We start from the raw sequence: 64,706 nt of genomic DNA, 5'->3' as shown, positions 1-64,706 counted from the left end.
TCCTCTAAAATCGAAGCAAGGTAGTAGTGGCCACTCTCAGCACACATTTTCAACATAGCACTAGAAGTCCTGGCGAGAACAAGAAGGCAAGAAAAAGAAAAGGTTTCTGAAATGGAAAGGAAGAAGCAAAATGGCCTCTATTTTTAGATGACATGATTTTACATATAGAAAATCCTGAAAACAATCCAAAAGCTGTTAGATCTGATCAATGAATTCAATAAACTTGCAGGACAAAATTAACTTCCAAAAATCAATAGCATTTTATATACTAATGACAAATTTTATGAAAAAGAAATAAAAGAAATTGATCTCATTTACAATAGCATCAAAAACTAAAAATAATTAGGAAAAATTTGACTAAGAAGATGAAATATCTCCATTCTAAAAGCTATTGATATAAGACATTGATGAAATAAACTGAACAAGACACAGATAAATGGGAAATGTGTTCATGGATTGGAAGAATTAATTTTATTAAAATGTCATTGCTACCAAAAGTCATCTATAGATTCAGTGCAATCTCTATCAAGATTCCTATAGCATTTTTCTTATAGTAGTAGAAAAAACCTCTTAAAATTTATAAGGAACCACAAAGACTCTGAGTAACCAAAGACATCCTGAGAAAGATCATAAAGCTATACTCTATAGTTATCAAAACAGTGGACACACTGGGGAAAGAGAGGGTGGGAAGAATTGAGAGAGTAGTATAGATATATTTACACTACCATGTGTAAAATAGCTAGCTAGTGGGAAGCTATCTTTTCTCCACTGAGTATTCTTTGCTTCCTTGTCAAATATTAGTTGACTGTATATACTTGGGTTTATTCCTAGGCTCTCAATTCTTTTCCACTGATCTATTTGTCTACTTTTCTGCCAATGTCATGCTGGTTTTTTTCTTCATTTTTTAAATAGAAGTATAATTTCTTTACAATGTTGTGTTAGTTTCTGCTGTCCAAGAATGTGAATCAGCTGTATATATACATACATGCATAATACATGTATGACCTAAATCAAATCCCTGATGGTTATACAGTGGAAGTGACAGATTCAAGTGATTAGATCTGATAGACAGAGTGCCTGAAGAACTATGGATGGAGGTTCATGGCATTGTACAGGAGACCATCCCCAAGAAAAAGAAATGCAAAAAGGCAAAGTGATTGTCTGAGGAGGCCTTACAAATAGCTGAGAAAAGAAGAGAAGCTAAAGGAAAAGGAGAAAAGGAAAGATATACCCATTTTCATGCAGAATTCCAAAGAACAGCAAGGAGAGATAAGAAAGCCTTCCTTGGTGATCAGTGCAAAGAAATAGAGGAAAACAGTGAATGGGAAAGACAAGAAATCTCTTCAAGAAAATTAGATACCAAGGGAAACATTTCATGCAAAGATGGGCACAATAAAGGACAGAAATGGCATGAACTTAACAGAGGCAGATGATATTAAGAAGAGATGGCAAGAAGACACAGAAGAACTATACAAAAAAGATCTTCATGACCCAGATAACCACGATGGTGTGATCACCCACCTAGAGCCAGACATCCTGGAATGTGAAGTCAAGTGGGCCTTAGGAAGCATCACTACGAACAAAGCTAGTGGAGGTGATGGAATATCAATTGAGATATTTCAAATCTGAAAAGATGATGCTGTGAAAATGTTTTACTCAATATGCCAGCAAATTTGGAATACTCAGCAATGGCCACAGGACTGGAAAATATCAGTTTTCACTCTAATCCCAAAGAAAGGCAATGCCAAAGAACATTCAAACTACCACACAATTGCACTCATCTCAAAAGTTAGCAAAGTAATGCTCAAAATTCTCCAAGCTAGGCTTCAACAGTATGTGAACCATGAACTTCTGGATGTTCAAGCTGGGTTTAGAAAAGGCAGAGGAAACAGATCAAATTGCCAACATCCGTTGGATCATTGAAAAAGCAAGAGACTTACAGAAAAACATACCCTTCTGCTTTATTGACTGGGCCAAAGCCTTTGACTGTGTGGATCACAACAAACTGTGGAAAATTCTTAAAGAGATGGGAATACCAGACCACCTGACCTGCTTCCTGAGAAATCTGTATGCAGGTCAGGAAGCAACAGTTAGAACTGGACATGGAACAACAGACTGATATACATATATACCCCCACGCTCACTTCAGCATTATTTACAATAGCCAACACAAAGAAATAACTTAAGTGCCTGTTGATGAATGAATGGATAAAGTTGTGAGATACATACACACTGGAACATTATTCAGCCATAAAAATGACGAAATCCTACCATTTGTGGTAACATGGATGGGCTTTGAAGGCATTATGCTAAGTGAAATAACTCAGAGAAAGACAAAGACTATATGATCTCACTTATATGTGGAATCTAAAGGAAAAAGCAACCAAAAGAAGAAAGAAAATATCCCCCAAACTCATAGGAAAAAAGATCATACTTTTGGTTACCCGAGGTGGAGGGGAGGAGAAATGGGAGGAAGGTGGTCAAAAGGTACACATTTTTAGATATAAGTTAGTCCTGGGGATGTAATGTAAAACATGATGACCACAGCTAATACAGCTGTGTGATATATAGGAAAGTTGAGAGTAAATTCTACAAGTTTGAATCACAAGGGGAATTTTTTCTCCTTTTTTTCCTTTTTATTGTATCTGTATGAGAAGATGTATTTTACTCAAACCTATTTAATAATCATTTCACAGTGTATGTAAATCAAATCGTCAGACTGTTTGCTGTGTGCTTTAGCGTCATGTATGTCAATTATTTCTCCATAAAACTGGAAAAAATTTGCTAAGTATTGTTTTACGGTTCATATCAATGGCTATCTTGGTAATTTTTCATGGATGCTTGATTAAAAAAAGGTTTGGTCTCTTGTTGGGTGGTCTTCTGCATGTGTCAGTCAGATCTCATTTGATTGTGTTGGTCAGTTCTCCTACATCCTTGTTCATAATCTGTCTAGTAGTTTTATCGGTTGTAGAGATAGAAGAACTTCAACCCTGAGGGGGCTGTTAGAGTCCTAAACTATAATTGTGGTTTGTCTATTTTTCTTTCCAGTTCTTTCCGCTTATGCTTAATGTGTTTTGAGGCTCTGTTGGTTGGTGTGTACATACTTAGGATCATTATATTTTCCTGGCTAACTGATACTTTTATTATTATGTAATATGTCACTTTGTTACTAGCAATGTTTTTGCTTTGTGCATGCATATGTGCTCAGTTGCTCTGTTGTATCTGACTCTTTGTGATCCCATGGACTGCAGTCTGCCAGGCTCCTCTGTCCATGGAACTTTCCAGGCAATAATTCTGGAGTGTGTTGCTATTTCCTGCTCCAGGGGATCTTTCTGACCTAGGGATTGAACCGTCATCTCCTGCATCTCCTGCATTGGCAGGCAGAGTCTTTACCACTGAGCCACCTGGGAAACCTGTTGTAGTCTACTTTATCTGCTATTAATATAAGCCACTCCTGCTTTTTCTTTTTAAATGAATGTTTGCATAAAATATATATTTTTTCCTTTTATTTTCAACCTATCTATGTCATTGAACATGAAGTGAATTTCTTGTAAACAGAATATAATTGGGTTTTTCTTGTTGTTGTTGTTAGTCCACTTTGCCAATCTCTAAGCTTGTATGTTTAGACCATTTACAGTTCAGGTAGTTATTAATGAGTTGGAACTTAAGTCTGATATTTTATTATTTGTTTTCTGTTTGTTTCTCTGTCTCAGTCCTCTGTTTCTGTTTTCTTGTCTTTCTGTGGATTGCTTGAACATTTTTAGGATATTTTCATGATTTACTTTTTGAGTACATGACTTTGTATAGTTTTTTTTGTGGTTGCTCTATTAAAAATTATTGTGGAAAATTATTCATAGTCCACTGGCAACAACATTTTGCCACTTTTAATGGTAAAACCTTCATTCCATTTAGGTCCCTTTACTCTTCCTATTTTAAAATATTATTGTCTTGAGTGTCAGATGGTGTAATCACTTTTGTTTTAATCATTGCATGTGAGATTAAAAACTCATGGGAAGAAGCATTTACACACATTCCTGTTTTTTCATTATTCTTTATTCCTTCTTGATGCTCCAAAAAATCTTTCTTCTGACATATGTAGACACCCATGTAACCAACACTTCCCTCAATATATAGAATGTTTTCACCAAAGGAAGTGCCTTCCTCCTATCCTAGAGGCAATCACTATTCTGATTTTTATCACCATGGGCTGGTTTTTATCTATGTGGAACCTCATGAAAATGGAATCATGCAATATATAGCCTCTTGTGTCTGGTCTCTTCCATGCAGTATAATGACCCTGAGTTTAACCTGTGTTGTATGTTTTAACAGTTTTCAAAAAAAAATTTATGTTGGAGCATAGCTGATTAACAGTTTTGTGCTAGTTTCAGGTACACATCAAGTGATTCAGTTATTCCAATACATGTATCTGTTCTTTTGCATGTATCTTTTGCAAAATCTTTTCTTATTTAGGTTATTCCTGAATATTGGGCAGCATTTTCTGTGCTAAACGGTAGGTCCTGGTTGGTTATCTGTTTTAAATATAGCAGTGTGTACATGTCAATTCCAAACTTCCAATCCCTCCCCGGATTCTTCCCCCTGGTAACCATCAGTTTGTTCTCTAAGTCTGTGAGCCTCTTTCTGTGTTTTAAATAAGTTCCTTTGTGTCATTTTTTAGATTCTAAATATAAATGATATCATATAACATTTGTCTTTCTTTGTCCGACTTACTTCACTTAATATGACTCTGTCAGGTCCATCCATGTTGCTGCAACTGGCATTATTTCATTCTTTTTAACGGCTGAGTCAACTACTGTGGTCTCCCCTGGTGGCTCAATGGTAAAGAATCCACCTGCCAATGAAGGAAATGCAGGTTCCATCACTGGGTCAGGAAGATCCCCTGGAGAAGTTTTGAAATGGCAACCCACTCCAGTATTCTTGCCTGGGAAATCCCATGGACAGAGGAGCCCAGTGGGCTATAGTCCATGGGATTGCAAAAGAGTCAGACATAACTTAGCAACTAAACAACAACAATAACAACATTCTATTGTATATGTGTACCGCATCTTTATCCATTCATCTGTGAGTGGATATTTAAATTGCTTCCATATCTTGTCTATTGTAAACAGTGATGCAATGAACATTGGGGTGCATGTATATTTTCAAACAAAGTTTTTCTCTGGATATATGCCTAGGATTGGGATTGTTGGATCGTATGGTAGCTCTGGGCTTCCCAGGTGGCACTAGTGATAAACAGCCTCCCTGTCAATGCAGGAGACATAAGGACGTGAGTTTGATCCCTTGGTCAGGAAGCTCCCCTGGAGGAGGGCATGGCAACCCACTCCAGTATTCTTGCCTGGAGAATCCCATGGACAGAGGAGCCTGGTGGGCTACAGCCCGTAGGGTCATACAGAGTTGGACACAACTGAAGTGACTTAGCACACACACATGATAGCTCTAGATTTAGTTCCTAAAGGAATACTCATACTGTTCTGCATAAAGGCTGTTACAATTTACATTCCCACAACAGTGTAGAAGGGTTTCTTTTCTCCACACCCTCTCTAGCATTTACTGTTTGTAGATCTAAGAGGAAATGCTTTCAGCTTTTCATCATTGAATATGATATTGACTGCTGCTTTGTCACATATGGCCTTTATTATGTTGAGGTACATTCCCTCTATGCCCATTTTCTAGAAAGATTTTTTTTTAAATCATAAATAGGTGTTGAATATTGTCAAAAGTTTTTCTGCATCTATTGAGATGATAACATAGTTTTTATTGTTCAGTTTGTTGATGTGGTAAAGCACACTGACTGATTTGTGGATATTGAAAAATTCTTGCATCTCTGGGTTAGATTCCACTTGATAGTGGTACATGATCCTTTTAATTTTGTTGGATTTGGATTGCTACTATTTTGTTGAGGATTTTTGTGTCTATGTTTATCAGTGATAACTGGTTTATAAATTTTTTGGTGATATCTTTGTCTGATTTTGGTACCAAAGTGATGGTGACCTCATAGAAAGAGTTTGGGAGTATTCCTTTCTCTGCAATTTTTGGGGATAGTTTCAGAAGAATAGGTTTTAACTCTTCTCTAAATGTTTGAGAGAATTTGCCTGTGAAACTATCTGGTCCTGGACTTTTATTTGTTGGAAATTTTTAAATCACGGTTTTGATTTCAGTACTTGTGATTAGTCTGCTTGTGTTTTCTATTTTTTCTGGATTCAGTCTTGCAAGAGTGTATCTTTCTAAGAATTTGTCCATTTCTTCCCGATTGTCCATTTTATTGGCATATATTTGCACATATGGGTAAGCGTGCATGCTTAGTTTCTCAGTCGTGTCTGACTCTTTGCAACCCCATGGACTGTAGCCTTCCAGGCTTCTCTGTCCATGGAATTTTACAGGTAAGATTACTGGAGTGGGTTGCCATTTCCTACTCGAGGGAATCTTCCTGATGCAAGGATTGAACCCACATCTCTTGCAGCTCCTGCACTGTCAGGCAGATTCTGTACCACTGCGCCGCCTGGGAAGCCCGATGTTGCTTGTAATAGTCTCCTATGATTCTTCGTATTTCTGTGGTGTCCATTGTAACTTCTCTGTTTTCATTTCTAACCATAGTGATTTGAGCTCTTCCCCACCCCTCTTTTTTTCTGGATGACTCTGGCTAATATTTTATCAATTTGGTTTATTTTTTCAAAAAACCAGTTTTTAGTTGCATTGATCTTTTCTGTTGTTTTGTTTATTTCTATTTCATTTATTTCTGCTCTGGTATTTATGATTTCTTTCCTTCTACTAACTTTGGGTTTTGTTTGTTCTTCTTTTTCTAGCTGCTTTAGGTGTAACCTTAGGTGTTAGCTTAGGTTGTTTATTTGTAATTTCTCTTACTTCCTGCAGTAGGACTGTAATGCTATAAACTTCCCTCTTAAAATTGCTTTTGTCACATCTCATAGGTTTTGGATTGTTGTGCTTTCATTATTATTTGTCTCTATGAAGAAAATGTTAGAGCTAGGGTGCCTCTGTAACATCTGCCTCCAGAAGAAGGAAGCACTTAGTGTATCCAGTCTAAATATAAGCCCCCTGTTCAGAGCAGGACTAGTGACACCTCCTCATGCCAACATGATCAAGCTCCAGCTTTCTCTTTTCTTCACATTCCTCTTCTCTCAGAAGGGATATTTTTCAATTTCCCCTTTGATTTCTTCAGTGATCCATTGATTGTTAGGTAGCATATTGTTTAATCTCTATATGTCTGCATTTTTTAGTTTCTTTTTTTCTTGTAGTTGATTTCTAATCTCATGGTGTTGTGGTCAGAAAAGATGTTTGAAATGGTTTCAATTTTCTTAAGTTTACTGAGATTTGCTTTGTGGTTCAGCATGTGATCAATCCTGGAGAATATTTCATGTGCACATGAGAAGAATGTATATTCTGTTGCTTTTGGATGGAGTGCTGTACAAATATCAATTAAGTATATCTGGTCTATGTGCCATTGAAGACCTGTGTTTCCTTATTGATCTTTTGTCTGGATGATCTGTCCACTGCTGAAAGTGGGGTGTTAAAGTCTCCCACCATTATTGTATTTCTGTCATTTTCTCCTTTTATGGCTGTTAGATTTTGCCTTATATATTGAGGTGCTCCTATGTTGGATGCATATATAATTGTTATATCTTCTTGAAATGAACCCTTTTTCATTATGTAGTCTTTGTCTCTTGTAAAAGTCTTTATTTTAAAGTCTATTTTGTCTGATATAAGTATAGCTACTCCAGTTTTCTTCTGATTTTCATTTGCTTGGAATATCTTTTTCCATCTGTTTTAGTGGTTTTTTTCATTTCAATTGCTGAATTGTGTGCCATTATATGAATATATCACAATTTGCTTATCCAGTCTTCTTTTGATAAACATCTGGATTGTTTCCAGTTTTTGGTTACTATGAATAAAGCTCCTATGAGCATAGTTTTTTTGTATGCTCCTATGAGCATAGTTTTTTAGGCTTTGTGAATTTAAGTTTTTATTTCTCTTAGATAAAAACCTAAAGCATGGGTTTGCATTTTTTTTTTCCTTATAGGGTTCCTATCAACATATTGGCTCCAAAAGTTACAAGATAGCTGGGAAGAATTATTCTCCTCCCAACAGTGTTAGAGTACTTCAGTTAAGTGTTCACACAAAGTAAAATCTTCCTTTAATGATGTAAAAATTTTAATCAAACTTTAATTTATTCTGTCTCTTTTTTTCTTAAGTGACTGACACTTCAGAGTGGCTCCAAAATTCTACCTCTCAGCTCCTTTAATCAATGTTTCTAGACTGAGTCTGAATACTTTGAAATGTTTACCTGAGTGAGTTTTTTTCTTCTCTTCTTATCAGATACTTTGTCTCTCCAAGCCTCTGTTTTCTCATCTACCAAATGGATATAAAAATCATGCTTTATCTCAGTAGGTTGTTCTGAGAATTAAATATGGTAACTTATATTAAACCCTAACACTATATTTGGCAGGGATTTAGTAAGGGCTCAGCAATCATTAGCTGCTATTTTTATTGCTGGGATTTCTGTCACTGCTCTTATACTGTGTCTTCAAATACCTTGTGTGTACTTTATTTGGAGCTAATAATTACCTCTAGAATTATTGCTCCCTCTTGGCATGAGGGGAAGTGTTTTCATTTCTCCTTTGCTTCACTGATTGAAGGAGAACTGATCCCAGGGGTGACTCTAACATCTGCCTCCAGGAGAAGGAAGCATGTGGTGTCTCCAGTCTAAATATAGGCACCCTGTACAGAGCAGGACTAGTGACACCCCTCATGCTAACATGGTCAAGCTCCAACTTTCTCTTTTCATCTCATTTCTCTTCTCTCAGAGCAAGCAAGGTTTTCAGTTGTTCTCTGCCACTTTCTCAATTCTTCACCAGATACTGTGATATTGTCGGTGAGTTTCACTGAGAGTGGTAGGGGGAGGGATTGGCAGGAGAGTATGTTCATGTGCGTATTTAGGAGCATCAGTAAAGGGCACAGATGAATTGGGAGAGAGGAGATGGGTATGTAGGAGAAAAGAGGTCAGTGAGATAAAGGATGAGATAGAGACTGCAGCATGACAGAGCTCAGGGTAGGGAGTGCTGGGGGAATGTCAGTGGGACAAGGAGGTGGCACTGGTTGAGAATGTGAATGCAGAAAGTGGCCAGGAAAAGCACCAGAAGAATATGGGAGAAGAGAGACTTGAAAGTTTTGAAGGCAGTTCATAGAGCAGTCAGAATCAACTGTACCAGGACAGGGGATGTAAGTGGGGCTGTTCATGAAAATGGCTCAGATTTTTAGCATCACCTTGGAAAAACAACCAAAGTTACTGGTGAAAGGTTAACAGACTAATTTCCATGGTCCATTTGTTTAAATGTTTCCTAAGTTCCAGTAAACCAGATGCTGTGCTTAGGACTATGAACCCCCGAATCCCAAAGCAAGGAGGACTCTTAAGGAAACTTTATGTGGGTAATCTGGGTGTCAGGTGTGTATAAAGCAGAAAAATCCTCATTCATTCTGCCATCTTACATTCTTCAGAATGGATACAGAAATTGGGAGAAGAGGTTGTGTCTTGGAACAGGGATCTTCCTTGTTTCTGCCATCACATCATAAGACTATTGTGATATTTGCACATGATACACCATCATATGATTACTTAAATGCTGACAAAATCCTCAAAATGCTTATGAGGAGTGAAACAAATGGGGTAGTGGTACATTTTTCTTGAGATGTTTATTTATTAAAAAAACATGAGTCTCTATTAAAGATATGTTAGTGAATTAAGGGCATATCAGGGCCTCTGCAGCATAAATAACACTGGCTTTAGATTATGAAGCATTTTACATACCAGCTTTCAGTGTACATGAGCAAGAGTGAGGCTATTAGAGGTATAAATCTGAATTTGCTCTAATTTATTAAAAGGGTGAGCCATTTATAAATGTCGGTGCTTTATGTGTTATTAGAAGCAAACTTCTTGTGACACATCCCCCAACTATGCTTCCATATACTGTGCTGCACACAGAAGCCAACCTTATAATCTAGAGTGGAAGGGAGAAGGCTATTCTCTCTGTTAGAGACATGGCTTCAGTGTTTAGACGCTGTGCACTTTAAAGAACCTGAGAGTGGTGAAAAGCACTTGAGATCTGAAACACATGCCCCAGAAAAATGGCAAAATAAAATTAATACTTGTTTAAATAAATGTCTAGATAATACAACTAGGCAAAAAGTAATTGACTCAACTCCTATACATTTATCTTACAATTTTATCTGATGTGGTTTGTGGGTGCATTTTTGTATGTTGTTATGAGAGTTAGAAGAATCTTCCAAAATAAAGATGCATTAAGACATGAAAGGCTTTTATTTAATCCCTTAGAAAGCGAGTGAAGTGAAGTGAAGTCGCTTAGTCGTGTCCGACTCTTTGCGACCCCATGGACTGTAGCCTACCAGGATCCTCAGTCCATGGGATTTTCCAGGCAAGAATACTGGAGTGTGTTGCCGTTTCCTTCTCCATAGAAAGAGAGTAGGCATAACCAAAAAATAGAGTTGGGTGGGACTCACAGGAAGAAAAGAAGACACTAGGAAGAAAGAGAGAGAGCAGAGTCTGATCAGGGGCTGCCGGGAAGAAGTGGTTTCACTTTTCCTGCCTGGACTGAATCTTCCCTGATTCCCACTCCTAGTTCTCCTCGGTCCTAGAGCTGAAGCTCTGATGCCCATCGCTCTGCCATGTCCCTGGGGATTCTGTAAATAATGGAGATAATCTCTGTTTTTGCTTTGACAGGTACATGTTTTTCAAAGCACTTGAGGGAAGCCTAGCAGGCAGTTCTGACCAAACTAAGTCCATCACTGTGGACTTTCCTGGTGTACCACCCAAGCCCTCAGATCTTATTTTTTTTGTGTTGAACTGAAGGGCATGTGGAACTTCACTGACTAGAGATCAAACCCTCATCCCCTGCAGCAGAAGTGTGGAGTCTTAACCACTGGACTGCCAGGGAAGTCCCCCAGGTCTTGGTTTTGAGACACTATCTGAGAGATATGTTTTCTTTTTTGAGTAATTCTCTCATCCCTTTCCCTCTTCTTTATCCCTAGAAAAGAAACTTCCTTTGGTTATATTTAGATGAAGAATAAGACTTTAATATTTCTGAATATTCATTAATGTGTTTTGCTTAGTGAAAATAATACAATAGGATGATGGCCAAATAGGTTTATAAATAATAATGATCTACTATTCTGAGCACTTTATATGAATTAACTCATTTAATCCTCTTAATTACCTCACAAGGGCTTCCCTCGTGGCTCAGATGGTAAAGAATTGGCCTGCAATGCAGGAGACTCAGTTTTGATTCCTGGGTCAGCAAGATCCCCTGGAGAAGAGAATGACTACCCACTCCAGTACTCTTGCCTGGAGAATTCCATGGACAGAAGAGTCCGGCAGGCTAAAGCCCATGGGGTGGCAAAGCATCGGATACAACTGAGTGACTAAAACTTTAACTTTTCACCTCATAAAGTTCATTGTTATCCACATCTTACAAATGAGAAAATGGAAATGTGCAGAAGTAAAGTGGCTTGCCTAAGATCATCAAGTTAGTTAGGGAAGAACTGGGAAATTAACCCAGAAGTTGGCTCCAGAAGTCAGGGTCCTCACATACCATACCATACCATATTCTCTCCCACTCACCATGGCTCCTTGCCTCATCTCTGCTGTTCTTTTTTTTTGCTCATCTGCATCTGGATATTTTCTTAGGGCTTGGGCAGGTTCTCACTGTGAGACTTTGATGTGTTCCTTGTGCCTGTGATCTCTGACTCTTTCTTAAATGAGTCTAAAACTCTCCTGCTTAGAACCCTCAGCAGAGATGAGATGGAGCCCTGGGAAGACACTGAACGAAATGAAAGTCCTTCTTCACACAGGCAGACGCCTTTTCCAGAACCTCATAAACAGCCAACCAGGCCTCACAGTCCCTCTTCCATTCTTGAATTTGGTGTCTCACTACTGAGGTTATAATACATTATTAGAATTATAGGCAGAGAGCCCAGGTTGTTACGAGGTCATATATCAGGTATCGTTTATTGAGAAGGTGTATGTTAACAACTAGTAAGGTTGGGAGAAGTGGTGAGAAAAATTTTCAGTAAATTTCCTTCTAAGGAAAATAAATTTGTTTTCTGGTGGGGCTTTTTTACTTTTATCTTTTTTTAAATTGACGAATAACTGCTTTACAATGTTGTGTTAATTTCTGCTGTATGACAACATGAATAAGTATATATATTCCCTCCCTCTTCAGCCTTTCTGGTGGGGCTTTTATTTATATAAATTTGGGGCTGATGCTTCAGAATAGAGGCAGGGCAGTGTTACCAGTGGCCCTTCATCTCTGTGCTTATCCCGGGAAAGTTCAGCCTCTCCTCTGAATAGAAGTCAAATGAGTATCTAAAATATACTGGGCTGGAAGGAGGTCAAATTATTAACTCCTCTGAGGCCCTTACTTGTTTGAAGCTGGCCCTGGTCCCTTCCCTGTGTCCAGTTTAAGTCCCATTGCATCCCCCGCACAGCCCATTATGCTCTGAGCAAGTGCATCTGCATAGAGGCAGGGGGATGGACTCATAAACTGGGGCTTTCATTTCTTTGGATGCCCTCCTCCCTGGGACCATCTGAATGCCATTATCAGTAGGTCCATCTATTAATAGTATACCCCCAGTTCTTCCCTTGCTCTCTCTATGGTCTCTTTCCTCCATATTCCCTTCCAGATTTTTAATCACTCATTCCTTCCCTAATCCTAAGAGCTGACAGTCCACAGCTTCAGAAGGAAATAAATCTTACCTGAGTGGTGGGAGGAATGAAGGCAAAGAAAACCTTTTGCCTAAATTTTCTTAGCCAAAGGGAAATCTGAATTTTTTGAAAGTGAAGGAAAAAATGGGATGAAAAGGAGGGCTATATTAGTGGAGCCAGAGAGGTGTGTATTGATTTCCTATACTCTGAATACTTTTCCTTGGGTGCTCTTAAGGATAAAGAGATTTAAACACAACTTTTATGGAATCATTTTGGGGAAGAGCAAGCAATGAATATGAACCCCTCTCAATTTCACCAACTGCTCCGCTCCTTTAGGGAAAGTTTTAATTTGGGTCAGAATGAAGGAATATATTTTTCAGACTCCTACTGGATTGCCGCTTGCCGCTCCATTTCCATGAGTGCCAGGATATTAGCAAATTTCATGTGAAATGTTCAAAGTAATAGCCAGATAAGTTTAATGTGATTAAATATAATCAAGTTAAATATAGTTTAGCTAATAGGTGTTCAGGAAGGAAATGTATTGTTATGAACATGGGCCATTACAAAGTGATATGTTTTAAGAAAGTATTTTAAGGTTAAAATTTGAGTAAGCAGAGAGGAAAGGGAAGGGAAATTCAGGTTAACACAGAAGGAACAAAATCTTGTGAGAAGAAAAAAGTACAACACAGGTAAGAGGGCAAATGCTGCTTGGGTGGAAATGGTAGAATGAGGTCAGAAAGGTAGGATGGGACCAAAATTTGGGAGCAGAGTGACTGGATGCAGGGTGAAGCCTCTATTAATTCTTGAAGAGTGATAGCCACAGAAGCTCTCCCTGCAAATCAAGCACCAAGGGTCAGAAGTCATTTCTACACCCAACTGAGCCTTGTCTAGGAGAACATTCCCCTGCAGAGTCCCATGGTTCAGATACCAATGCTATCTTTTGTGATGTCTGCACGTACTCAGAGGTGATTTCTGTTCCTATGCCTTTCAGCAGACTCATCTGCTTCTGTCATTATAGAGATGATCCTAAAGTACATCATGACTCACACCAACTTCACCATCTTCCACCCTGCAGTTTTTGTCCTTCTGGGCATCCCTGGGTTGGAAGCTTATCATGTTTGGCTGTCAATACCCTTCTGCCTCATGTATATCACTGCAGTTCTGGGCAACAGTATCCTGATAATGGTCATCATCACAGAACGTAACCTTCATGAGCCCATGTACTTCTTCCTCTCCATGCTGGCCATCACGGACATCCTGCTGTCCACCACTACTGTCCCCAAGGCCCTAGCCATCTTTTGGCTCCATGCTCATGACATTGCCTTTGATGCCTGTGTTACCCAAGTTTTCTTTGTCCACATGATGTTTGTGGGGGAGTCAGCCATCCTATTAGCCATGGCCTTTGACCGGTTTGTGGCCATCTGTATCCCCCTGCATTATAAGACAATGCTAACATGGCCTGTGGTGGGAAGGATTGCTGTGGCCATTGTTACCCGAAGTTTCTGTATCATCTTCCCGGTGATCTTCTTGTTGAATCGACTGCCTTTCTGCCGGACCAATATCATCCCCCACTCCTATTGTGAGCATATTGGAGTGGCCCGCTTGGCCTGTGCTGACATCACCATTAACATCTGGTACGGCTTCTCAGTGCCCATTGTCATGGTCATCTTGGACGTGATCCTCATTGCGGTGTCGTACTCACTGATCCTCCGAGCAGTGTTTCGTTTGCCCTCCCAGGATGCTCGGCACAAGGCCCTCAGCACCTGTGGTTCCCACCTCTGTGTCATCCTCATGTTTTATGTCCCCTCCTTCTTTACATTATTGACTCATCGCTTTGGACATAACATACCTCGGCATGTCCATATCCTGCTAGCCAATCTTTATGTGGTGGTGCCACCAATGCTCAACCCCATTGTCTATGGCGTAAAGACTAAGCAGATCCGGATCGGGGTGGTCCACCGGTTCTTTGATATTATGGCTTGGTGCTCTGCTTCCTCTCTGGGCTAATGACTTCCTTTGAATGCTCACTCCCAGCTTTATAAAGGAAACTAGGTGTGAAGCACAGAGATTTCCTGGACTGAGAGAGCTTTTCCTTCCCTTCCTCTTCCTTTTTCTTCATCTTCCTTCTGGTTTTTCCAGACACTCCAAGCCTCTTTGTACATCTACTGAATCTTGTGCAGATCTCAAAATGTATGTACTGAGTTATTATGGATTTTTATTTGTACCCCTAATTGATTGTAAACTCTTTGAAATCAGAAGAGTGTGTGTCACTCATATTTGTATGCTCAGTACTTCACAAAATTCCTGGAACATAATAAATGTTTGAAAAATGAATGACAGCACATTTACCTCCTCAAAGTTAGAAAGTGCATCTCTATTATGCACTGAATGATCAGCTAAATTAGTCCACAAACCCAGTGATTGGTAAACCATTTCCTTACAGAGGTAGTTTGGTGCTTTAGAGACAAATAAGCTGCTGACACAGTACAGGTCTTCTTACTTGTCACACATTTGTCATATCTCAGAGACTAGGGAATATCAAGGGTGGAGGAAACAGGTAGTTTTGATATTCTCTTATACTTGGCTTCTGACTGACCTCAATATTAGGAATTATAGCACATTGTTCCTGGCCAGGTTGGCAAAATTGGAGTAGTTTCTTGAAGTTACCGATCTGGACTCTAATTCTTTCATGCTTTTTCAGAAAAGGCCATATATACTCATTTCTTTATCCACAAACTGTGCTAATGGGCCCCCCATCTCTCTCTCCTTCCTAGAATTCTCATTTGAGTTTCAGATACATAAAATTCCACCTACCAACTGGGTATCATCTCCAGGTTATAGAACTAACATTCATGGTAGCTTTTCTTATTATTCCTCTTCTTAGAAACTAGATTATGATGATTGTATCAACTTCATTGAACCTGAAACCCTGGGGAGTTACTCAAACTCTTCCTCTCTAGCCTACTCCCCAAGAATTGGTTGTTACTGTTATTGATTCTACTACTAAATAGATATCTGGGTAGCTTTTGCAGTTGTATCAGGATTCCAGTCCTGTCTCCATCATTTTCCAGCTGTGTGAACTTGTGAAATTTATTCAATATTTTTAGTCCTCAATTTTTAAGTCTGCAAAATGAGAGCAGAAAGAGAAACCTGTGGGGATGAGAAGATTAAATGAAATAAACCATATATACAGCACTTATTTTTAGCTCATAGTAATAAGTATCTGAGAAATAGTTCACTAAGGCTATCAGTATTGTTAGGTTTCTTTTTAGCATTGTTTTTATCCATCACTTATATTCCCTATCATCTTTCACATCAGATATTGCATTAGTTTTTAAATTGATTTCAATGTTTTTAATCTTTTACACTGTAATCTCAGCTATAAATTGACTCAAAGTTAAGCATTCTAAAGGGCATGGCCGATCATGCTACTTTATGTCAAATATTTTCAGTCTTCATTACTTACAGAAGTGTTTTCCACAGAATATTTTGTAGAAATAATAGGTATCATAATGGATGTTTTACAGAAAATTTCCAGTCAAATAACCATGAAAAATGCTGATACTGAGTCATGCACATGGCTATCCAAGAGAGGGCTAGAGTTTTTAGCCTTTCCCACACATTTGTGACCATAGATATTTGTATCTATGTTTATGTAACTTCTTGATAGCACGTCAATTTACACTGGTAAAGTAACCTAGAGTTTGATCAGCCACAATTTGGAAGTCATAGGACCACAGAGTAATATATAGACTAAGCATTAATTTAATAATCTAATAATTTAATAATCTAGCCCTGATTTACTTTTCTATCATTACCTCAAAACACATCATCATGTAGTAGTACATTAATACATAATATAGTAATATTAATGATAGTAATAATTATAACAAAAGCTAACGTTTAGTAGGAAATTACTGTATGCTAGGAACCATGTTCAGTGCTCTGCTGCATTAACTCATTTAATCCTCATACAACCTCATGAGATAGTACTGTTGCTGCCTCTGTTTTATACATGGGGCGCCAAAAGCTCTGCTAGGATAAATAATCAAGACCACACAGCTGGTAAATGGTAGAGCCCTAATGTCAACTCCTCTTTGAAGTCTTTGCCAATCTCCCCCAACTCAGAGGCGATCATCTTGTTTTCTGGGTCTCACAGAAATGGTATTTATGGTTTCAGCTCATTATTTATCACTCTATGAAACCATGAGAACTTGAGTTCTGTGAGGACAGAGAATTTGTCTCATTCATTATTATGGTTCTCGAATCTGGCATAGAGGTCAATGTGTATGTTACTGGATTGATTATTTTAAAATGTTGGTGAGGTCGTTGACCTTTGGACCTTTTATTGTTAAGTAGCATCTAATTTTATGATTGGGAATCATTTGGACACACACACACACCGCTTAGCTCCTCCTGGCCTACTATTTCTTCTGTATCCCCACAGGTTTCCATGTTCATTGAGGTCCAGCAATACAGGCAGGGCTTTAACATTCTGTGTACTGACTAGCAGCAATTAGTATCCACTAGTCCAGTCTGTGTCTGTATGTTAGCCTGAGAAATGGACTTGTTAGCAGGTGGAGTTTGGACAGACTGCTGTACCTAGGAGTAGATTACCCACCCTCTCTGGTCAGTGACCTCTGGAGACTAGTCCTAAGGGGATCTGCTTTGTTCAATTAAATGAGATGCTCCCTAAAGACTTAGTAGGATAGGAACTCTTTCCTTGCCTAAAGGATTCCTACAGCTGAGATATAAATACTGTCCTATTTCACTCCACAGTCTGCATCTGGCAACCTCTTTCATGTGTTGGGGAAGCATGCATGAAACTGGGGTAAGTTTCTGGGAAGGGAATAAATATTTGTCTCATAGGATTTTTAGGTTTTCCTGGAATAAAATCCAATAAACTGTTGATCCAGACACTGTCTTCTCAGGCCCTCTGTATAAAGTAGTATAAATATACACTATTCAGAAGTGTGTATATCTTGACATATTGAACTGCTGAAGACATGTTTGCTACACAGTGCTGGGACTACAGCTAATTCCCGCCCCCCCCCCCCGAATATTACAGTAGTATAAAAAATAGTGGAACATTGAAAAGTAGGTATAATAAAACTCACAACTTAGTGTAAGTCGAAATATTTATAGGAAAACTAGAATGTATTACAATATTACTGGTTTTAACTGTAGCCTACCAGACTCCTCTGTCCCTGGAGTTTTCCAGACAAGAATACTGGAGTGGGTATCCATTCCCTTCTCCAGGGGATCATCCCAACTCAGGAATTGAACCTGGATCTCCTGCATTTCAGGCAGGTTCTTTACCATCTGAGCCACCGGGAAGCCCACAATAGAAGAAACTCAAATAATATTTTTCAAAATAAAACTATGGAAACATTTAACCATTAAAACCACAGAAAACATATACAGGTGGCCCTGAAAAGCACAGGTTTGAACTGCACAGGTCCACTCATATGCAGATTTTTTTTCAACAGTAAATACTACAATACAAAACCATCCATGGTTGGTTGAATCCATGGATGTTGTTTAGTTGTTAAGTTGTGTCTGACTCTTTTGCGACCCCATGGACTATAGCCCCTCAAGCTCCTCTGTCCATTGGTTTCTCCAGGCAAGAATACTGGAGTGGGTTGTCATTTCCGTCTCCAATAGGAAGGGTCCACTGTAAAGTTACACACAGATTTTCTACTATTTGGTAGGTTGGTGCACATAATGCTTGCATTGTTCAGAGGTCAGCTCTATGTAGGGACTCCCATTTTTCCTTTTGTCTTGGGTTCCAATGTGGTTCTGTTATAGCCATGCTTTCCAGGAAACAAACTCACTCAGAAGGACAATGCAGGTAGTGGAGTGCAGTTTATTACACTGGCGGGCCCAAGGCAGAGTCTCCTCTTAGCCAAGGACCCCGACCAGCATTTGTGAAAATCTATTATACCCCATGTGTACGTGTCCAAACCCACCAGCCCAAATCCCTTGAGGCTTAAAAAGGAAGGATAAATAGTCACAATAACTCCATCATTCATGTGTTATGTGTTCAAACAGTTAAAAATCAATAAGCCCGCGGTTATATTCCAACCAGTTAATAACTGGTAAGCCTGTGGTTACATTCCGATAGATACTGTCCAGAGGCAGAGGTGATTAGTGTCTGTTTTCTCTTAACCTGGATGTGATCTTCAAGATTCCCCTGCCCAGAGTGGGTCTTATCCTTCCATTGTCATTCCCACAGGCGCTAAGCACAGAGTTGAGGGTCCATTGGAGAGCACGGACAGGCCTGAGATGGAGTTCAGGCCCTATGAATTCCTTCTTCAGTTCAGTACAGCATTATCAGTCCAATCTTTATTTAAAATTCTGATGTTTTGTTCATTGTGATATTTCATATAATTTTGATTAAAAAAAAATAAAACCATGGCTTCTGAAAAGGCTCAATTACAGAAAAATCCTGAGATTCTGAATCAAAGTGCGTGTCTTTAATCAACACTTGCAAACTTCGTACTGTGCTGGCTGAGGCCAAAGGTCAATGCTTCTACACAATTATTGGAGGGAGGAGCGAACTGTCCAGTCCATCCTGGTGTTGTAAGAAGCCCCTCTCAGGGTAAAGTTCTTAGATGCACAAAGACAGGCTTTGGTACTAAAACTGAAGACCTCATGTGCTTGAGAATCTTCACAGCTTCTATTGGACATAGTTCCTTTTTAGGAATGAAGGAAAATTCTCCCATTTTTGAGCCATTCTTTTATGCCATTCTATGAAATTTCATGTAACTTGAGGGCTTCCCAGGGCTTCTCTGGAAGCTCAGACAGTAAAGAATCTGCCTGCAATGAGGCAGACCTGGGTTTAATCCGTGGGTCAGGAAGACCCACTCCAGTATTCTTGCCTGGAGAATTCCATTGACAGAGGAGCCCGGCAGGCTGCAGTCCATGGGGTCACAGAAGAGTCAAATACTAATGAGCGACTTTCACTTTTCACTTTACGTCAATTATTTGAAATTGCATGTAACTTTATAAATATTTTTAATGATATAGTTTTGTAAATATTTAATGTTCTGCTAATTTGATTTTGAATTGTAAGTGTCAAGTATTCTCTTTTGGGTGTTTTTATGTTTTATTAGGCATGGTTATAAAGGAAAAATTGTATGTTTTAAGAATGTCTTTATGAGTAAATTTAATGTATTGAAAATAAAAATTAAAAAAGATTGTATTAAAGTATTTATCTAGCTTACTGATTTTTGGCTACCCTTTTAAATTTTGCACCCAAGGTAAGTGCCTCCACTTACTGTGGGTTGCCATTTCCTTCTCCAATAGGGTGGGTCTACTGTAAAGTTACATACAGATTTTCTACTATTTGGTAGGTTGCTGCACCTAATGCCTGCATTGTTCAGAGATCAGCTCTACATAGGGGTCCCCATTTTTCCTTTTGTCTTGGGTTCCAATGTGGCTCAGTGCACCTTACTTGTACTGAACCTCACCTTAATCCTGGCCCTAGGAGAGTCAACATCTGGAGGGCAGAGCAGAGAGTCATAAAGAAATGGGACCCTGGATGATGTCTTGAATCTTTACATAAATCTGATACTAGAAACATACTTTTCAATTTCAGAAACAGACATTTCCCTTTGTGCTTGCTCAAGCCAAATTGGGGTTGGATTTTCTCTTAATTATACTGTAAAGTGTCTTATTAATAAACACAGTAAAAAATCTTATGCATTTTAATCATCAATTTGCTTTTTAACTTAACTATATGCATGGTTAATTTTTGTTGTTCAGTCAGTAAGTCATGTATGACTCTTTGTGATCCCATGAACTGGAGCATGCCAGGCTTCCCTGTCCTTCACTATCTCCTGAAGTTTGTGCCAACTCATGTCCATTGAGTCTGTGATGCTATCTAAATATCTCATCCTCTGTTGCCCCTTTCTTCTCCTGCCCTCTATCTTTTTCAGCATCAGGGTTTTTTTTTTTTTTTTTTAATTTTTTTTAATGAGTCAGCTCTTTACATCAGGTTGCCAAAGTACTGGACCTTCAGCTTCAGCATCAGCCCTTCCAATGTGTATTCAGGATTGATTTTGTTTTGGATTGACTGGTTTGATCTCCTTGCAGGCCAAGGGATTCTCAAGAGTCTTCTTCAATACCACAATTTGAAAGCATCAATTCTACTCCTTTTCAAAAAGTGGAAACAAGACATTTCAGTGTAATAAGTGTACCATTGTTTATTTATCACCCTATTGATGAACATGGAAGTTGTAAAAAATTTTTTTACTATTGCCACGATGTAGCAATGAATATTCTTATAGATATATCTATAGGTTTTCATGTGGAAGGAACCACCAGCTCTGGGGGCTGATCATTTCTTTTTATGTTTTCCAATCAATACGAAACTACTATATTTTAATATGATACTGATTTTCATTTTTTTTACCTTTGAACATTTGTATATACATATATTGGCCATTTTTTTCTTGTAGCATGAATTGTCTATTTTGATTCTTTGCATATTTCCTATTTTTTCTTATTCATTTATGCCAACTTTTAGTATTCACAGGCTTCCCTGGTGGCTCAGACAGTAAAGAATCTGCCTCCAATGTAGGAGACTTGGGTTTGATCTCTGGGTCAGGAAGATCTCCTGGAGAAGGAAATGGCAACCCACTCCAGCATTCATGCCTGGGAAATCCCATGGACAGAGGAGCCTGGCAGACTACAGTTCATGGGGTTGCAAACAGTTGGATACAAATGAATGACTAACACTTTGATATTTAATTTTAGTGTATGTATGTATGCTTTGTAACTTTTTTCCCTAGGATTTTTATTTATGCTTGACTACATTTTTGCATAATTAAATTGTTCAATTGTTACTGCTTTTGAAATATGATTTTATTATCTCAGGAAGAACTTTCTAACCTCCCAGACATTTTCTTTAATTTTTTCTTAAGGTTTGAATTTTAATTCTTAACATTTTTGTAGGTTTTAAAACAAGTACATCTTTAATTTATTCGGAATTTCTGTTTTTTACTGAGATGGGAACTGATTTTATTTCCTTAACAATAATAATGTAGTCCAACAGCCCAATACCATTGATCGAATAGGTCTTCCTTTCTTCACTAAGTTACAATGCTACTTTGTCATATTCCCTCCACTCCCTTTGGTTTCTCCTGTGTGCAGGATCTTAGTTCCCTGACCAGGGGTAGAACACAATCCCCCTGCAGTGGAAGGGTGGAGTCTTAACCATTCGACCTCCAGGAATTCTCAATTTCATCACATTTGAAATTCCAAATATAGGCATTTCTAGTCTCTTTATTAAACAGTACTCATTTGCTCAATAACAGTAACTAGTGTTTAGTTTTTCTATGCCAGGCAGTTTATAGAAAGTATTTAATTTAATCTTTGCAAAATAAGAATGAATAGTTCATTTCACAGATATGGCTACATTTTTGAGATGTGAAAAACCTGCTCTTTGTTAATAATCAGAAAGTTGGAAAAAAAAATCAGAATTTGAACCTGAGGAAGGCTTCCCAGATGATAAATATTTAAACTTGGCTTGAGCAAAGCTATGAAGATTGGAAAACTCAGATTTAGTGTGGAGAGTGGATTATGGTCTAATTCAGCTGTGCTAGAATACCTAAAGGGGACTGAAGCTGGAGAAGAGAGTAATGGGATTGTGGAAGGCTTTGCATGCTAATCGTTATATAGCTTTTCACAAAGATGGCGCCAAAGTTGAAGAAGGAAGCCTCTGCTCCTCCCAAAACTGAAGCCAAAGCAAAGGTTTTGAAGGCCAAGAAAGCAAGGCTGAAACAAAGTTCACAGCCCCCCCCCCCACCCCAAACACACACAAAGATCCAGACATCACCCATTTTATGATGACCCAAAACACTGAGGCTCTGGAGGCAGCCTCAGGAGAACACCTATAAGGGGAAGCAAGCTTGATCACTATGCCATCATCAAGTTCTCTCTCACTACTGAGTCAATCATGAGGAAGATAGAAGAACATAACACACTTGTGTTCATTGTGGATATCAAGGCCAACACATGCCAGGTCAGACAGTCTGTGAAGAAGCTCTATGACACTGAAGTGGCCAAAGTGAACACCATGATCTGGCTTGATGGAGAGAAAAAGGCATATGTTCCACTGACTCCTGACTATGGTTTGTTGGATGTTGCCAATAAAATTGGGATCATCTAAGCCTAGTCCAGCTAGCTAATCCCAAACATATATATTTAAACATTATATTTAGATTATCTATCTAAATCTATATGTCTATGTATATTGTTGTTGTTCAGTCGCTGAGTTGTGTCTGACTCTTTGTGACCCTATGGACTGCAGCGTGCCAGATTCTCTGCCTTTACTGTCTCCTAGAGTTTGCTCAAATCCATGTCCTTCGAGTCAATGATGTTATCAAATCATCTCATCCTCTGCTGCACCCTCTTCCTTTTGCCTTCAGTATTTCTTAGCTTCAGGGTCTTTTCCAGTGAATCAGATCTTCACATCATGTGGCCAAAGTATTGGAGCTTCAGCATCAGTCCTTCCCATGAATAGTCAGGGTTGATTTCCTTTAAGATTGACTGATTTGATCTTGCAGTCCAAGGGACTCTCAAGAGTCTTCTCTAGCCCCATAATTCAAAAGCATCAGTTCTTTGGCACTCAGTCTTGTTTGTGGTCCAGCTCTCACACCTGTACATGACTACCGGAAAAACTATAGCTTTGACTGTTTGGGTGAACCTTTATTGGCAAGGTGATGTACTGCTTTTTAATATGCTGTCTAAGTTTGTCAAAGCTGTCCTTCCAAGGAGTAAGCATCTTTTAATTTCATGGCTGCAGTCACCATCTGCAGTGATTTTGGAGCCCAAGAAAAGAAAACTTATCACTGCTTCTACTTTTCACCCTTCTTTTTGCCTTGAAGTGATGGGACTAGATGCCATGCTTCATTTTTTTGAATGTTGAGTTTTAAGTCAGCTTTTCACTTTCTTCTTTCACCCTCATCAAGAGGCTGTTTAGCTCCTCTTCACTTTCTGCTTTTAGAGTGGTATCATCTGCATATCTGAGGTTGTTGCTATTTCTCCTGGCAATCTTGATTCCAGCTTGTGATTCATCCAGTCTGGCATTTTGCATGATGTTCTCTGCATGTAAATTAAATAAGCAGGGTGACAATATACTCATGTTGGCAATTTGATCTCTGATTCCTCTGCCTTTTCTAAATCCAGCCTGTACATCTGGAAGTTCTCAGTTAACTTACTGTTGAAGCCTAGCTTGAAGTAAGTATTTTGAGCACCACCTTACTAGCATGTGAAATGAGAGCAATTGCCTTTCATTGGGATTGGAATGAAAACTGACACTTTTGAGTCCTGTGGCCATTGCTGAGTTTTCCAAATTTGCTAACATATTGAGTGCAGCACTTCAACACCATCATCTTTTAGGATTTTAAATAGCTCAGCTGGAATTTCATTGCCTCCACTAGCTTTGTTTGTACTAATGCTTCCTAAGGTTCACTTGACTTCACACTCCAGGATGTCTGGTTCTAGGTGAGTGACTACATCATCGTAGTTATTCAGATCACTAAGACTGTTTTTTTTGTATTGTTCTGTGTATTCTTGCCACCCTGTCTTAATCTCCTCTGTTAGATACTTATTGTTTCTGTCCTTTATCATGCCCATCCTTGCGTGAAATGTTCCCTTGATATCTATAATTTTCTTTAAGAGAAAAAAAAATATATATATACTTTCCTTGGTGGCTCAGCTGACAAAGAATCCACCTGGAATGTGGGAGACCTGGGTTTGATCCCTGCATTGGAAAGATCCCCTGGAGAAGGGAATGGCTACCCACTCTAGTATTTCAGCCTGGAGAATTCCATGGATTGTATAGTTCATGGGATTGCAAAGAGTCATACACAACTAAGTGACTTTCACTTTCACATATATATATATATATGTATATATGTATGTATATATATATATATATATGTATGTATGTATATAATTATGTAAGTGTTGTAAGAGGAAACATAGAAAGATTTTTTTTGTTGTTGTTTTGAGCATACCACCCAGGCTGCAGTACAGCTGGTGGCTGTGGAAAGGTTGAGGTTGGGACGCTAGGAGAGGAAGAGACTAGATTATTTATGAAGCTATTGCAACAGAATGGGTGAAGGATGGCCAAAGCCTGACTAGAAGCATGTAAGTGAGAATGGTAAGTTTTGTCTGTATTCTAGACATTGCTGAGTTGTGATCAGGAACCTATGTCTATATTTATGTTTGCAGTGCTGGGCTAGGAAGTGAAAGCCTAACATTATATATGCTAAGTTAAGGCATTAGTGATTGATTTCATTATCTAATGTTCAACTTTAGTGAAACTTATGGCTGATTCTGCTCAATGACTCCTAATTTCTGTGGTCTTCATAGACAGACTCCAAAAGCAGGCATGTTTGGTGCTAACCTCACCACCTTCCATCTCATTGTGTTTGTTCTACTTGATATACTAGGACTGAAGAACTACCACACCTGGCTCTCCATCCCCTTCTGCCTGCAGTACATCACTGCAGCCTTGGGAAATGGAGCCCTCATGCCTGTTGTCCACGCTCTCCATGAACCCTTCATATGTCTTCCTATCCATGCTGGCTGGTACTGACATTCTGCTGTCCACCACCACTGTGCCCAAGGCTCTTACTATCCTCTGGTTCCATGCTGGGGAGATTGCCTTTGATGCCTGTATCACTAAGATGTTTTTCATCCACGTTGCCTTTGTAACTGAGTCAGAAATCCTTCTGGCCATGGCATTTGACTGCTACGTGGCCATTTGTACTCCTTTGAGGTACACAGCCGTCTTAACTCCTCAGTTCAGTTCAGTTGCTCAGTCATGTCCAACTCTTAGTGACCCCATGGACAGCAGCACATCAGGCCTCCCTGTCCAAAACCGACTCCCAGAGCTTGCTCAAACTCAAGTCCATTGAGTCAGTGATGCCATCCAACCATCTCATCTTAACTGTTACTGCAATCATAAAAATGAACCAGGCAATATGGGGACGGAACCCTGGGGCAGTTTTCCCTATCATATTCTTGCTGAAGAGGCTGCCATACTGTTGAGCCAATGTCATTCATTCCCCCCTCATACTGTGAACTCATTGGGGGTAACCATATTGGCCTGTGCTGGCATCACCATCAATATCTGGTACGGCTTCTCAGTGCCAACGGCATCAGTTTTGGTATATGTTGCACTCATTGATATTTCCTACACTTTGATCCTCCAAGCTGTGTTTAGACTTCCTTCCCAGGATGCCTGGCACAAGGCTGTCAATACTTGTGGTTCCCACATTGGATTCATTCTATTTTTCATCCCATCCTTTTTCACTTTCCTGACCTATCACTTTGGCAAGAACATTCCCCACTATATCCACATCCTTCTGGCAAATCTCTATGTGTTAATTTCCCCCATGCTTAATCCCATCATCCATGGAGCAAAGACCAAAGAAATCATGGACAGTGTGGCTCACATGCTATCTGTTGTGGGAAAGTCTTGAGAAAGCTCCTGGCTCCTTTACAGTTTTCAAAGCAACAGGAGAAAAGAGAACTTACCAAGTTTCCAAATTTAGATGCTATAGTGTGTTGCAGAAGAATGCACATGGGCTTTGGAATAAAATGCATCTGGATTTAAATCCTGGCTCCCTTACTTTCTGATTTTTGACCATGGGTAAATCCCCACTTTTTGGAAATTTAGTCCTAACCTATAAAATGAAACATTGTACCTAGGCTCTAAAGCTTAAATTAAATCTGTAAACAACATGGTACATTGCTTAGCATTTAGTGGACTCTCAATGTTAGCTATAATTCTAACTTGAAGTTTGTTGCCTGAGGAAGATGTTTTAGATTTCATGTATATGAGATTTCCAATGTTTCCAGAGGTTCCTCTACTTCCTGCTTACCTTCCAAGAACATCATCACCTCCAGCACCACTGCCATCATAATCACGAGTTTATTTTACAAATCAAATTAGATAATGAATATTAAAGAGTATTTTAAAAATTATAACTGTTGGAGTATGGAGGTTCCTTTAAAAACTAAGAGTACAGCTACCATACAACCCTGCAATCCAACTCCCAGGCATATATCTACAGAAAAACATGATTTGAAAGGTTACATGCAGCCTCATATTCATTGCAGCACCGCTTACCATAGCCAAGACATGGAAACAACTTAAATGTCCATTGACAGCAGAATGAATAAATATGAAATATGAAGCATTAGAGTGAAATAAGTTAGACACAAAGACATGTACTATAAAGCTTACATGTTGAATAAAAAAAACCAAACTCATAGAAACAATGGAATTGTGATTACCAGTGTTTGGGAATTGGGAGAAATGGAAAAATGTTGGTTGATGTGTACAAACTTCGTCTCAAGACAATTAAGTTCTGGGGATCTAATGTACAATATGATAACTATAGCTAATAGTGCTGTATAATACACTTGAAAATTGCTTACAGAGTAGATCTTAAATATTCTCACCACACACAAAAACTGATAATCATATGTTGGGGTAGAGGTGTTAGCGATACTATAGTGGTGATCACTTTGAAATATATGAGAGTATCAAGTCAACATATTGTGCTCGTTGACTTACATAAAGTCATGTAAGTTTATACATGTGCATAAACTTACACATGTTATATGTCAGTTATATCTCAATAAGCCTGGGAAAAAACACTTGGAGGAAAGCCATCAGTAGTCATTCAACCTACAATATCATCATTTTTTCCTTTTCTGTGTGAATGGCAAGTAATGTTTAATTGTGTCAAATAACTAAAAATCTGAAGTTGTATGCTTACTAATACAGTCACCAATTTTCATAATTTTTGAATAATGAAAAGCATATTTAACTAACAGGATTTAACGTAGATTAAATGAGATTGTGTTTGGGGCAATTCTTAAGCTGCCAAGTACTTTATAGAGTATTACAATTATTCTTATGCCCCCTCCAGATGGATACATGAAAGCAATTGGGTTAATCTGGAAGCCTCTTCAGTGAATTAATTCTCTTCTGCTCCTACACTTTGGAGTCTGAAATTGCTGATCATTGGTGGAAGAGTCAACATGACTTGTTGGAAAAGAATGCAACTTCTCTTCACACAGCTATCTTTAAACACAGCTCTCAAGTCCACCCATCCTGGCTTAAGGGATGATTACTTGAGGTTTTCTGCTTTCATATCCTGCTCTACATTAAACTGCATATTCTGAGTGGTCACCAAATGGTTCCTACCACTGCTCCACAGCACTGGAGAATCTGTCTTCCAAGGAGCTGATGATACCCATGTGTGAATTCATCCACAAGCCTCATGAAGTCTGTCCTCAGTACATAGTCCAGAAATAAATAAATAAATAAATAAATATATATATATATATATATATATATATATATATATTTAGAGAGAGAGAGAGAGAGAGAGACCCTAAATTTATTGTCCTGTGAGTTATTCACATAGAATTTGCTAGGCAGCACTGGAGTTCAGAGTCCTGTTCTAGACACACTGACTTTTACACAGGTTCAGTGGAGAGAGAAAAATGGTAAAAATTCATTTAGACCCCCCCTCCCCAATCCCCTACCAAAGGCACTTGGAATTATTTGTCCAAGCTTTGAATTTTATTGCAAAAATTTAAAAATTACTCCTTTATGGACTGTATGTGCTTCCCTGGTAGCTCAGTTGGTAAAGAATCTGCCTATAATTCAGGAGACCCAGGTTCGATCCCTGGGTGGGGAAGATCCCTTGGAAAAGGAATGGCTTCCCACTCCAGTACTCTTGCCTGGAAAATCTCATGGACAGAGAAGCCTGGAAGGATGTACATTCAATGTAAAATTTCTTCTATTCTCTTTCAATTTCATCAATATCCTAGTTACATATGGTAATAGGGTTGTTCCCAGTGTACAAATGAGAGAAAAAAGAAGGTTAGATAAATTGCAAAGACACCGTTCTTTGTTTTGTGTTGCACTTAACCAAAATAAAACACAGGTTGTAAGTAAAATTGGAGCTTACTATCTTACCAGATTGAAGAAAGACTAAGAAACTAAGAAGGGTAAGGATATGAAGTATAGTCAAGGCTATGGTTTTTCCAGTAGTCATGTATGGATGTGAGAGTTGGACTATAAAGAAAACTGAGTGCAGAAAAATTGATGCTTTTGAACTGTGGTGTTGGAGAAGACTCTTGAGAGTCCCTTGGATTGCAAGGAGATCCAACCAGTCCATCCTAAAGGAGATCAGTCCTGGGTGTTCATTGGAAGGACTGATGTTGAAGCTGAAACTCCAATATTTTGGCCACCTGATGCAAAGAGCTGACTCATTTGAAAAGACCCTGATGCTGGGAAAGATTGAGGGCAGGAGGAAAAACGGATGACAGAGGATGAGATGGTTGGATGGCATCACTGACTCAATGGACATGAATTTGGGTAAACTCTGGGAGTTGGTGATGGACAGGGAGGCCTGGCGTGCTGCGATTCATGGGGTCGCAAAGAGTCAGACATGACTGAGTGACTAAACTGAACTGAACTGAAGGATATGAAACCATGGGAAGTATGGGAACTAGCCCCCTCCATTTGTCATCTGTTTTTCATCTGTGTGGCAAAACACTTGAAACAAATATAATATTATAAATCAACTGTACTTCAATTAAAAAAATTCATGACAAAAAGATGCAGATAGGTCTAGACTGTTGAGATCATCTTCATCCACTCATCAGGGAAGGTAATATTATATTAAACTACAAAATGAAGAGATTTTGGGACAGGTGATCTTATTAATTTCTTCCAGAAAGCTTTGTGTTTTCAATACAAATTGGCTCCATATATAGTGAGGGAGGTCAGCCTTTGTCAAGCCACAGAAGAATTTGTTAACATTCTTGGATTTTTTACTATGCTGAATGAAAATCTGCTGCTTTCACTGTTAGACAAGCATTTGGCAGCATTAAAAAAAATTGCTTAATTCACATACTATAAATTTACCCTTTTAAAGCATATAGTTCAATAGTTTTTAGTATAGTCACAGTTGTGCAACTATCACCCACTATCTAATTCCAGAACACTTTTGTCTTCACAAAAATGAATGTTACCCATTAGCAATTATCATCATTCCCTCAGCATCCCAGTCACCAGCAAACACTTGTCTACTTTTGTCTCTATGGCTTTGTTTATTATGCACATTTCATATATATGGAATTATGCAATATATGACCTTTCATGTCTGGCTCTTTTAATTAGCATAATGTTTTTAAGGTTCATCAGTGTTGTAGCATGTAACATAGTGTCAGTACTTCATTCTTTTTTGTTGTTGAATAATATATCAGTATATGGCTATGCCTTGTTTTGTTTATCCATTCATCAACTGATGGGCATTTCAGTTATATTCCATATGTGCAACTTTTAAATATAAATTCGTCTCATTGAAAACAATATGTTTAGTTCTACTTAGGCGGGAACTACTTCTTGTATTTATTTTCATTTATATTACTTAAAAAAACATTTATCTATTTGGCTGCATTAGGTCTTAGGATTTTTCATTGTGCACAGGCTCTCTAGTTGTGCCTGACCCTGTGATAACTGAGAAGTTTTTCTTTGCATAGTCCTCTGGCTGGATCGCCTCACCATTCAACAAGGATTGTTAGAGCTCAGCCTCATCTCCTTGGCCTTGTTCCAGATACAGCTATTAACCCTTGCACAAGTGAAGAGACTAATGGAAGATCAAGACAGGCAGGGTGAGAAATCCGGGGATAGTGAGCCAGAGTATAGTCCAGGCCAGAATCCTAGCGGGGTGGGCTGCCTCCCCTGACTCCCCTCCTGGTGTCTTGGTATTGGCTGGCTTACTTACTACTTCAGAGGCGCCGTGAGGCACCGTGACGCTATCGTTAGGTTGGTGCGTCATCAGGGCTGCTTCCCTGCCGTGGCTGCTGCTGCCTCTGCTTAGCTGTGGCTCAGAGCAAATCTATCCCCCTCCCTACCACTCCTGGGGTTTGGGGGCTACATCACAGCCGTGAAATGACCTGATCTTGCTCCGACCCTCCCTGGTTCACTGCTTGAGGCATGTTATTGTCTCACTCCAGGAGGAGGGACCCTTGGTGACTTTGGGGGTTTATCTTGGTCATCTGTGAACCATCCCTTTCAAACCTAGTCTTGGGAGGCAGTACCACCAGATGAACAGTTCTGCCAGGTTGAATTGTAGGTATAAGCTGTGTTCTTAGGAATTTCCTGGCTGTCCAGAAGTTAGGGCTCTGAGCTTCCACTTCAAGGGGCACAGGTTTGATCCTAAGGTCCTGCATGGCTGGGAAAAAAAAGATGTGTTCTCCCTTCTCCTCACTCATTCTAGCAAGTAAAGTCAGTTTTGTTATAATGTGACACATGTTATATTAGGAAATCTTAAAAATCACCATATGCAAATCCCATATGAAATCCATAGGATTTATGGAAGAATGGAGTTAGGAGCACAGTACGCAAAAGCTTTGTCAATGACACGTTAAAAAAAAGAGAGAGAGAAAAATATAAAGAGTACCACTGAATGTGAAATTCAGTTATGCTCAAATTGTTTCAAAACATATCACTGGTTTTGCGACATATTTGTGTGTTCAAACCAAGTGACACAGCAGAACTGAGTGTATGTATCACTTTCTCCTCTGTCAACAGACTTCCTCTCTCCCATATCATGCACCTCAGTAAATGACTGTCAACTTAAAAAAGCTTTGTTCACATATTTATCCCTAGGTCTTTCCATGGTACTTTCCGGTCTCATTCCTCTGTCCTCAGGATCTGCCTATTATCTTCTAAGCTGCAGTGAACATGGGGGTACGGGTGTCTTTTCAAATTAGTATTTTTATTTTTTTTTGGATAAATACTAAGAGTGGACTTGTTGGGTGATACATTTGTTCTATTTTTAATTTTTTGTGGAAACCCATACTGTTTTCCATAATGGCTGCACCAATTTTCATTTCCTCCAACAGGACGCAGGTATCACCTTTTCTCCACATTCTTGCCAAAACTTTACTATTTCTCAAATTACTTACAAGTGAAAGTGAAAGTCACTCAGTTGTGTCTGACTCTTTGTGATCCCATGGAGTATATAGTCCATAGAATTCTCCAGGCCAGGATACTGGCGTGGGTAGCCTTTCCCTTCTCCAGAGGATCTTCCCAATGCAGGAATCAGACCCAGATCTCCCACATTGCAGGTGGATTCTTTACCAGCTGAGCCACAGGGAAGCCCAAGAATACTGGAGTGGGTAACCTATCCCTTCTGTAGTGGATCTTCCCAACCCAGGAATCTATCTGGGCTCTCCTGCATTGCAGGTGGATTCTTTACTAACTGAACTATCAGGGAGGCTCACAAATTTTGAACTATTTCTCAGATTGCTTACAAAGGGACTATTTATTAGGATGTGGTCAGTAAGAGAGCCTGGATCCTAAATGTAGTTTTCTAGGGCTCATAAATAACAGCACATGTCACCACCTCTAGCTGTGAAGGGTTGAGTGGCTGGATTCCTGAAATAGAGAGTTGGCATAGAGAAGGTTACCTCTAGAGGAGCTTCTTTTTTCAGGTTGATTTTGTTGAATTTATTCTATCTTTTCTGGTGTGAGTTATGTTTGTTAACATTTATGTCACTTTTTCATGTTGATTTTCCTCAAAAATTTTGTATTTGGTAGTAAAGAAAAACTGCACTGAACAGGATGAGCAAATGGAAGTTGATTTTATTTGATACTATTGCCAGCAGTGGGGGAGACAACACAGACCAGGTCTAGATACTCAGTTCTCCTAAAACAAAAAGTGAAATTGGGCTGGGGTAGGTGTCAGGAGGGAGAAGGCAATGGCACCCCACTCCAGTACACTTTTACCTGGAAAGTCCCGTGGATGGAGGAGCCTGGTAGGCTGCAATTCATGGGGTCGCTAAGAGTCGGACACGGCTGAGCAACTTCACTTTCACTTTTCACTTTTGTGCATTGGAGAAGGAAATGGCAACCCACTCCAGTGTTCTTGCCTGGAGAATCCCAGGGATGGAGGAGCCTGGTGGCCTGTCATCTATGGGGTTTCACAGAGTCGGACACAGCTGAAGCGACTTAGCAGCAGCAGATGTCAGGAGAAATGGGTTTCAGCCCTGGGCTGAGCTAATGGAAAAGTAGTGGAGGACTTTAGGGAGAGGTTGATCAATAGGATTTGTCATGCATATGGAGTTATTCCTGAGATTGCAAAGGCTTTTGTCTTGATTAGGCCATCTGTGCTTGCTAATTGCTGCTCTTAGAAGTTAGGCTCCATAGAGGCTGAGAGATAGGGTGCTATCTCCTTTGATGTTTATATTTTAGGAGAAAGTTCCCAGGCCTTGAGAAAGACATTTCTAGGTTGTAAAACTGAGAGAAGATTGGGAGAAGATTTATTTATATGGCAAAAGGGCAGGGAAAGAATTTACAAGTTTTCTCAAGCAAATGTCCTAAGAATAGGGAGGCTAGATGCTAACAGGGAAGAAATCTGTCTAAAGTTTAGACCAAGTCATCTTGGTCATTGGCTAATTGTTTTTCTTTTTAGTTGGTAATCTCAGAATGCTGCTGTATTTGTTTGATGCAACCTGTTGTTGGGGAGGTGTGGGGTGTGCCAGGGGTAGATTTACACGTAAGCTTCTTTTCCATGTCTCATGGGGCATGAATATTTGCATCCATTTGGGTCGCCGTCCTATTTTCTGACCCAGTCACCACTATTCTGGAACACTTATCCCTCTTGCCTGACTTTTGACTCTCTTCTTGGTCTAACAGTGTGTGTGCAAAAGGCTGTCCTGCCTACCTGCTCCTACTTTGCTACCCATTAATCAGCAAGTTGATTTTCCCATGCCCCCCTGCTCTTTTAGCATCAGACATTTCTAAATCTGAATCAGTATTATGTTTGTGGGAGTCCTTTTCCATGTATCTTTTGGGGTTCCATTCTTTCCGATTATTCTGTTATAGATGTCTTTCTTCTTTTGGAGTTTCTTTACATCTTCTTTTTTTAAAATGGCTCTGCATTTGTTTTGCATCGTGTTATAGATCGACTTACTATTGACTATCTTGTCAGTATTGCTAGGTGTTAGAGTAGAAAGAGGAGGCTGCCGTGAATGCTGAATTTGTCATGTGGATTCAGAAATCTTTGAAACTTATTTACTCTGGAATCTTTGAGACCTTCTTTATGGCACATTATGTTATATATTTCTGAAAATATTGCATGGAAAGAATGTGATGTATATTTTCTGTTTTCAGGAGTTAGTTTATTCAGAATGTATTCAAAACCAACTTTCTATAACATTCCACCATCACAGAGGCTGGGAATGTAAAAGACTTAACTTTTTAGTCTTTCTTGCAATCAGATCTGAACAACAGACTCGTTTCTGGCCAACCAGGTATGAGTAAAAGTCTGTCGAGACTCCCTTTTAAACAACTTCCTTCTTGTCTGGAATGTGGAGATGAATGTGGAGTAAGGTATCTATAGTTTAGAACGACAGAGCAGAAAGTCGAAAGAGCCTGATTCCTTCACGTCACAATTGTTGCTGTTATTCAGTTGCTAAGTCATATCTGACACTTTGCAACTTCACGGACTGCAGCACTCCAGGCTCATCTGTCCCTCACTGTCTCTTGGAGTTTGCTCAAATTCATGTCCATTGAGTTGTTGATGCTATCTAACTATCTCTTCCTCTGCCGCCCCCTTCTCTTTTCGCCTTTAGTCTTTCCCAGCATGGTACAACAGTGTGGCTTTAATAATTCTGAACTGCCTGACTGTGGTGTGTATGTGTGTGTGATGAGAAAAATAAACTCCAATGGTTGGCCACTATTATCTGTTGTCTCATATACAGCCAGACACAACCCTAATAGTTTGTTACCTAAAGTTAAGGAGGCACATCTCTCTCCTTCCTGATGTTCTGTGCCATGTGCTGGCTAGTCCTTTGCCATAACACGGCTGTTCACTCTTCACTCACTCTCCAGAGTTGGAAGACACTTTTAAGTAGGAGTGTCTTAATCTGAGCAGTTAATGAAAAAAAAAAAGTTGAATAGAGCTCAGTCCTTTTCTCTCTCCTGGTCTCTAGACCATGTGTCTCTCTGGCTCTCAGCCATGTGGAAACCCCGGTTTTAGAAGTCCTATATCTGCAGGGAATCTGCAGTTGGGGAAGGGCAGTTTGATTCAAGAAATTGCTAATATTCGGCTAACTGACAGCATATTGAAAAAGAGGGTTTGCAAATCTATAAAATTTAGTCATTCAAATACATGTTTTTATTGTATTTTCCTTTTTCTATTTGCAACCAAGGCAGACTTCTGGGAAGATATCACTATGCACTTAAGAAATAAGGAATTATGCTTCACCTACTTGAAGGTGGTGTATCTACACATATTATTTAGAATTTTTCTGCTTAAGAGATTTGTCTATTCTCCCTTACATATTTATTTATTGGGTCATTTGTTTATATCAGAATGGGGTCATGGATATTTATTTTGTACTTTAGTTATAATCCAAAACTAGAACTTCTGACCTGTAAAGAGCTTTTTATCATCACTCCTATCCTTACAACAACAACAACAACAAGCTGAAAAAAAGGAAATTCAGTGATTTTTCTTGGACTCATCAGAGAATTGACATTGCAGGGTAACTTCTACCCCCAAATCTGGGGGGACAGGTAAAGACAGAGAATACAGAGAATCTGGCTAATAGAAGCAGAAGCTACTGGAGCCATAAGCAGGTAGGAAGACTTCAAAGGTAGTTTAGACAAATCCTGGAGGATGTGTGTGGACTAGGATGAAAATGAGAAACACTTGGAGCTTTAGTCTTAGGGAGGCTCCACACTTTAAATCCAGCAATTCTAGCAGATTCTTATAGTAAAGATCCAAGAATGGGTTGTGAAATAAGCCCAGAACATGCTCCATGTTAGAGGCCTCCTCTCCAGGGGAAAAGACTTTATTAGAGACATATCTTACCTGGAGTGGGGGGTATTTCTCTGATTCCAGGTTGTTGGTTAGTTCTGTGATTTCAGTTCTCTGATGGGTCCAGAAAAACAGTTGATTTTTAGTTTGTTCAGGTTCATCTTGATATAAGGATGGGAGTGGCAACTTCTAAGTTCTTTTTATATGTTGGAACAGAAAAGAAATCTGAGTTTTCTTTGACACTCAGATCTTAGCCACATAGTTTTTACTAATTTGCTAGTTTTCCATTCTCCTTATACCCTTATTCTACCTGGGAGCCTTTGTCTGAATTATCCTTATCAGCCTATTGGTAGAATTGGAAATCCAATCTCTTGGATGGTAAGATTAGAAGAAATTCCAGTACTTTTGGGATTTATTTTTCCCTCCCCCAAATGTTAAAGGATCTCAGGGACTTAGTCCAAGCATATGGAAAGAGAAACAGGCAGTTTGACCCATGCATTAGTACACTGCTTTTTATCAACTGCAATACTTCTGCCCTGGGTGTGTGGGAACACTGTTAAAAAAACAGGTGAAAGCAGATGGTTCATAGATAAGCCTTGCCCATAGATACAATAAAGCCTTTCTATTTAACTCACTCTGTCAAGGGAAGATGATTCAATTCCTTGAATATTCATGGCCTAAGTTTTGCTTGGGTTCCAACTTCACTCTACAACTTCCTTCCTATTTGACCTTAGGAAAGTTTCTCAACTTTCTTACCTCATCTGCAAAATGTGTAAATAACAATGGGTCTTGCTTTACAGGGTTGTTCTGGGAATTAAATGAGTTAATATTTGTGAAATGTCTATGTACCATGCAAAATAGGTGAATTAATTTGAATTGATGATCCTAGTAATTGTGATATTAAAATTTTGTCCCAGAATGACTGGGCTCCAAAGCCTGTGAGCTTTCAATACCTATGATAACTTCCTGCTATTTAAAGCTGGCTCACTTCCTAGACATATTCTCACCCAGAGCAAACAACCTTTGGAAGCCCACTCTCAACTCCTGGGTCCTAAGGGCATACACCATAGGGTTAAGGGCTGGGGGGATGACACTATGGAGCACATTGAGAAGAACAGGGATGATGGGAAACTTTCTTCCTGCCAGATGGGTGACAGATACTACAATAATAGCAGTGTAGAAAAAGAGAATGAGAGTGAGATGAGAGCTGCAGGTACTCAGGGCCTTAGATGTTGCTTCAGCAGAGTTCAACCTCAGCACTGAGCGAATAATCAACATGTAGGAAGCAAAGACCAGACCCATGTCACTCCCAACCATAAACCAAGCCAAGGCCAAATGGTAAAATCTATTAATAGTGATGTCATCACAGGCCAGACTGGTGACCCCCAAGTTAGAGCATAGGCAGTGGTCAATCTCATTCCTGGAGCAGTAGTGTCTCTGGGCAGCAAGTACAGGCACTGGGATGACCAGTAGGCCATTCCTGAGCATCATAGACAGTGTGACTTTGATCACAAAAGTCTCAGTGACTATGGAAGGGTACTGAAGGGGATAGCAAATGGCTACATACCTATCCACAGCCATGCAGAGGAAGATGCCTGACTCCATGCTCATGAAAGAGTTAATGGCATACATCTGAGCAAAGCACTCAGAGAGACCTATGGTCTTGGCATTAAACCAGAAAATGGCCAGGATTTTGGGCATGATGGTAGTAGCCAGGCCAATGTCCACTATAGCCAAGATACCAAGGAGGTAATACATGGGCTGGTGTAAAGTAGAGTCATGTTGGATGGTGATCAAGATGAGGAGATTGGCACCAAGAGCTAAGAGGTAGAGTAGAGCCAGGGGCAGGGAGAGCCAGTGTTGCCAGCTGTGAATGCCTGGAAACCCCATTAGAACAAATTCAGACACTTGAAACCTTGAGCCATTGGTTATAGTTAGGGTAGCATCCATGTCATGGGATGTCTTCTTCTCAACATTTATCTGTGAATTAAGGGAAAACAAGAATAGGTTGCAGTTAGCCCAGTTGAGGGTCAAAATTCGTGTAGAAGTATATAAGATTCACCAACGACTCAGTTCTTTTTAGCTTAACATGTCCTCAACTTGCTTGAGGCCCTTGGAAAAAGTTCAGATAAGAACAATGGAAGAGCCAAAACAGATTCTAAGATAAAGCTTTTAGCAGAATAAAATTGAAGATTTATGGCTTTGTTTTCTTGAAATTTTGAGTAGTTATTTTTAATATGTGGGGGTTATGAACACAAAGCAGAACACATATGCATATGTAAAGAATCCAAACTTTCAGGAGGTAAAGTTTAAGGGCAGAAGTGTTTTCCCTATTCTTGGAGACCTCAAGAAAGAGAATAAGCTACAATGAGAACCTTGCTTTTCTCTAAACAGCACCTAAAGCTGACAAATTGTTTCTGACAAAACCCATCTCATTTAATCTTCATTAAACAGCTGTTGCTATTCACACATGCGTAGAGGATACAGCACTTAAATGATTAGTCTAGATAAGAATCATATATTGAAAACACTAATAGGTGATAAAGCTTCAGCAAAATTTTAACCTTTTGCATTTAATTTCAGCATCCTTTTCATCAAATCATATCCAAAAGTTCAATACCCTTTAGGAATATCATTTCTTCCTGTTTTGATTATGAAAGTAATGTTAAAGATATACTTAAAGCAATATTTTTATTTAAAAAAATTTTATTAATTTAAAATTTTATTTTTAATACAATTTAAAAAGGTTACTTTCCACTTACACTTATTACAAAATATTGACTGTATTCCCCATGTTGTAAAATACATCCTTGAGCCTATCTTACCCACAGTGGTTTGTACCTCTCACTTCCCAAAATCCCTACATTGGCCCCCCACTCCACTACTGGTAACCACTTGTCTGTTTTCTATATCTGTAAATCTGTTAAAGGAATATTTTTGAATCATCAATTTTATTAATAAAATATATAAAGAGAGAAAATTACCAGAAAATTTCCATCTACTTCCAGATTTTTGTGTGGTATTGGTAGGAAGTATGGAAGGCATTTACTGCACACATTTAGACTTTTTTGTTTAAGTAACTTCATGTCTTACTATTGGTCCTGTATTACTTGATCTTCCTTGTTCTGACATTCTTGATTTTGTTCATTCTTGAATTGTTGTATAAAATACTCAACTGTTTGCACCAAAAACTGTACATGGGCATTAAGTTTTGGAATCCACTAATATCTTAGATCCTTTTTGCTACCTTTATCTGTGAATACTACCTTACCTTGCCAAATATTTAGGTGTCAATATTTCCTTTCCACGTCTCTGTCTTTGCTTCATTTGATGGCATTAAGTGTAAGATCATGGCTCTATCCTTCACCATCTATGTGTAGAATGAGTGACCATGCCATTTATAGATTATAATAAATGTATATTTCCCATGAAATTGATGAAGAAAAATAATATAGTTTCACTTTTAGAAAACAAAAAATCTAAAAAATAACTTTAAATGCAAGTAACTATAAATCATAATCTCAACAAAGGTAATGATGTTTAACATTTAAAACATCATAAAATGCTGTTTAATTTTCAGCATTTTTTTGCTATCTTTGTATACAGAGGAAATTTCACATAAGTAGAGTCCTTTATTCTGTCCTTTTTCTTAATATAGTACATATAAATTTCCTAACTAATTGGAGAACTCTTTAAAAGCATTTTAATCTTAAAAAATTTATAAATTATAAATTTATTTCCCCTAGCTTTTGTTTGACTTTACATGTATATGTATGTATTTTACTTTGATGCTTATATTATTTTCTTTTTTTTTCTATGTGTTTTCAGCTTAATTAGAACTGTTTCACCAAAAATTTATGGAAGGTATCTATCAGAAACTGTAAATTTCCCAAATTCATATGAAAAAAATTTGTCTGTATTTACATTATTCTGGGGGAAGGGTCCATGTAGCTTTCATAAAATTCTCAAAGCATTCCTTTTTACAAACAGGAAACAATTACAAGAAATTATTCTTTACTCAAAATTTTGACCAATTCACCTCTTATGACTTTCCATTTTTTAATGGTTGACCTTCTGGTTCTGTGTCTTAACTTATGTACATGGGGTTAATTTTACTGTTAGTGAGAAGTATTTAAATAAGTCAGTTTCTAATAATTATTAGAAATGTCTTCTACATTTCTCTTCAAGTGAATATTATGCCTTGTGTGTCACATAATAAGCTTTTATATGCATACATTTTACATGGGCAATCAACCATTTTTATTTTTTATGGTTAATTTTATGCCAATATAAAATTGAATTAAAAGTTTTAGTTTTATAATATATTTAATATACAGTAGAACTATATTTTCTTATTAATTGTCCTCTTTAATTTCAAAATCTCTTTGAGTTTATTTTCCAGATTAACCTTAGAATTCCCATGTTGAGTTCTAAAATAGCAGTTTTAGTTGGAATTATGTTAAATTTGTAGATTAATTTTGACAAAAGGCTCATGTCCTTATGCTATCAAGTTTTCCCATTCATAAGTATGATTTTTCTCTGCATTTGTTAAATCTTAATGTATATGTGCCCACACTCTCAATCTTCCCAAGATGAGGATAATATCATTACAGTGTTGTATGGGACAGTAACATCCATGCTGAACCCACTGATGTAAACTCTGAGAAACAACGATGTGAAAGATAAGCTAGTTAAGGTGGTCAAAGGAAGGACAATGGCCTGATGGCCTTAGATATCTTGTCTGGAATCCTTGTCAATGAGTCACCAGTCCTTCACTCTTTCACAATTGTCCACAAAGAAGAACTGAATAAAAATGAACCTTTCTCAGATCCAATCAAAAAAGCTTTTTTTTGTTGTTCTTCTGCACTGTTCTTATGACAAATAGTATTTTGGGATGTTTTAAATGAATATGACTTTTTTGTATTATGTATTTCAATGTTTATTTATGACCGACAGAAATTCATTGAATTTATTTTTTTCAGTGTAATTATATTGTCTCTTTAATTTCCTTTTTCATTCACTCATTGTGCTAAACTTGTGCCATTTTTAAAACATTTTATGAGTGTCTGTATAACATCCACCCATTAATGATTGCAGATAAAGTATATTTTGGATTTATTATATGTTGAAGTTATATTTGTTTTATTTTTGTCTTGTGTATTAGCCATTTTTCTGAACTGTTGTAAATTCTTAACACTGATATTCTTTTTCTGATGTTCTAGGTAAAGCAAACAGTTTCTTGTATACATTGTTATTTTCTCTTTTTATGGATATTAATTTATCTTAATTTTTGCTTCATATCTCAAAGAAGTGGTTGAAAAATGATTATTAATGTAAAATAAGTATGATGGCAAACTTCTTCAAGTTTTTTGGTCAGATTTTAATAGGAATTTATACCGTTCATGGGGTTCTCAAGGCAAGAATACTGAAGTGGTTTGCCATTCCCTTCTCCAGTGGACCACATTCTGTCAGACCTCTCCACCATGACCCGTCTGTCTTGGGTGGTCCCACCCGGCTTAGTTTACTTTCATTGAGTTAGACAAGACTGTGGTCCATTTATCAGACTGGCTAGTTTTCTGTGATTATGGTTTCAGTTTGTCTGCCCTCTGATGCCCTCTTGCAACACCTACCCTCTTACTTAGGTTTCTCTTACCTTGGACCTGGGGTATGTCTTCACAGCTGCTCCAGGAAAGCGCAGCCGCTGCTCCTTACCTTGGACGAGGGGTATCTCCTCATGGCTGCCCCTCCTGACCTCAGATATGCAGATGACACCACCCTTATGGCAAAAAGTGAAGAGGAACTAAAGAGCCTCTTCATGAAAGTGAAAGAGGAGAGTGAAAATGTTGGCTTAAAGCTCAACATTCAGAAAACTAAGATCATGGCATCTGGTCCCATCACTTCATGGGAAATAGATGGGGAAACAGTGGAAACAGTGGCTGACTTTATTTTTTTGGGCTCCCAAATCACTACAGATGGTGATTGCAGCTGTGAAATTAAAAGATGCTTACTCCTTGAAGGGAAAGTTATGATCAACCTAGATAGCATATTAAAAAGCAGAGACATTACTTTGCCAACAAAGGTCCGTCTGGTCAAGGCTATGGTTTTTCCAGTGGTCATGTATGGATGTTAGAGTTGGACTACAAAGAAGGCTGAGCACAGAAGAATGGATGCTTTTGAACTGTGGTGTTGGAGAAGACTCTTGAGAGTCCATTGGGCTGCAAGGAGATCCAACCAGTCCATCCTAAAGGAGATCAGTCCTGGGTGTTCACTGGAAGATCTGATGCTGAAGCTGAAACTCCAATACTCTGGCCACCTCCTGCGAAGTTGACTCATTAGAAAAGACCCTGATACTGGGAGGGATTGGGGGCAGGAGGAGAAGGGGACAACAGAGGATGAAATGGCTGGATGGCATCACCAACTCGATGGACATGAATTTGAGTAAATTCTGGGAGTTGGTGATGGACAGGGAGGCCTGGAATGCTATGATTCATGGGGTCGCAAAGAGTCGGACACGACTGAGCGACTGAACCGAACTTAATAGGAATGCAGCTTGAATGTGACTTTAAAAGTTATATGTCTTTCTTTTTATTGGATGTAATAAAGCAGTCTTTTCTTTGAAGTTACTTTTTGTTCTGAGAATCTTGAATATAGAATTTTTATTTTAGACCCCTCTGTTTATCATTTATTCACTGACAACTTTAGAACTCAGTGTCATTTCTCTCCTGTTTCCTAAATTATGGACCGTGGTCCCTAGAAATGTGGAGAGCCTGAGAGAAGGAAGGAACTAAAGGTGAAAAATCAAACAAGAAGAGCTAACTATGGAGCTCAAAGATAAGTTATATAATCAAAATCAGAGATCAGGACAGAATTATGAGAACACAGGATGCATCCTCCCCTTACCCAAGATGCAGGTCATACATTCATTGGTTTGCTCACTATTTCAGAAGGAGCTCTGAAGAGCTTCTCAGGCTGCAATGCCTTCTGTAGATGCTCCTGCTCTCTTTGCTTCAGTTTGCTTGTGTTTGACCTTTTGTTATTCAGAACAGAGTCCTGTCCTCACTGGCCACGCCCAGAGTTGGAGTTTTTGTATAAATTTGATCCCTGAGATGTCTAATTCTGGTGTGCTGCTTTCTAGGCTCTCCCTACTGTATTTCAAGCATCTTCCAAGATCTTTTTTTTTTTTTTTTTTTTTACATTGTGGTAGGAATAGAACCCAAGGGCTCTTAGGGGTTAGCCACTTAATGTCTGGGAGTAGTTTCAACTCCAGTCCCAGGGCAGTCCACCAGATGGACAACTTTTCAGCTTATGATCTTGAGGGATTAGTTCACCCTTGTGTGATGAATAGTGCTCTTCATTAAAGAAAGTTTTGAAGTCTCCCCATCTCAAAATGTATCTTTACTCCATGCACTTTCCACAGATCCCCCCCATTTCCTGCTTCACAAATATGAGTAACCCCTTTGTGTCATTGCCTTATCCTCACATCCTATATGCATCTCATCTCACTGCAATTTAATTTTTCAACATCACATAGAAATTCCTCTTATTAATGACCTCAATTGCCAAAAATATGGCATAATTTTTAGAACTTAATTTTACCTGAAACTTCTTTATTTTTCTGAATTGATCAGTTCCTCCCATTGGGTCCACTTGCCTTTATTGTCCTTCAAGATTTACATTTCAGTTCAGTTCAGTTCAGTCACTGAGCCATGTTGGACTCTCTGTGACCCCATGGACTGCACCATATTATGCCAGGCTTCCCAGTCCATCACCAACTCCCGGAGTTTACTCAAACTCTTCTGCATCGAGTGGGTGATGCCATCCAACCATTTCATCCTCTGTCATCCCCTTTTCCTCCCACCTTCAGGCTTTCCTAGCATCAAGGTCTTTTCAAATGAGTCAGTTCTTTGCATCAGGTGGCCAAAGTATTGGAGTTTCAGCTACAGCATCAGTCCTTCCAATAATATTCAGGGTTGATTTCCTTTAGGATGGACTGGTTTGATCTCCTTGCAATCCAAAGGACTCTCAAGAGTCTTCTCTAACACCACAGTTCAAAAGCATCAATTCTTCAGCTCTCAGCTTTCTTTTTGGTCCAACTCTCACATCCATATATGGCTATTGGAAAAACCATACCTTTGACTAGATGGACCTTTGTTGGCAAAGTAATGTCTCTGCTTCTAAATATGCTATCTAGGTTTGTTATAGCTTCTCTTCCAAGGAGCAAGCATCTTTTAATTTCATGACTGCAGTCACTATCTGCAGTGATTTTGGATCCCCCCAAAATAAAGCCTCTCTCTGTTTCCATTGTTTCCCATCTATTTGCCATGAAGTGATGGGACCAGATGTCATGATCTTAGTTTCCTGAATGTTGAGTTTTAAGCCAACTTTTTCACTCTTCTCTTTCACTTTCATCAAGAGACTCTTTAGCTCTTCTTCACTTTCTGCCATAAGCATTGTGTCATCTGAGTATCTGAGGTTATTGGTATTTCTTCTGGCAAACTTTATTCCAGCTTGTGATTTATCCAGTCTGGCATTTTGCATGATGTATTCTGCATATAAGTTAAATAAGCAGGGTGACAATATACAGCCTTGACACACTCCTTTCCTGATTTGGAACCAGTCTGTTGTTCCATGTCCAGTTCTAACTGTTGTCTCTTGTTCTGCATACAGATCATTCAGGTAAGGCGGTCTGGTGTTCCCATCTCTTTAAGAATTTTCCACATTTGTCATGACCCACACTGTCAAAGGCTTTAGCATAGTCAATAAAGCAGAAGTAGATGTTTTCTGGAATTCTCTTGCTTTTTTTTATAATTCAACGGATTTGACAATTTGATCTCTGTTTCCTCTGCCTTTTCTATATCCAGCTTAAACATCTGGAAGTTCATGGTTCATGTACTGTTGAAGCCTGGCTTGAAGAATTTTGAGCATTACTTTGCCAGCATGTGAGAAGAGTGCAATTGTGTGATAGTTTGAACATTTTTTGCCATTACTTTTCTTTGGGATTGGAAAGGAAACTGACCTTTTCCAATCCTGTGGCCACTGCTGAGTTTTCCAAATTTGCTGGCATATTGAGTATATCACTTTCACAGCACCATCTTTTAGGATTTGAAATAGCTCAGTTGGAATTCCATCACCTCCACTAGCTTTGTTCATAGTGATGGTTCCTAAGGTCCACTTGACTTCACATACCACAATGTCTGGCTCTAGGTGAGAGATCACACCCTCGTGATTATCTGGGTAATGAAGTTCTTTTCTGTGTGGTTTTTCTGTGTATTCTTGCCACCTCTTCTTAATATCTTCTGTTTCTGTTAGGTCCATACCATTTCTGTCCTTTAATGTGCCCATCTTTACATGAAATATTCCCTTGTTACCTCTAATTTTCTTGAAGAGATCTCTTGTCTTTCCCATTCTATTGTTTTCCTTTATTTCTTTGCATTGATCACTGAGGAAAACTTTCTTATCCCTCCTTGCTATTCTTTGGAATTCTGCATTCAAATGGGTATATTTTCCCCTTTCTCCTTTTCCTTTAGCTTCTTATTTTCTCATTTGTAAGGCTTCCTCACGCAACCATTTTGCCTTTTTTTTTCTTGGGGATGGTCTTGACCCCTGCCTCCTGTACAATGTCCTGAACCTCCATCCGTAGTTCTTCAGGCACTCTGTCAGATCTAATCCCTTGGATCAATTTGTCACTTCCACTGTATAATTGTAAGGGATTTGATTTACATCATACCTGAATTGTCTAGTGGTTTTCCATACTTTCTTCAATTTAAGTCTGAATTTGGCAATAAGAGGTTCATGATCTGAGCCACAGTCAGCTCCCAGTATTGTTTTTGCTGACTGTATGAAGCTTCTCCATCTTCAGCTGCAACGAGTGTAATCAATCTGATTTTGGTATTGACCAAATGGTGATGTCCATGTATAGAGTCTTCTCTTGTGCTGTTGGAAGAGGGTGTTTGCCATGACCAGTGCGTTCTCTTGGCAAAACTCTATTAGCTTTTTCCCTGCTTCATTTTGTACTCCAAGGTCAAATTTCTCTGTTACTCCACGTGTTTCTTGACTTCCTACTTTTGCATTCCAGTCCCCTATAATGAAAAGGACATCTTTGGTGGGTGTTAGTTCTAGAAGGTCTTATAGGTTTTCATAGAACCATTTAAGTTCAGCTTCTTCAGCATTACTGGTCGGGGCATAGACTTGGATTACTGTGATATTGAATGGTTTGCTTTGGAAACAGAGATCATTCTGTTGTTTTTGAGACTGCATCCAAGTGCTGCATTTCAGACTCTTGTTGATTATGAGGGCTACTCCATTTCTTCTAAGGGATTTTCGTCCACAGTAGTAGATATAGTGGTCATCTGAGTTAAATTCACCCATTCCAGTCCATTTTAATTCGCTGATTCCTAAAATGTCACTGTTCACTCTTGCCATCTCCTGTTTGACCACTTCCAATTTGCCTTAATTCATGGACCTAACATTCCAAGTTCCTATGCAATATTGTTCTTTATAACATCAGACTTATGTTGCAACATGATGCAACAGTTGCATCCACAACTGGGAGTTGTTTTTGCTTTGGCTCTGTCTCTTCATTCTTTATTGAGTTATTTCTCCACTGTTCTCCAGTAGCATACTGGGCACCTACTGACCTGGGGAGTTCCTTTTTCAGTGTCCTATCTTTTGACCTTTTCATACTATTCATAGGATTCCCAAAGCAAGAATACTGAAGTGGTTTGCCATTCCCTTTTCCGGTGGGTCACGTTTTGTTAGAAATGTCCACCATGACCTGTCCATCTTGGGTGGCCCTACATGGCATGGCTCATAGTTTCATTGAGTTAGACAAGGCTGTGGTCCATATAATCAGTTTGATTAGTTTTCTGTGGTTGTGGTTTTCTTTTTGTCTGCCCTCTGATGGATAAGGCTGGGAGGCTTATGGAAGCTTTCATATGGCAGAGATTGACTGAAGGTGAAACTGGATCTTGTTCTGATGGGTGGGGTCATGTGGCCCATCAGATTGGGATTAAATCTTTAATCCAATTTTCTGTTGATGGGCGGGGCTGGGTTCCCTCCCTGTTGTTTCACCTGAGACCAAATTATGGTGGAGGTATTGAAGATAATGGTGACCTCTTTCAAAAGGTCCTGTGCATGCACTGCTACACTCAGTGCCCCTGACCCTGCAGCAGGCCACCACTGACCCACGCCTCTGCCAGAGACTCTTAGACACTCACAGGCCAGTCTGGGTCAGTCTCTTGTGGGGTCACTGCTTGTTTCTCCTGGGTCATGTTGCACACAAGATTTTGTTTGTGCCCTCCAAGAGTCTGTTTCCCCAGCCCTGTGTAATTTCTAGTGGCTCTATGGTGGGGTTAATGGCAACCTCCTCCAAGAGGGCTTATGCCATACCCAGGTCTGCTGCACCCAGAGCCCCTGCCCCTGCAGTAGGCCTCTGCTGACCCATACCTCCGGAGGAGACACTCAAACATTCAAAGGCAGGACTGACTCAGTCTCTGGGTTCTCCTGGTGCACACAAGGTTTTGTTTGAGCCCTCTGAGCATCTCTGGCAGGTATGGGGTTTGAGTCTAAATGCAATTTTGCCCCTCCTACCATCTTGCTGGGGCTTCTTCTTTGCCCTTGGATGTGGGGTTTTTTTTTTTGGTGGGATCCACCATTCTCCTGGTGATGGTTGTTCAGCAGTGAGTTGTAATTTTGGAGTTCTTACAGGAGAAGATGAGTGAACATCCTTCTACTGCACTATCTTGTACTTTTAATGTTAATTAAATTGGAATAAAAGAGTGATATTGAGTTTGTATTCAGATAAAATGCTCTTTAATGAGAGATGTATTCTCTGGTCATTCTATCTAAATTAGCAACTCCAGCTCTATATAATTCTCTGCTTGCATATCTTCATGGCACATAGCATCTCATGACATGCATATTGTAAATCATTTTTTTTTCTTTTTCTCATACTAAAATGTAAGCTCCCCAAGAGTATACTTTTTGCCATTTTTGTTCACTGCTCTAAACCCAGTGCTTAGATTAGTTCCCAGCACTTACTGGATGTTTGATAAATGTTTGTCAAATGTGTGAATAAATATTGAGAAGAGGCATATGGGAGAAGTCTTAAGGAATTTAAAAGTATGATGATGGTAATTCTGGTCTCATAGAATGAGTTTAGAAGTATTCTGTGTGTGCTGTGCTATGCTAAGTCACTTCAGTCATGTCTGACTCTTTGCGACCCCATGGACTATAGCCCACCAGGTTCATCTGTCCATGGGATTCTCCAGGAAAGAATACTGGAGTGGACTGCCATTACTTCCTCTAGGGAATCTTCTCAACCCAGGGATTGGACCTTAATCTCTTACATCTCCTGCATTGGCAGGTGTGTTCTTGACCACTAGTGCCACCTGGGAAGCCCACAAAGTATTCTATTATCCTCTATTTTTTGGAATCAGTTAGGAAGGCTCTGTGTTAATTCTTATTTAAACATTTGAGAGAGTTAATCAGTGAAGCCGTCTGGGGTTGGGCTTTTCTTGTTGGAAGCTTTTTGATTCCTGAGTCAACATTTTTACTTGTTATGAGTCTGTTTATATTTCAGATATCTTGTTGAGCCAATTTTGGTAGTTTGTATGTTTCTAGAAAATTTTCCCTTTAATGTAGGTTATCAAATTTGCTGGCATGCAATTTTTTATTCTCTTCTAATCTTTTTCCTTTTTGTGAGCTTGGTAGTAATGTTCCCATATTCATGCTTAATATTAGTCATTTGAGTCTTCTGTCTTTTTATCTTGGTCTTTCCAATTACACCCCTAGCCCTGGGCATGCTTATGGTTTTCTAGCTCCCCAGGATCCGTGGGATCTTTTCAGAGCTCTTATTTGCCAAGGCATCTCACTCCTCAGCCTTTCCTCCCAAGCATTTGGTGTGTCCATTGTTTGCTTTGACTGTCATTCCTTTCCAAATCACAGAGCCTAACACAATTGTGTTTAAATATTTTTTGCCAAATGCCCTCAAGTAACCTCTACTATATCTTTATAACCTCTACTTTATCTGGGGAGAGTTCTGAGTTATGTGAAATAAAGACAAGCTCTTTGTTTCTGTCTTTCAGGGAGCCACCAGATGGGTTAAAAAATGACAATAATTCTTTGAGAACAAGGTCTGCTCCACTCCTTCCAGGACCACAAGCCCACACAGGGAACACAGGCTGCTCTTTTCAGGATTGTCACAGAGTCACAGAGGGAGAGATGGAGCCTAGGTTAGTTAAAATGCCACAGAGCTCTCCTACTGAGATTCAGTCATCTTAAAAAGATGATTAAGTGCCTGCAGGCTTTGCTGAGCCTAATCAACTTCCCCAGTACAGCTTATGCAGCAGGTGGTGGCCAGCAGCCCCTCCTAGAATCTCCCTGTTATGGTTTTGTAGCAGAATGCCTCTGGTAATATACCTTCTTGTGAACAGTTTTCTCTGGCACCCTGCAAGTTGGATTTCTAGCAAGTTCTGCTGGCACAATGTCACAGCAACTTTCCTTTTCAGTGTACCATCCTGTACCCTCTCCAACAAGGACTGGATCTCAGCCCAGTGGAGCTCCTCCTTCGGAGAATCCATCTCACCTCTAGTGGCAGTGGCTGCTCCTATATCTGCTCTTTATATAATCTTTAGAGTTCTCTCTACTTACTAGGCAATCCCTTGATTTTCCAATTTTTTGTTATAGTTGATAATTCTTTTTATTTAATATTTCTTATTCAGGTTATATGGCTTCCCTCTCTTTATTGGACAGAGAATGATACATTGGGGAAATGTATACAAAAAGTTATAAACAGTGAATTTGGTAAAGCTTTACAGTGAAACAAAAATAGATTTTCTTAATGTAATTGTGAGCTTTACTAAAAGCTCTAAAATATTTTTGATATAGAAGAGATATGTTTTACATTAATCATCAACAATGACTTGAGACTAAAATTCCAAATAATTGCAGCAAAATTCAGTGTCCTAGTTATTTATGCTTTGTAAAGGCACAGATTGTAAAACAATACCTATTTTATCATTCTCACAGATTCTGTGGGTCAGGAATTCAAGAAGAGTGCAGTGGAGAGGTTTTCTTTCTACTCCATGTATCTGAAACCTCAGCTCAGGAGCCTCAAATAGTTGGGGATGATCAAATTCCCAGGGTTGGAATCACTTACAAGCTTGGTTCCTGGACTGATACAATTTCAAAGCTGGGCTCAGCTGAGGTTGCTGACTGGAACACCTACCTATGGCCTCGTCATGTGGTTTAGACTTCTTTTTCCATGATGGTGGGATTTTTAGTGGGAGCATCCAGGGACCAAACATTACAAGAGGCACATGTGGATGCTGGATGTGTTTTCCTGGCCTGGACTTCTGTCACAGTCTATTAGCTGTAAGTGAATCACTAAGGCCAGCTCAGGTTCAAGGTGGTGGGCAGTAATTAGATTCAACTTCTCGATGGGGAAATTCCTGGTTACATTGCAACAGAGTCTGAGGGATGGAGATGTTGCAGTCATCTTTGTAATATGCCATACCCAGTGAGAAGCTTGATAGGGAATAAAAGGAACAGAATAATGCTTTACGTTCTTCTCTTGAGCTTAGTATTAGAAGGACAAAATACTGAATCACTACTATATGATTTGGAATAATACAGAAATATAAAGTTGAAAGTGTCCCTAAAGTTACGAATATAATAACCAATCAAGCAGATATATCTGGTAAGACTTCTAAGTCAAAGAAATGGATATATAGGGAGATCTTTCCTGATAGCTCAGTTGGTATAGAACCCACCTGCAATGCAGGAGACCACAGTTTCATTCCTGGGTTGGGAAGATCTGCTGGAGAAGGGATAGGCTACCCATTCCAGTATTCTTGGGCTTCCCTTGTGGCTCAGATGGTAAATAATCTGCCTGCATTGTGGGAGACCTGTGTTCAGTCCCTGGGTCTGGAAGATCCCCTGGAGAAGGGAAAGGCTACCTTCTCCAGTATTGTGACCAGGAGAATTCCATGGATTGTAGAGTCCATGGGGTTGCCAGAGTTGGACATGACTGAGAGGCTTTCACTCATGAAATGGATCAATTCAGCAAAAGTCAGAAGTAAAAAAAAAAAAAACAAAACAGAAAACATAATGAAAATAAATGATGACAAAGGCAGCCACAAATATGGAATTATGATAAATGTGGCTAGGTTGAATCTCCCTACTTAAGTGGTAAGTCTCTCAGATTAGGTTAAATAATAAAGATGCAGCTAATGCTGAGAGTTGGACTATAAAGGAAGCTGAGTGCTGAAGAATTGACACTTTTGAACTGTGGTGTTGGAGAAGACTCTTGAGAGTCCCTTGGACTGCAAGGAGATCCAACCGGTCCATCCTAAAGGAAATCAGTCCTGGGTGTTCATTGGAAGGGCTGATGTTGTAGCTGAAACTCCAATACTTCGGCCACCTGATGCAAAGAACTGACTTATTGGAGAAGACCCTGATGTTGGGAAAGATTGAGGGCAGGAGGAGAAGGGGATGACAGAGGATAAGTTTGTTGGATGACATCACCGACTCAATAGACATGGGTTTGGGTGGACTTTGGGAGTGGTGATGGACAGGGAGGCCTGGCATGCTGTGGTTCATGGGGTCGCAAAGAGTCAGACACGACCGAGTGACTGAACTGAACTGAACTGAATGCTGTTTTGAAAAGACAGGCCCAAATTTAAATATCAACTGGATATGAAAATAAATGTGTGAGAAAAGATAAATAGGCAATTAAAAATAAAATAGTGTGACAGTATTAAATTCATATAAAGCAAAACAAATGGGTGAATGTAATATACAAGACAAAGAGGAATAGTTCATGAAGATTAAACAGAGAGCATAATTAACTGCTCTGATCTTTCTGTTGTGTCAGAAATTTTGCTGAGACTCTAGGTTGCGTGTTGGATGTTCATGTATTTTTGAAAAGAATTGAGAGACACATCACCGCAGCAGTTGTTTGCAATGATCTGCAATATGGGCTGCTATAGACTCACACTATGTAGAATTGTTTTCGATCAGAATCAGTGGCCGCAGTCCAACAAGAGTGAAGCAGGAGCTCCTTTTGGAGGAAACTTGTAGCCTTTGTTCTCGAGTAGGTTTCTAGGCATAACTCTTAGGCTGGCCTGTCTCACATGGTGGACTGACTGCCTGCAGGTCTGCTGTACTGCCCAGCAGCTACTTCCCTGGTGGGGTGAGCTCATGGTTTCTGATGTTGTTTCAGTCTGAGTGTTGTCTTCCAAGAAGTTGTTTTCCAAGGTGGACTCACATGCATACTTCCTGAGGTCTTTCCCCAGATGGTGGTCTAGGGTATTTTCTTTGGTACAAATGATTCAGCAGACTGTGTTATGCTTCTCTGAATCATTACATCATGAATAAAGTGTTTATCAAGAATCTAGAAGAGGAAATGGCAACCTACTGTAATATTCTTGCTGAGAAAATCTCTTGGACGAGGAGCCTGATGGCTATGGTCCATGGGGTCAAAAAGAGTTGGACACAACTGAGTGACTGAGTACACACACACATCTTGTACAGAGCTCTGTACTAAATTCAGAGAACATACAAAATGATCAAGGATCAGAGTTCTTGAATGCAAAAGTGTGTGTTTTTGTTAGATGTTCAAAAAACAAAATTAGATTTAAATAACTGGTTATTTGGAACTACTTTTCTAAGGCATTTCTGGGGCCATTGTCTTCTTTTCCTAGGAAGAAAATTTTGCTACACAATTAGATCATTTTTCCCCATGAATATATCATATCTCGAAGCATGTTTTCTTTATTATCTCTTGATTGTCTGATTGTCACAGCATGCTGTGATTTCTAACATTTTTTTCCTGTTAAAAGACAAAGGCAGATTACAACCCAGGTCTGTTAAGAGGTAAAACTTCTGATTATTATGACTTTTAAATTGAAGAACTGAAGCATAGTGAGGTTTCATAAGTTGCTCAAAATTATGCAGAAATTCTGGAACACAGCAAGACTAAGAGGGAGAACAGTGCGAAGGTTATGCAATCAAACTTCCGATCTCTTGAATCCCAGCTCTCACACTTGAAAACTGGCAGAGACAAGTTCTATAATCCCCGCCCCCCTACCCCCCCACCTCCCCCTCCTCCCCGGTCCAAGAGGACTTCCCTCGTGGCTCAGATGGTAAAGCGTCTGCCTACAATGTGGGAGACCTGGGTTTGATCCCTGGGTTGGGAAGATGCCCTGGAGAAGAAAATGGCAACCCACTCCAGTACTCTTGCCTGGAAAATTCCATAGGCGAAGGAGCCTGGTAGGCTACAGTCCATAGGGTTGCAGAGTCGACACTACTGAGCGACTTCACTTTCACTTTTTACTTTCCCTCCACCCCTAGTGCCCCAGTTTCCTTAGTTGTAAATTGAGAACAGTATTATACCAGCCTCACAGGGTTGTTGTATTAAATCGGATGATATATATATATATATAAATGTAATATCTAATATGTATGTCTCAGTTTTTTGGCCTATAAAAAGTACTCAGCACTTACTATACATTAATTAAAAATAATACTTATTATAGATGCTATTGAGGTTTTCTGGTACAAAACTTTTCTCTGTCCCTTCTTAATAAACATATATTTAAAACTTTTTCTTGTTATGACAATTACATAGGAAAAACACAAATATCTAACAGTTCAAGTAAATTTATATGAATGTTTTTAAGGACTCCATTTTCTATTAACAGTAAAGTTACAATGAACTCGTGAATAAATTTTTGCTTACATTTAAACTATCTCTTCTGGCTATTTTTCTCAAAATAGAATTATGAATAAACAAATTTGAACATTTATGAACATTTGATAAATTTTGTCAAATTTCTTTTGGGGGCATTTGAGTCAATTTACAGTCTTAGTCACTGTGTAAGAGTATCAGTCTCACGTAGACACAGAGGCCAGACATGTGGACGTAGCAGGGGAAGGAGGAGAATTGAGAGAGTAGCACTGAAACATATACATTCCCACAAGTAAAACAGATAGCCAGTGCGGAGTTGTTGTATAACACAGGGCATTCAACCCGGTGCTCTGTGACAACTTACAGTGGTGAGATGGGGTGGGACCAGGGAGGGAGGCTCAAGAAAGAAGGGACATACGTATACTTCTGGCTGATCCATGTTGTAAAGCAATTATCCTCCAATTAAAAATAAGCTAAAAAAAGAGTATCAATCTCAGGGTGGCATCAGTTGTCAGGGACCTTACATTTTTCTATTCTCATGTTATATTAATAGCAAATTTTATTGTAATTTCCTATGTATATTTTGATTAGTGAGACTGAAAGTGTTCATGATTTTATCGCCCATTTTTTTTCTAGTAAGAGATAAAGGCAGATTACAACCCAGGTCTATTGAGAGCTAAAACTTCAGTCCTTACCTAACACCTTAATAGCCTTGTAAAACTGGAGTTGGACTTCTTGGTAGTGCAGTGGATATGAATCTACCTGCCAATGTAGGGGACATGGGTTCGATCCCTAATCTGAGAAGATTCCACAGGCTGAGGAACAACTAAGCCCCTATGCTCCAACTTCTAAGCTCAAGCTCTAGTGCCCACAAGCCACAACTAATGAGCCTGTGTGCTACAACTCCTGAAGCCCACGCACCTCGAGCTGGCGCTCCACAACAGCAGAAGCCATGGCAACGAGAAGCCCGTGCAGGGCAATGAACCTCCTCTCACACCAAGCAGAGAAAGCCCGTGTGAAGCAGCAAAGACCCAGTGTGACAAAAATAAAATAAAATTAAAAAAATAAAATGAAGTAAAACTGGAGTTAATTGATCGACTCATCTTCATGCAGCCCAAGCAGCCTCTGGATGCTCAGTCTGAGCTCATGCATTCTAAGTGCATAGATCACGGGGTTGAGTGCAGAGGGATGATGTTGTGTAGCACACTGAGGAGTACAGGGACAATAGGAAGCTTTTTTATCTGCAAGGTGTGTGTCAGATAGCACAATGACACCTGTGTAGAGGAAGAAGATGAGGATGATGTGGGAGTTGCAGGTGCTCAGGGCTTGTGACAATACTTCTGGTGATATCAGTCTCAGCACAGAATCAAGGATTAAAGCACAGGAAGAAACAACCAGAGCCATGTCACTCGCTGTCAGGATCCATGCTAAGATCAGTTGGTAAAATTTGTTCACAATGTGTCATCACAAACCAGGTTGGCAACCCCCAAGTTAGAGCATAGGCAGTGGTCAGTTTCATTCCTGGAATAGTAATGTCTCTGGACAGCCAGTATAGGCACAGGGATGGTCAACAGGCTCTTCCTGAGCGCCATGAACCCTGTGATTTTGACCAAAAAACCTTTAGTGACTATGGAGAGGTATTGAAGGGGGTGAGAGATGGTGTGTATTTGTCCACTGCCATGCAGAGGAAGATAGTAGATTCCATGCAAATGAAATGGCACATTTCATGCAAGTGGATGGCACAGATCTGAGCAAAACACTTAGGGAGGTCAATGGCCTTGGCATCAAACCAGAAGATAGCTAAAATCTTAGGCATGATGCTGGTAGCCAGGCCACAATTGTCAATATGCCCATAAAAAGGTACATGGACTCATGCAGCGAGAGCTCATGTTGGATGGTGATCTTGATGAGATGGGTACCAAAGATTAAAAAGTAGAGCATAGCCAGGGGCAGGGAGAGCCAGTGTTGCCAATCACGAATGCCTGGGAGCCCCATCAAGACGAACTGGGAAATCTGGGGGCTGGAACTGTCAGTAACACTGGTAGAAATATCTATGGGATAGGTGCCCTATTCTTGGTTGTTGTTCAGTCACTCAACTGTGTCTTACTTTTTGCGAATCCGTGAACTGCAGCACGCATTTCCCTGTCCTTCACCATCTCCTGGAGCTTGCTCAAACTCAGGTCCATTGAGTCAGTGATGCTATTCTTGGTGGCTGTCCATAAAACAGAAATAAGAAAGAGTTTGTATTTGAAAGTTCAGCTGAGGGTCCTGATTAGAGACTGCCACCAATGACACAGTTTCTTTTATTCATGAATGACCCTCAACTTTCTTTTGGCTCTGGGAAATATTCCACAGAGGAGCAATAAAGAAAGCCCAAGTTAATTCCAAACAGAAATGTTTGAATACCTATTTGTCATCACTACTTGTATGTCTACGTGTCCAAATATATCAACAATAACCAATTATCTGTTATCTAACAGATAACAAATATTAATATTTGTTTTACTCCCATTTTTTTTGCTTTATATTTAAGCAATTTATACCCTATAAAATAATTTTGTATCTTGCCTTTATCTCTTAGTAGTATGCTCTAAGACATAAAATAGGCAGTAAAAATCTATTGCATGGATGAATAAATGAACCATGATTTTTAAGTATCATTAAAAGCCATGCGAAATCTCAATTTCTTTATTTCTATATTTGGCTCTTTCATATATTACTCAGCAGTATTTTGCTTTTCAGATTATTTCCTGTGAGTAGAATTTAAAAAATGATACAAAGGTGATCTGTGCAAAGGGCATATCGTGTGTGTGTGTGTGCTCAGTATCTCAGTCATGTCTGACTCTTTGCAACCCCATGGACTGTAGCCCGCCACGCTCCTCTGTCCATGGGTTTCTCCAGGCAAGAATACTGGAGTGGGTTGCCATTTCCTCCTTCAGGAGATCTTCCCAACCCAGGGATCGAACCCAAGTCTCCTGTGGCTCTTGCATTGGCAGGCAGATTCTTTACTACTGAGCTACCTGGAAAAGGGCATAGCCATCTTACAATTTTACTTTTAATGGTATTCTGATATTCTTAGTGTTACATATGCAGATGGGAAAAAAATAAAATAACATTAAAAAGTAAAACAATGAAAAGTAAGACTCCTGGGTTTGGGCCTCCCAAATCCCTTCTCTTTCACCAGAGACAGCCAGTAATACCAGTTTTTGGGGAATCTTTCCAGAGATAGTTTTTGCATCTATAATTTTTGTATATATTTTCCCATAAAAGACAAAAACAAATGTTAGCATACTAATCATTCTCTTCTTATTGTTTCCTCTTCTTTTCTTTTTTAACTTGTTCAGAAACCACTCCATATCATGTTATAGATATGCCTCATTGGTAAGTTGAATGATTTTGTACCATGTAAAAGTCCAATATCTTAATGAGAACTTTTGAAAGGCATGCAATTTTTTCCCAGTATTTTCTACAGTAAAACATGATCCAATAAAAGTACTGTTCATATATATTTAAGCATATATGTAAATTTATTCATAATTTTCACATTACTGGGTGAAGTGGACCAAAAAATGATTTCAATTGATAATTGCTTAACTGTCTTTCAAAGAGGTTTTTCTACCCCTGTGTGACAATTTGGGCTTTCATATTTTTGACAGACAATGAAATGTTGCTTCATCAATAAACAGTAATACTTTACACATCCATAATTTGTTTATGAGTGTCTATTTCATCACATCCATGCCATAATTAAAATTTTCAATTTAAAAATCTTTATTAATAGAATAAGTAAAAATTGATATTATAATTTTGGTTTACCTTTCTCATCATTGTTTTTTGAACTTTGACTATTTTTTAACTTTGACATTTTAAAAGATCTTTTTCACCCATTTACATACTTAGGTAATTTTCTATTTTGGCTTTATGTACAGCCCATCCTTTATGTATGTGGCTTTATGTACAACCCATCTGCATCATGAGAAACACTGGGCTGGATGAAGCACAAGCTGGAATCAAGATTGCCGGGAGAAACATCAATAACTTCGGATATGCAGATGACACCACCCTTATGGCAGAAAGCAAAGAAGAACTAAAAAGCCTCTTGATGAAAGTGAAAGAGGAGGGTGGAAAAAGTTGGCTTAAAACTCAACATTTAGAAAACTAAGATCATGGCATCTGGTCTCATCACTTCATGGCAAATAGATTGGGAAACAGTAGAAACAGTGACAGACTTTATTCTTTTTGGGTTACAAAAGCACTGCAGATCGTAACTGCAGCCATGAAATTGAAAGATGCTTGGACTCCAAAATCACTGCATATGGTGACTGCAGTCATGAAATCAAAAGACATTTGCTCCTTGGGAGAAAAGTTATGACCAACCTAGACAGCATATTAAAAAGCAGAGACATTACTTTGCTGACAAAAGTCCATCTAGTCAAAGCTATGGTTTTTCCAATAGTCATGTATGAATGTGAGATTTGGACCAGAAAGAAAGCTGAGTTTCCAAAAGTTTCCTTTTGGACCATAAAGGAAATCAGTCCTGAATACTCATTGGAAGGACTGATGCTGAAGCTGAAGCTCTAATACTCTGGCCACCTGATGCGAACAGCTGACTCATTAGAAAAGACCCTGACACCAGGAAAGATTGAAGGCAGGAGGAGAAGAGGACAACAGAGGATGAGATAGTCAGATTGCATCACTGACTCAATAGACATGAGTTTGAGCAAGTTCTGGGAGATGGTGAAAAACAGAGAAGCCTGGCATGTTGCAGTCCATGGGGTCACAAAGAGTCAGACATGACTGAGTGACTGAACAACAACAGATAACTAAATCATTGTTGCAGCCCTATTCAGTAAATAAACCTTCCCATTACTTTGCAATGTGCTTTTTTGGGAAAATATTAAATTCAAACATATTCAAGGATCATTGCCTGACCAGTCAGTTTCCTCTGTTTTTAATGCCAGTACTAATTGAATTAGTATATTTACCACATGAGAGATGAGGGTTTTAGTAATAATTTTGGACAATTTTTTCAATTAAAAAAGACTGGTTGTATTATATTGAAACATACAAATTAATATAGAAGAACTGATTTTCTTTATCCCATTGATTCTTTCCATTCAGAAATTTAATGGAAATTTCTGTCATAAGTAGTTTTAGAATTTTTTACCTTATATTTATCTTTTATCTCTTTATCTTTCCAAATTAGCTATTATTATTTTAAAAACCTTCAGATCATTATTGCTTTCTAAAGCATTTCACAAAACATAACTATTTTACACTACTGCTTTCCGAAGCTACTAATTATTTAGGACATTCTCTTGGGTATTTTTTTTTTTTGGCAGGAATATGCATTGCTAAAATTTCACTGGGATAACTTTAATTAATGTAAGCTCTTATTTATATCTTGCATCTTTTAAAGATGTTTATAATTTTCTAAACAATATAAAGAAACACTGATGGTGAACATCCTTGTCTAGATCTGGACTTTAAATAGAATGCCGATGGAGCTCTCCTCAGTGTGGTGCTGGTGAGTCAGTTCAGTTCAGTTCACTCACTCAGTCATGTCCGACTCTTTGCGACCCCATGGACTGCAGCACACCAGTCTTCCCTGTACATCACCAACAAGCAAGTTTGAGCTTGCTCAAACTCATGTCCATTGAGTCAGTTATACCCTCCAATCATCTCATCCTATGTTGTCCCCTCCTCCTCCCACCGTCAGTCTTTCCCCAGCATCAGAATCTTCTCCAATGAGTCAGTTCTTTGCATCAGGTGGCCAAAGTATTGGAGTTTCAGCTTTAGCATCAGTCCTTCCAATGAATGTTCAGGACTGATTTCCTTGAGGATTGACTGGTTTGATCTTCTTGCAGTCCAAAGAACTCTCAAGAGTCTTCTCTAACACCACAGTTCAAAAGCATCAGTTCTTTGGTACTCAGCTTTCTTTATGGTACAAACCTCACATCCATACATGACTACTGGAAAAACCATAGCTTTGACTAGATGAACCTTTGTCGGCAAAGTAATGTCTCTGCTTTTTAATATGCTGTCTAGGTTGGTCATAACTTTTCTCCCAAGGAGCAAATGTCTTTTGATTTCATGACTGCAGTCACCATATGCAGTGATTTTGGAGTCCAAGAAAATAAAATTTGTCTCTGGTTTCATTGTTTCCCCATCTATTTGACATGAATTGATGAGACCAGCTGCTATGATCTTAGTTTTTTGAATAGGTGAGTTTTAAGCCAACTTTTTCACTCTCCTCTTTCACTTTCATCAAGAGGCTCTTTATTTAGTTCTTGACTTTCTGACATAAGGATGATATCATCTGCATATGAGGTTATTGATATTTGAATCCTTTTTGAATAAACAGTTTTAACTAGTTTGGTGATTTTAGGTCTAATTCTTGATTTGGTTTTTTAAAATCAGAAATGAGTGAATTAAATCACTATCTCTGTTCAGGCTCTTGTATCTGTAATTTAAACAGAATGCTGTCCTGCTTTCACCATCCTTTTAGTATTTACTGCATGCCTCCCCTGTGTCATGCTCCAAGAGGCAGCAATTCTGGGACTCTTTCCTCCGGGAGGGGTTTCTATTCTTTCTAATATGCACACTTCTCTCACTTGTTTTACAGACCTCAGGCCTTTGTCTTTATACAGACCTTGAGAGAAAAGAGGGCCAGAATGGCAATGATCAAACTAAGGAAACAAAGTGAGAACATCGAGAGAGGAGGAAGAAAGAGGCTGTGCAACCAGAACAGAGCTAGCACACACGGCAAGAAATCAGCCTCCTCCTCTCACCTCGGCCTCCTGGTCACTCCCTGCTAGGAGGTCTTGGAGAGATCCTCTGCATATGGAACTGCTTTCTGTTGCTGTTGTTCAGTTGCTCATCATGTTCGACCCTTTGTGGCCCCATGGACTGCAACACCGCAGGCTTCCCTGTTCTTCACTATCTCTCCGAGATTGCTCAAACTCATGTCCATGGAGTCAGTGATGCCATCCAACCATCCCAGTGAGTCAGCTCTTTGAATCAGGTGGCCAAAGTATTGGTGCTTCAGCTTCAGCATCAGTTCTTCTGATGAATATTTAGGGTTGATTTCCTTTAGGATTGACTGGTTTGATCTCCTTGCTGTTCAAGGAACTCCCAAGGAGTCTTCTCCAGCACCTCAGTTTGAAAGAAGCAATTCTTTGCTGTTCAGGCTTCTTAATGGTTTCTATTCTCTTGGCTACACTCTTGCTTTTGTTGCAAAGAGTACATCCTTTCCTCTCCCCTGGCACTTGGGTTGCTGCATAGATTGGAACTTGGAGGTGCCCTGGATCCTTTATGTTACTCCCTTGGTCCTCCAAGAAGCTCTCACTAATCTTTTTTCCTATGTGCATCAAAACTTGTTGTTTTCTCACTGTAGCCTGGAAAGGCCTTCAACAGTCTTAGGAGCATATCAAGCTCATCTCAGGGAAGAGAAGTACTCAGGCCTCAGTCCCTTGGGAAGCACTATTAGTATTCATCTCTGCTGATGAAGGTTTAGAAAGAGGTGTTTTTCCATCTGTATGACTCCACCAAGGCCGGCCCCTCCCCCCAGATGCAATTTTCTTCAAACTCCATAGGGACTATTTTCCAGCAGATGTATTCTCTCTCTTTTATGTTTTACCATGTCTTTTCTCATGGGTTATCTCTCCCATATAAGAGCATATTTATACTTCCTCTCCTAGATATATTCTATCTGACTCCCCCAACCCCAGATCCACTTGCTCTGTACCTAGAGAGGCTAAAGTCTGTTGCCTCTGGATGTTGTTAGGTTTGGCTAATAGGAAGAACTGGCAGTTGATCAGAGGCAGAAGAAGGACAAGTTGAGGGATTTATCCCTCTGAGTTGCCCCTTACAAGTCCACTAACTGTTCTGTAGTGCCTGGGGCCTCGCCTAAGGCCACTGCTCCCATGAGGTGATTCCCTTGATGACTCTGTCAATAGTGAGCTCTCCATTGCTGTCCAGCCTAGGGAGAGTAATGTCTTTGATATTACCAGCCCTGGTGTATTTCGCCACCCCTGCTTTATTATTATTGTTTTTAACTCTTCCCATGTATTTTGACTGTTCTCTTCATTATACTCTCTTCAATCTTTCCTTTTGCATGTGTCATCTGTTCCCTGTTAGGACTTTGACTAATATACCTCCTGATCTCAACTTTCTCCCACCCCACACACTTGTCCTAAATTTGCTCCCTCTCTTTCCTTTCCTAAAAATTCCTAAAGCATTTCTCTTAATGTAGCTCCCAGTTCCTTACCTCTCATATTTTTTTAAATCTACTTGAGATTTTTTTTTTTACTTGAGATTTATATTCTCCTATTTTCCTACTAAACCAAAATGTATCAAATTTTAAAAACTTTTTATTTTGTACGGGTGTGTAGCCAATTAACAATGTTGTGATAGCTTCAGGTGGACTGCAAAGGGACTCAGGTTTGATTCATGGGAAGTAGACAATGAAACAGTTGAGGATGCAAGAAGTTTATTAGGTATCAGAACACTTGGAAAAGCAGGGAGAAGGAAAGATTGGATAAACGGAGAAGTAGATTGTGATGCAGGTGTGAGAGGGCCTCAGTCAACTGACTCAGAGCTCTAGAGGGGATAGAATAACATCTTTCTCCAAATGACACAAGAATATGAGAGGTTGTTGACACCAGTGGATATGACCAGTGGATATATATGGCACTGGAAAGCCAGAGACAAGAATTTCCATGGATATTTTGATATGGCACTCAACCTAATCTTACAAATTGATACTTTCCCACATATTTGTTAATAAAAATACCTAAAAAGGAAGAATCAGATTGATGAATTTAAGCTATGTAAGCAGTATATATTATAAGGCTATAAGAATTGACATAGTACAGGAAAAAGAAAAAAAAGATTATTAAAAAGAAGAGAGAGCTGAAAGATAAACCTACATGTATGTGAACACAAAGCAAATCAGTGTGGGAAAGCAGTCTTTTTTCTAAAAGGTACAAGGTCTATAGGCTGCCCACAGGCAAAAGTGAACCTCGATCCCTAGCCACATAAAAGTAATTTTGAGAATAAATGTGAAAGGTTAGAAACAATAAAAGCTCTAAATGATAGCATAGAAGAATATATTCATAACCTTGGGGTAAATGAAAATTTCTTAAATAGCTCATAAAAAAGAACTAAAAGTAAAGGAAATGATTAATAAAACTGGATTATTTTTTACCTAAAATTTTTCATTTCTCTTTAGTAAATATTTAGGCATGGACACTTCAATGTTCATTGCAGTACTATTTACAAAAGCCAAGATATGGAAGCAACTTAAATGTCCATTGACAGATGAATGGATAAAGAAGATGTGGTGCATATGTACAATGGGATATTACTCAGTCATAAAGAGAACAAAATAACACCATGTGCAATGACATGGATGGACTTAGAAATTGTCATACTGAGTGAAGTAAGTCAGAGAAAGACAAATGTCATATGAATTACTTCTGTGTGGACTCTAAAAAAAGGCTACAAATGAACTTATCTACAAAACAGAAATAGAGTTACAAATGTAAAAAATAAACTTACGGTTACCTGGGAGGAGTTGGGGGGGGGGGGATAAATTGAAAGATTGGGGTTGACACTAGCATACTACTGTATAAAATGAATAACTAATAAGGACCTATGGTGTAGCACAGGGAACTCTATTGAATACTCTGTAATGTCCTATATGGAACATTAGAATCTAAAAATAAGTGGATATATATGTATATATGACAGATTCACTCTGCTGTACACCTGAAATTAGACAAGTTGGAAATCACTTGTTGTTCAGTTGCCAAGTTATATCCAACTCTTCATGACCCCATGGATCTGATGGACCCCACTCCAGACTTCCCTGTCCCTCACTATCTCCTGGAGTTTGCCCAAGTTCAATTATATCCCAATAAACATTTTTAAAAATTCAGGCATGGAGTTGCTGGATTATGTGGTAAACATATGTTTAATTTTATTAAAGTGTATCTGCCAAATTGTTTTCCAAAGTGGTTCTACCATTCTACATTGTTACCAGCAATGTAATCCTAACCCTACCAGGCTCCTCCATCCATGGAATTTTCCAGGCAGGAGTACTGGAGTAGGTTGCCATTTCCTTCTCCAGCACTTGGTATGGTCAGTGTTAAATTTTAGCCATCCTAATATGTCTATCATTGTAAGTTATGGTTGTAATTTGCATTTCTTCAATGACTAATGATATTGAACATCTTTTAATATGCTTCTGAACTTGTTGGCTATCCATGAATCTTCCTTTGAGAAGTGTTCACATATTTTTACTGTTTTTGAGTTGTCTTATTATTTCTTTGTATAATTTCTTTGCATAATCTGGATTCAAATCCTTTCTCAGACCCATGCAGTGCAAATATATTCACCAAGTCTGCAACTTACCTTTTATTTTTATTTATTTATTTGGCAGAGTCACTGAACTTTATGGTTCCATTTGGCCCCAAAACACACTTTTAGGGGCCTCAAATTATCTTTTCAAAAATAACTAGGCATGTGAATTTGAACGTTCCCCACCCCCAGGTGCCTTCCACCTTTCAGTTCCTCCCAGGAGCTCCAAGGCGGAAGTTGAGTCTGTCCCCCTCGGGTCGTTGCGAAGCGGCTCTGCTTCCTGGGGTGGGGGATGGAGGTGTGGTGCTGAGGTGAATGACGGCGATGTGCCAGCGCAGGGGCCTCTGCCGGCCGCCCTCACATGGTTGCACAGCACGTGTTTTATTTCCTGGCCATTTTATAGGAGACTTTCGACTGAATTCCCAGCACTTCGGATTTGGACACCAGGTCATCGAGCTTCCCGCCTCACTCTAATATAGACTCCATAGTGTTGGATGATCTTGGTCTCATCCAGTTCAGCCTGCACTTTAGTTATGGAGTCAGCTTCTCGGGGATTCTGGTGTCTACTGAGGTGACTGTCCAGGCTTGTGTATTTGTACTGGATGGTATCGGGGGATCCAACTGGCCAGTCTGTCATGTGGACCTGCTTGGAGAATTCGTCTAGTACCTTCTCTAGCAAGGTAAAAGACCCCCCAGGATGGATGCTCAGTCAGCAATGACCACTTCTGCAAGACTCTCATTTCTCACGAAGACATGGCACAGATATTCTTGTTCGACAGAAGCTTGGCTTTCTTTTGCAGAGTACTCCACAATCAGTTGGCTTGCGAAGGCGGTGAATTCCTAAACGCTGGACCTTAGAATAAACTGAAGGGGGACACATCGTATGCGGCTTTGAGCAGCACTGCCTTGGACTCGCCTTTGTACGGGACGCTTAGGCTGTAGGGCTTCTTGGCGCCGCGCCCTCGGGTTGGCCACCCGCCTGGCAGTGGCTTGGGTTCATAGGGAGCAGCACTGTGCTGGCCCCTCGAGG

At 39.2% G+C, this 64,706-nt stretch overlaps 2 protein-coding genes and 4 pseudogenes across 2 annotated transcripts; 3 read left to right on the top strand and 3 right to left on the bottom strand.

Annotated features, from left to right (window-relative positions):
- Window positions 1–13,786: 13,786 nt before the first annotated feature.
- Window positions 13,787–14,755, top strand: OR52B2 (olfactory receptor family 52 subfamily B member 2). The gene has a single exon (XM_065946080.1). It carries the CDS (start codon window positions 13,787–13,789, stop codon window positions 14,753–14,755), a length of 969 nt encoding a protein of 322 aa, XP_065802152.1.
- Window positions 14,756–22,444: 7,689 nt separating this feature from the next.
- Window positions 22,445–22,922, top strand: LOC136176022 (large ribosomal subunit protein uL23-like; annotated as a pseudogene).
- Window positions 22,923–25,151: 2,229 nt separating this feature from the next.
- Window positions 25,152–26,247, top strand: LOC136176023 (olfactory receptor 52B2-like; annotated as a pseudogene).
- A 10,362-nt stretch (window positions 26,248–36,609) lies between these two features.
- On the bottom strand, window positions 36,610–37,575 carry OR56B4 (olfactory receptor family 56 subfamily B member 4). Its single transcript, XM_065945433.1, has one exon. The coding sequence runs from the start codon at window positions 37,573–37,575 to the stop codon at window positions 36,610–36,612; it is 966 nt and encodes a 321-aa protein (XP_065801505.1).
- A 16,825-nt stretch (window positions 37,576–54,400) lies between these two features.
- LOC136175892 (olfactory receptor 56B4-like) lies at window positions 54,401–56,354 on the bottom strand (annotated as a pseudogene).
- A 7,679-nt stretch (window positions 56,355–64,033) lies between these two features.
- LOC136175891 (synaptobrevin homolog YKT6-like) overlaps window positions 64,034–64,706 on the bottom strand; it is a 1,092-nt pseudogene continuing 419 nt past the window's right edge.

This window comes from Muntiacus reevesi, chromosome 9 (genome assembly GCF_963930625.1).
Source record: "Muntiacus reevesi chromosome 9, mMunRee1.1, whole genome shotgun sequence".
Classification (NCBI taxonomy): domain Eukaryota; kingdom Metazoa; phylum Chordata; class Mammalia; order Artiodactyla; family Cervidae; genus Muntiacus; species Muntiacus reevesi.
Note: the sequence above shows the minus strand (reverse complement) of the source record. Positions and strands in the feature narration are given on the sequence as shown.

Bases quoted from the DNA above. Each gene is read 5' to 3' on its own strand.
- OR52B2 (XM_065946080.1), top strand. From the start codon at position 13,787: ATGACTCACACCAACTTCACCATCTTCCACCCTGCAGTTTTTGTCCTT.
- OR56B4 (XM_065945433.1), bottom strand. From the start codon at position 37,575: ATGGATGCTACCCTAACTATAACCAATGGCTCAAGGTTTCAAGTGTCT.